The sequence below is a fragment of the Chaetura pelagica genome, unplaced genomic scaffold (genome assembly GCF_000747805.2).
Source record: "Chaetura pelagica isolate M959 unplaced genomic scaffold, ChaPel_1.0 scaffold365, whole genome shotgun sequence".
Classification (NCBI taxonomy): domain Eukaryota; kingdom Metazoa; phylum Chordata; class Aves; order Apodiformes; family Apodidae; genus Chaetura; species Chaetura pelagica.
In genome coordinates, this window is record NW_009953387.1 from 1035405 (window position 1) to 1085941 (window position 50537).

At 44.0% G+C, this 50537-nt stretch overlaps 1 protein-coding gene across 1 annotated transcript; it reads right to left on the minus strand.

Annotated features, from left to right (window-relative positions):
- Positions 1–9074: 9074 nt before the first annotated feature.
- On the minus strand, positions 9075–32734 carry PTPRE (protein tyrosine phosphatase, receptor type, E). The gene is made up of 18 exons (XM_009998277.1): positions 32703–32734; positions 32548–32621; positions 30344–30480; positions 25970–26060; positions 25385–25461; positions 25225–25261; positions 24518–24615; positions 23257–23376; positions 22582–22742; positions 19061–19196; positions 18488–18637; positions 16912–17005; positions 16131–16207; positions 15081–15215; positions 13925–14050; positions 13292–13452; positions 9953–10088; positions 9075–9287 (listed from the first exon to the last, which is right to left on the minus strand). The coding sequence occupies exons 1-18, from the start codon at positions 32732–32734 to the stop codon at positions 9213–9215; spliced, it is 1917 nt and encodes a 638-aa protein (XP_009996579.1). The 3' UTR covers positions 9075–9212.
- Positions 32735–50537: the final 17803 nt, after the last annotated feature.

A 50537-nucleotide genomic window follows, 5' to 3' on the forward strand; every position in this document is an offset into this window, starting at 1 on the left:
CAAAAAGGGGCCGTGGGGGGCTCGGCGGGGGCCGTAAATGTCGCCTCTGCCTCCTCAGCCTCCCCAGAACGCCTCAGACCGGCAAAAAAAGGGGTCAATCGCCTTCACGTCGCTCCAAGCTGCTGTTTCTGCACCGATTTAAACGTCCCTCGGCCATGAGGCTGAAAACACAAAATTATGGGGCTTTAAAGGAGGAGGGAAAGGAGAGGTGAGAGAAAGCAGCAGTAAAAAAATAAACTGGGGTTTAAAATCCATTTGAATCAGCCATTTAATTACCTTTTATCTCTAAAATTTGTCTCTAAAAACCCGATTCCCACCTCTGAGAGGAACCCATTGACCTGTAAGGGTCTGTGAGACAAAAAAATGGAGATAAAACACCGTGCTGCTTGGTGTTTGGAGGCGGAAATAAGCGAAATGCCGAAATAAATGAAAACCAACCCCCAAATAACTGGCGAGGAACCAGCGCTTGGCCCAGTCACGCGAAGGCGGGAAGAGCTGGTCCCAGACACCTCCAGCATCCTTCCCATCCTCATCGTTCCTGCTGCTCGTGGTTTCATCTCACTCTCCTGTGTCTGTAGGGATTTAAAAATGAGTCTCCGAACAACGAGATCGTCTAATGAGGAGCAGCCATAATTTGAAACCAGCCAAGGAGAGGAAAGTTCAACTAAAGAAACCCACATCTGATCGAACTGAGCTGGAGAGGAAGGAGCAGTTTTGTTGCTCCACTTACATGGGCACTGTGATGTTGACCAAGGCTTTGGTGGCTTAAAAAATAAACAAAACGCTGTGGTGTGGCAATAACTGTACGTTCTGCCACGGCACCCAGTGGCTCTTGGCACACTCACTGCACCCAGTCCTGTCACATCCCTCCTGACCGGTGTCTCTGCAAACACACAAATCCTTCCAGGAGAACACAACTTGGAATAAGGGCTCTAAGCACGCCTCGACATCTGCCTCCAGGAGCAGCAGTGCCCTCTTGAACACTAGATACACAAATATTTGAAAAAGTAGATCCATAGCAGAGAAAAAAATATTTTTTTTTTAAAAATGACATTTTCTTCAAGGCTTCAATTTGCTGTTGCATTAATTTGTATCTGTGAACATTTAATTTGCCAGGAGTACAAGCTGAGGGGCACATCAGCACGCCTGTCCAAGTAAACCTGCCAGATCTCAAAAATGTGCTGAAATGATTTTAAACCACTCCTTTTAGATTTGTCCTACAGATATATTTAACTTAGTCAACCAATCAACAGGTAATTAGGAAAAAAACTCCACTGAGATCCAGCAGCTGGATCCATGGGCCTTTTCAGGACTTAATTATAATAGACAAAGGCCCCTAATCACTAAAGAAAACTGGGGCTGAGGTCTTGAGCCAGGAGAAGAACAAGAGCAACACAATAAAGAGAATGAGAAAAATAAGCATCTTAATTCCTCACATGAAGATCCCCTCCCAGCAGCCCATTTGTTCCAGTTCCTGAGCAGGTGGTTTGGAAGCCCTGGAATGAAAGCAGCTCATTTCTCTCAGATTTGCACTACTGCTGTTTTTAAACAGAAAGCCTAAGAAAGCTCAAGTTCTAGCCAAAGCTGCTACTGCTGCTAGAACTGCCAACAGGGAAAGTTCAGGCAGAATTCCACCTGGTACGTGATGAGGGAACTGCCAACTTCTGACAAACCAGTGTTCACGTAGCTGGGATTAGCAGGAATTCTGTCATCACAGGTCAGTCCTCTGTGGGATTTAATTTATGATCTTTTCATTGGACACTGAAAAACAGAAACTTCAGGCTGCTTACAATGTGTAAAGCCAAGTGCAGAGGTCAGCAAGTTGTTGTTTGAGGAATCTCGGAACATTGGACTTTTTTTGCAGCAGACTTTCTTCAAATGATGGTCATTACACTGACATATTGCATCTGAGGCTCTGTGAATGCTCCTGTTTGGCCACAGAACCTAGTTTTGACAAATCATTTCATGTGTGAGGAATTATGAACAAATGGGGTATGTTTTCCAAAGTGCTTCCCATTCACATTTAATAAATACTTTGAAATAATGAGTTTCTTTTAAATGGGGAAAGAACACAGCACCACAAGCTACTAAGGGAAACGAATTGCAAGAGATCAAACTTCTGTGTGGGATGGGAAGCACTAGGATTTTTAAGCAAAACCTTCTGTATTTTGCAAACAAAACCAAAGCTGATCTCCAGGCCGAGCTTTCCAGCAGGCTGTTTTCACACCAAGCATTCCAAGCCATGGAAGAAGACTGGAAAGAAAACTACACAATGTCATGGTGAAATAGATAATCTTTAAAGTGAAAGTGAATACTCTGTACCTGGGACTGGGCATGTCCTGGTTCTGGGTCCATGTGACAGCCTCAGCAATTACAAAGCCCCAGGACTAGTCAGATAACACACCAGCATCAGTGTCACTGACATAAAACAATGAAAACCCCTTCACGTGGGAACAAAATTCCTACTCCTGGAAACTTTGCCATAGATCACCTGTCATCCTAAGGAGGGACTTTGCATTGCCCATTCAGCCCTTTTGCACATCTGCTGTTTGTGGAGGAGTGAGTGGTTTGTGAGGGGGACCAGATACCCCTGAATCCAGCAGGTTGCATCAAGCTCAGCTCAAGCAGGCTGCCCTCCTGCACGGGGGGAGAGCTATTCCATCTGCTGCTTCCTTGGAAAGGGCTTGTACTTGATCCACAGGCTACCACATGCTTAGCACACAGATCTCAACTAGAAAACGCTCCTGTAAAAATTTGAAGCAAAATAACATAAAAGCAAAAAAACACCCAATTATTTCTCTCCTTGTACTGGTGTCTCCAAGAGACAGGAACATAATCACTGGCAGACACCAGGTCACTGTCTGACCCTGCCACATCCCTGCTGCATAAATCCTCCTCGAGCTCTTCCAGGCTGGTGTGGTTTTGCTTCCTTTGCATCTCCCTGACTGGCATCAAGTCACAACTTAGATCTTTTGTTCAAATTTCTAGGTAGTTTGAGCGTGACGTTGATGGAATTGCTGGAACAACTCCTGGTACAATGGAAACAGGCAAAGGGAAAGAAGGATTATTTGTGGAAAGCACTTCCTTGGCAAAGTCTCAACCTGATTAATAATTTAGTAATTCTCCTACTCTGTGCAAAGTAGCACAGAAAATGTATAAAAGACAGTAAAAGAAAGCTCTAAATTACAACGTAATCCTTTAATACCTAAGATGAAGAACATTCACGGTGAAGTTAAATTGCTTGAAACATTCTCAGATGCACTGAGCAAAATCTCTGTGAAGGAAAGCACAGCCTGCACTTGACATACATGCCCTACACAGAAACACATCCTTGATCTTGCTTAGTTTACACTGTTAAAAGAGCCTATTAAAATAAATACATTTCAGGAACAGTTATTAACAATGCAAATGTGTTTTTTTTAAAAGCTGAGTTTCTAAAAACATACTCAGAGTCAGCATCTCAAGATGTAAAATGCAGAAACTCGATGGAGAAGTACAAGGTCTTTATAGTATTGCTTGGGCATGTTGAGAAGCATCCTAGTGCATGTTATCAGATGAGCCAAGAAAAAATAATCACTGGAGAAATGCAGAAGGCTAAAATGTACCTGTAATTAACCAGAAGCTGTATATATAGACCTGACTGCAAAAGGTTTCATACCTTCTGTAGGGTTGAATTGTTTCTGTTTCCTAGTGAAGTCTGAGGATTCTTCTGTTTTGTTACAGAATTGTAACAAATCTATTTGTTACAGACTCTTCCTGGGCCAGCAGAGAGCAGAGGGCGTCTGTGAGAAGAGCCCTTTCACCCACTGGACCTGCATTTTACTGTCACCTTCTCACCAAAATCTCTTCACAGGTTGTTAGAGACAAATACAAAAACTTTACCACTGATACAGTACCTAACCAGCCCTGGCAGCTGCTTCAAGGAGCTGAGGATAACCTGGTCCAAGCCTTCAGTCTCAGCTTTGTTGTTACTAGCAACACTATTATTTGTTGCATGTTAACAAAGAGGCTTTTTATTGTTGATCCTGAGACCAGAACAGAAGCGCCCTAAGAGGAACACAAGAAGAAAGTCATTCTTCACCTCATAGTTTGTAACCCCTGTTACTTAGCTTGAACAATCTGAAAATGGTGATTCTACTACACTGCTGGACAGAACCTTGTTGTACTAGAAATGGTGCAGTTCTCTAGTATTCAATAATTCTATAAATTAACCAATGATTAATTAATAACTGATTAATACTTTAGATTCCTCCATTCTCTGAAACCACACAAAGGCTCTGTCTGTCTCACACACGGTTAATCTTCAGTGGGCTCACAAGCTGTGCTGCTTGAGATCTGCTAAAAATATATGACCCAACCACACAAAATATTGTACCAGCTCATTTGGAATTATTTAAAAAAATAAAATAAAATAAAAAAATATATATAACAGCTTTTATAAGTAAATTTAAAAAAAAAATACTTTAAACTTAGTCCTATTTAGTGTCACAGCAAGAAGCAGCAATATTTTCCTGAACACCAATTTCTTCAAGGCTCTTGTATGTCAGGGTGGTGCATCCCTGTATTTAAAACTCCACAGGCAAATTCCTAGTTAGCAGATCTACCTTGGTGAAGCAAAGACATCTGTCTCTTCAGCATGCTCATGCCTGCTACCTTTAGCAACTTACAAGTGAAGTTACTCCTGGCAAACACGTTGCTACACTTACTCCCAGATGGTTCCATTCAATATTAGAATCAGGCACTTGATAAACATCCCCAAGCACCCAGTTCTGTAGCAGGTGACCACGCAGTGCACAAGGACATGCAAACTGAAAGCTCTTCCAAACACATGGGGGAAAAACCAATCAGAAAATTATCCACATGGAAAAGGTACTTCCCAAATGTCAGGTGTTCCAGATGGAAAGGGGCTCAAGAGGTCAAACAGAAATACTGCTTCATGAAGTCACACATGACAAGGAACATTCAGGCTTTTCAAATCTTGGTGACAGCAGCTTGACACTAGGATGGTGACCTTTCTGCATGGTTACTCCAGGTGTCCACCAGCCTCCCCTGCCCCTTGTTCCCACAGAGACCCTTCTTGATTATTTTTGGCACATGAGGCCCCATGTAAAGCCCACTGAGATCAATGAAGAAATTGCTGTTAACTGGAGAGGGCTTTCAATTCATAATGGCTGACACAGTTGAAGGGGAAGATGTATTGTTTGGTGTGACACCAAAGTGTACCATGGCATTCTTAAAGCTTACAGAGGAAAGCACAGAAAGGCTTGTTGTGCACTGAGCTCTCTCCTCTAACCTTCCATACCACACTTCCACTCAGCAGGGACAGCTGCAACCAGCCCAGTCACATCAAAGCTCTGCACTGCCAAGTCACAGAATCATGGATGATGCCGAGTTGGAAGGGAGCCATCAGATCACAGAATCACAGAATTGCTGGAGTTGGAAGGGACCTCTAGAGATCATCTAGTCCAACTCTCCCGCTGAAGTAGGATAACCTGGAACATTTTACAAAGGACTGTATCCAGGGGTGTCTTGAATATCTCCAGAGATGGAGACTCCACAGACTGGGCAGCCTGTCACCCTCACCATAAAGAAGTTTCTCCTCATATTCCAATGGCACTTCCCATGTTCCAGCTTGTGCCCGTTGCTCCTTGTCCTGTCCCTGGGCACTGCTGAGCAGAGTCTGGCTCCATCCTCCCTGCACCCACCCTGAGATACTTGTAGGCATTGATAAGGTCTCCTCTCAGCCTTCTCTTCTCCAGGCTGAACAGTCCCAGCTTCTTCAGCCTTCCCTCATAAGAGAGATGCTCCAAACCCCCCATCAACTTCATCACCCTCCTCTGGACTCTCTAGTCATCAATCATCAAGTCCATCTCCTGTCTCTGTGCAGGGCACCCCAAGAATCACACCATGTGCCCGAGAGCATCATCCAAACACTTCTTAAAGTCTTACTTCTCACCAGAGCCCAGGCAGATCCAGCCCTGCCAGTGTCTGTCACGACTTGATGTGCACTTCACAGGCACCACTTCAGGTGCACCACCAACCTGAACATGGCTCCCAAGGGGCTGCAGATGAGCACTGAACAATTACTTATCTTGACAATGGATTCCAACTCCTCCAGAATGCTTAATTTAAATGAAGGCAGAGTACAGGAATGAAATTAAAAGATTTAAAGAAAGCAATACAGTTTGAGAATAAAAACGCAGCTTTGTTCTTGCATCAGGATGTATTAGATCTTGCAATTTGCATATACAAATAATTCAGCAACATTCACCGGCATTAAAAACACAGCAAGATCAAATTATAAATGTAATAAAAGAAAATAATAATAGCTGGAACTGTATAATACATACATATATTATAAAGATTTGACAAATTAAATACAATTTGGTTATTCAGAAAAATTTCAACAGCTTTACATTAAAAAAAATGGTACGAGGGAAATGAAAACATTTCAAAACACTGAACACAGGTGGTCAGGCTCATTTTAAAAGTTTAAAAAACTGATACGTAAAAAGACCCTAAAAAACACTGCTAATTACAGGAGGCATTCTTCATTAAGGCCCAATTCAGCAAAGCACTTAAGGGATTGCTTCAGGAAGAGAGAACCCGAGGAATCGCAACGTTTTGTGGAACAGATGCCGTGAAGCCAAAGCTTAAATGCTGAGGTGAACTGGAACCTGCCCTAACACATGAAAACAGTCAAGTCACACAGTGACCAAAGCCACACACAGATCAGAACGTACCACTTCCAATCAGCTATTTGGCATTTTGAAGTTAACTCCATGCAACGCAGGAAAATCTAAGAGAAAATCCACCTCTCTCAGGGCACAGCTGCCCCGTCACCAGGTGCTGCCGTGACCAAACACACGGGCTGGAAAGGCAGCTTCTCCAATGAGGAAAAAAGTCATTATGCAGCTATACTTGTGACTTCTGGAATACATTATTTCTGTTTGCTCCTGGAGATCTCCATATAGTTAGGCACTAAAACCTGAGTGCCCCCTTGGTACCTGACATTTCCCCTGACTCCACTTCTTCCACTTGCTGTAACCAGGACACGCTGCAGACGGATCCCTTGGAGCAAACCCCCTGGGGCAGGTGCAGCCCTGCTAACATCACACCCCATTGCCACTTGCTTCATGAGGCCACTCCTAATCCAAGCTTTCATTTAAGGGACCCAGCAGGCTGTCCAACAGACAGATTATTTTTCCAATGTAAGCTAAATATTTGGAAAGATCCCACCATTAGGATCTAAGGGGACCATGAAACTATGGGAACTTCTTTGCATTATTTGCTGTCATCATTTAACCTCTGAGTCTCCCTGTGCTACAAATGAGCATACTGAAAACCCCACTGTGTTGGTTTCCATACTGAATTTGTTTGATGGCTTTTTCAAATCAGATAAAGTTTTAGCATGCAGTAGTGATGTAAACTTACTCAGCACTCGTTTCCGTTACTCAGCCCTTTTCTGTGGCTCGAGTGTATCTCCTCACAGCAAAGCTTTAGTCTTTAAACAATCTTTTTTAAGTGCATAATTTACTGTACAAATAAATAGAGAAGTGCATCGAGGGGAAGGCAAGAAGCAGCACAGGGCAGTGTTCAGAGCACTATGCTTAAACATGTCCAAGCTGCACCCTTTCAATCCATATGGAATGGATGGAGAGGTGGGAAGACCTTCCCCTTTTCCTTGCATTGTCACCAAGTAGAGTGCTATTTGTTACCAGAAATGAAAAATGGTGATGGGATAAAATAGTGCAAGAACAGTGAAATGATCAGTGTAAGTTGCTTATTTTAAATAAGGCTTTTATGTTTGCATTGGAAAAACCCAACCAAGTGGACAAGCCAGACTATTGCATATGAGTTAAGTCATAAAAAGTACATGTTCACATACTTTGTGCTCATTAATTCATATATGCATTTTAAAGAGTGGAAAAGATATACTTTAAATTATTCAACATTCTGATGCCCTGGGATTTTTGGAATTTCTGACCCCCAAGTGTATCCCCTTCAGGGCTACAATAAAGACTTTAAAACTTGATTTCACCAATTATATTATCAGTAGTACTTTCATTAAAAATATAGCTATATACAGTCATATACCCCTTTGAGATAAAGGAATTGTCCCTTTTTTGATAATATATATATGGGAGGGTAAGAACACTGAGGAGCTTTTTGCTACAATGCTGGCATTACACTGTTAGTAAAATGGTTTTGTCAAAATTTTAGCAAATACTGTTAATTATTCTGTTGAGCAGAATCTAAGCCTAAGACTTCATCTCTTTCACCTTTTCTCAGACACATGGGAAACGATGCACGTGCATCTAGAGAGGCTTTAAATCCATTTCTGACAATGACTGTAAAGCCTCTTCAAGTAGCCAAGTTCAGATGCTGCAAAATATACTCTTCTGATATGCAAAATATCCTCAAAATAGTGGTAAACTCTCGATATTGTCTTTCTAAATTGATTTAAGCTGGTGTAGTATTCAGGAAAGAACAAAATAAATGGACTTTGAAAGCTATATTAAATCAAACATTCACAGCTGTGTTTATACTGACCGGACCTCATTGACAGTGAGACTCAAAGTAGAGCTGCCACCAACCTGCAGGTCCTCAAGACCCAACTTTAAAAGCAGTTCCACTTTTCAGCTGGACTGTACATTATTACAGCTGAAGGGCCACATTCTGACACCTTTACCATTAACAGCACTTCACTCCAACAGCCTCTTGACCTTCAGTGAGACTATCTGTGAAATAAACTCCAGAGAAGTGAGCAGGTTATCAGAATTTGTCCCCAAAACCACTTCCATAGTGAAGAAAGGTTTATGGCCAAAACACGTTTCAACATAAGTACCACAATTCACTTCTCTTTTTGGTATGAAATGTAAATAAGAGCTGGAAGATAGCATTATTGATCAACATTTATAAGTGGGGGAAAAAAAAAAATAAATCAAAGAAATAGACCCTCAATAGTTAATTTACTGTTATTTAGAATAAACATTTCTATACCATCTTAGAGTGATAAACTGTATAGGAACATTATACTTCGCTTTAGAAGGTATTTATATTTAAGAAATAACTTTATACAGCAAATGCAACTTTTTAGAGCAAACACCAGGTCATATTTACAGTAAAGTCAACCATCAAAGTGACATGGAATAAATTAACAGAATGTACAACTATTTATACAGACAAATTAAAAAATAAGGCAGGAGTTTTCATTTGAAGTTAGCATAATCCGAAAATATGTCGATGAAATCTTGTACCACTCTGTAGCAGAACTCATATTGTTCCTGAAAAGCAACAAAAAGGCATCAGTCAACCTGTGCTGTGGTGCCAGGGCACAATTCCTACACCTCTAGCCTATGGAGAAAAATATCTGCCTGAAAAAAAGGGGTTTGAGGTAAATTGTTTCTAAAGACGTTCCAAATGACTGAATGGAAGCTGCTCTCAAAATACAAAATATCTGCATGTTCATGTAATTTGCAAAAAAGGCAAGTCTCAGAAGACCTGTTAAATGTGAATTCAATAGGGGGAAAGTGCCTGGACCAAGCTTCACCTGCAGATTGCAGGTAACTTTAAACAAGTCAAAAGCCATTTCTCCCTTTCAGTGGCCACCTGCAAGCTTCTGTAAGCCCAGGCATTTTAAGGTAGGAAAGAACAGCTGCTGATAGCTTAAAAGGCATTTACTTCTATGTTTTGTCACCTGCAACACTCAAAACCCTTGGTTTATCTGCCTCCAGTTCTTACCAGACACAGCACATTTGGCCAAGTTGTATTTTTAGAAGTGATATTAAAAAATTAAAAGAAGAGACTTCTGCTAATTCCTTGTACACACACACACAGCCACCACGCATCATTCACTGCAACCTGCAAAGAAAGTCCTTTGATCTCCTCCCACAAGAATATTTACAAACACACATCCTCTGGCAACCACCCGGGTTGGTAAATATCATACCAGGGTTTGCACCATGTGTGGCCTTTGCAGTCGTAAGCTCTTCACAGCTTGAAAAACATCTAAGAGCCCTTCAGCCTTCACCCGCTCCAGGATGTTGCTGAGTGCTATGAAGGTTCCTGTTCTCCCAGCACCAGCGCTGCAAGGAAAACACATCTGCTTGAGGATAACAATGTTTGAAAGAATAGTGATGGAGAACACCCGGACACCACCATAATTAGCCCATTTCTGTGTTGTGCTTAGTTTGTCACCTCAGAAGGCAGCCAGAGTGAATGGAAATTAACTCAGAGCCAGGCTGGGACCAACGAAGGCTGCATCCTGACAGCTTCTGGACCTGGGGAGATCCTGAGCTGCCTGCAGCACCCCATGGACCTTCAGCTTCAGGAGTGAAGTAGCAGGATCAGCACCAGCTGCAGCCAGGACAGCCCTCAGTGCTCCCACACTGCCTGCCCTTGTGCTCTGGATGGACCAGAGCTCCACCTCTAGGCTTCACAGAAATGCTGTGTGACCAAACCCACGTTTTCCTGTCAGGCTACGATTCATACTTTTCATGTTTTTATCCTATTCGTGGTGCAGTTGTGAAAGTTTTCTTCTTCTTCCAAAGCAATTTGATAGAAAACGTAATTATTTCAATGGCTCTTAAAATTTCAGCTGTTTCTTAAACAGATATATTAATAGAAGGACAAACTAAAGCAGGACCACATGAGGCTACAGAACATCAAGAAACTAAAATCAACTGCTCTGCCTCTGTCTTGACTGCAATAAGTGACCTGATGCACTCCAAAGGAACTGCAGTTTCACTGCACTATGTCTGACTCAGTATCTTTCATCCTTACATCTGTTTCAGATCACAACTCTATGGAAACAAAATATATTTCAGTAACTATTATCTGATTTATTATGACTAACTCTAGAACAAAACAAAACAAAAACAAAAAACTAAAACAACCCCAAACCCAGTTTTCTTTATCCTAATTACACTAATTAGGGACTATTTGACACCAACAAAATCAGCTGTGCACTGGAAGGACAACAGCTTTGCCAGGGAATAGTTACTAAAAACAGGACAGGACTAGGAAGGTGGCAGTGAGTGGTAAGAGTGGAGGGTTTTTCACTGGATTGCTGAGTAAGAATAAACACAGAATTTATTACATTTACAATTTGCAGGTGTTTTAACCATAAATAGGTGAATCGTAATCACATCATTGCTGCTACCTTCTTTCTGTCAAATACAAAAAAAACCTGATCAGCACCAGCCTTAGGAAGAGATGAAGTGCAAACGTGTGTATCCTCAGGTGGATACATGGAGTCTCAGGTGGGAAAATGAAGAGATAGAAGGTATTAGCTGTGCTATTCCCTTCAGACAATTCCTGTTATCAGATTAAAGACAAACACAAAATCTAACAGGGCTCAGATTTATCTGTAATTAGCTAATCTCCAGCAGCCATCTGTGCTTTCTAGAGTAACCCACGAGTGATGCACTTCCAAACAGCTCTGCAACTGTCAGAAGATGAGGACAGAAGCACACGTGTGCCCACACCATCACACATGTGGTTTATTCATTTATGCCCAAAGAGGTAGGTAGGCAGAGCTTCCTAAACCATTTTTAATGCTCCTTCCTGCCAGGCTCACTCTCCTTTCTCCCAAAAACTTTGCTTTTAGCAAATCCATAAAGTTGGGCTCTTAAAAACTAAGAATTTTTAGTATGGATGCATGGAAAATTAAACTGCACAGATAACTTTTAAATTTGACTCAAACTTTTGTTTCTTACCACAGAAAGTTAAAAGCCAAAGAACAGGCAGAATTGGGAAAAAAAAAACAACCAGATGTAAGGATCTCTAAATAACACAGCACAGTCTGTTAGAGTTCAGAAAGAAGGGGACTGTGAAGAGAGATGAGCTCCAGAGGAGGCAGCTGCAGACACACAGATTTAGGACAGATGGGCCCTGAATTTTGCTGGCAACTCAGCCAGCAAAACACCAGCCAGAGTTACATCTTGAGTCTACTTATATATCACCTTTTCTTTAGCAGCTCCTTAAACTGTTTGTAAATAGTTGGAAAAAAAAAATAATGAATGGAAGTTCTCACAAGTTTGTGTGAACATTCAGAAAACTCAGTCTCAGAATTGAAATGTGTTTACTTATTCATAGTGTTACATTAATTCATATTTGAAGACTCAAGCATGACTCCATGAAGAAGTTCAAGTAACTCCAAAGTTGTCCTGTACAGGCTGACCAAGGAGGGACAGGAGAGAGTTCTTAATGCTAAAAATCCTAGAATTCATTTGGGTTTATTTTCTTGTTTAAATCCATTTTCTAGTGATTGCAGGAGGTTATAAAAAATCAGGAACAAATGCATGCCAAATGGTTAAGCTGAGGCCTCAGAAGGCTCAGAAAAGTAGGAGCAATTTACACCTCAGATACTTTTGTGTGTATCAGAGACATTAGTTACTTTTGCCTCTTTTACTGGCTAGAACTCCTGGATATTTTACCTGCTTGAATTATAAATCAGACCTGTAACTCCCCAGCAATTAAAAAAAAAAAAGGGGGGGGGGGCAGTTCAAATGTGTTCAAATGCAGAATCAAACAAAATGCCCTCAAGTGCACCCACCCCTGGGTGAGGGAACACACAGTCCTCTCCAGAATACGTATGAAAAGAGCAACAAGCAGAACACTTCTAAAGCACAGAGGGGGAAACTCCAGCCATCAATGAGAACAGGTACAAGATCACATCCCAGATCACCCACAAATCTGAGTCCTGGCTCGAGCTCCCAGGCTGAATTTGCAAGGACCTTAGAAACCCAGAGGAAAGCAGAGATCAGCTGCAACTTGCCCGTCCTTAGCATTAATGCAGACATTTCCTCTCTCCTCCCAGCTCTCCTACCTGCCTTCCAGGACAGGAGGACCTGCTGCCTTCAGCTTAGATTAGGGATTGCTACTATTCTCCTGATAGTTTGTAAAAACCAACAGTTTTGAGCTGGATAAAACATCTGGGCACTGTTTTGGTGGGTGTATCACACAGCACTGCAGGAAACCTACAGCTTCCCTTTCCCAACCCCAGAACTCAGCAAATCTCACCTACAAAAACATGACACCCCGAGTTACTAACACATTTGTGTTCTCCCAGGTATTCAGTGTTTGCTAACTTAGCAAAGACAAGTCACAAATCTTTCATGCAGCCCTACTTTTTATTATTTTTCCTATCTTTTTATCGTCTTTCTGTATTTTTTATTTCTTGTTTTTTTGTGCTCCTCACAAAGAAAAGCTGCTGCAAAAGCAACCGGACTGGAGGAAAGGGAAGCTGGTTCCTTGGCTGATGGTGGGAAGGAGAGATGGGTCTTACCTGCAGTGCACTGTGATGGGGTGGTTGCCTGTTTGCTGCTGCTGCTTTTGAACAGCTGCAATCAGGTCGATCATCCCTTTTCCTTCGGCAGGAATCCCGATTTCTGGCCACCCGTGGAAGTGGAACTGCCGAACGAGCCTGCTCTGCTTCTCCTGGTTACCCTGTGCAGGAACACACCACGTGCAGCCAGCTGTTCATTCAGAACAGAAACACACTTCTCCCCTTCAACAGTGGGAGCAGGAATTTTGCACCACTAGGGCAGAGGGGCTGTTTGCAGCCCGGCCAGTCAGACACTGGTCCCACACACCTGAGAGATGTCTTTCTAAATCCCCCTCCCATTATGCTGACACAGTTCTCCTTTTGAACAGCAACAACAAAACACTAAAAAGCCCTGTGGGAAACTCCACTGGCTGCTTTGACCAAGACCTGCTTTACCTCCCACAATTTTCACGGGGCTTTAAGCAAATACGTTTCATACGTTTCCTCCTGACTGAAACAACATTGCACGTGGATTAACCACATTTATCTGTGGGAAGAATTTCCAGCACTTAACAAGGTACAGAGTCATCTTGGTAAACGCCTTCAAAAGCAAAAGAAACCAACCCAAACCCTCCTGTTATTTGAAAACCTCACCTGGTTGTACGTAACGAGGAAGTCCCTGACACTGATGGCATCTAACAGGCTGTCACTCTTTATTTCCACGGTGATCTCTCCGTGAGTTACAGAGCCCTCTGATGGCCAGTACTGGCAGCATTTTTCCTGCAAAATGGAGAGAGAATTGTGAACATTCCTTGGAAGTTTTTCCAGTTATCTGCATTGTCCTGCATCTCTGACAGAGGATGTGACAGCATCACACCCACGTTCAACACGCCTGGTAATGAGAAGGTTAATGACAGGAACCCAGCAATACAATATTCCTATAATAGAAACCATCACATTGAAAATGGCTTAGGAGTCAGAGATGGCAAATGCTGCTTCAAAACTGAGTAGAATAAAATAAAACTCTCCTCACTAATTCATGATGTATTAGGAGAGGTTCAGATTAAGCCACTGGGGCTTCCACTGACAGGACAGGGAAGGAAGGAAGTTTTCACAGCAGCTCTGTCCAGCTGTTCCCAACCCCCAAGCCACTGAGCCATGTCAGGTATCCCTATGGATTTTGTGTTTTTAATGTGAACTGGGGCCTTTTACAAACCACCATTTTCATTAGTTTTGCAATTCAACCAAAGCAGCATCATTGGCCCACACCAAAGAGCGAAGCAAGAGTTCATCTCCAGGAAAGGCAAAAAAAAATCTTCTATTGCTAGATAAGGAGCAACAAATAGTTGATAGAACTGTGGAATCATTTGGGTTGGAAAAGACCTTTAAGATCATCAAGTCCAACCATTACCCCAGCCCTGCCAAGGCCACCACTGACCCATGTCCCTCAGCACCACATCTACCAGGCTTTTAAACTCCTCCAGGGATGGGGACTCCACCACTGCCCTGAGCAGCCTGTGCCAGGGCCTGGCAACCCTTTCCAGGAAGAAACTGGATTTTGGGAAGAAACTAAACCTCCCCGGGCACAACTTGAGCCCATTTCTTCTTGTTCTATCAGTTGTAACTCGGGAGAAGGGACCGAGCTCCCTGGCTCCAACATCCTCTCAGGCAGTTGCAGAGGGTGAGAAGGTCTCCCCTCAGCTGTTCTCCAGGCTGAACAGCCCCAGCTCCCTTGTCCAACATCCCTGCCCATTTTACAGGTGTTGACAGCACCAGCTTTGCTCTGGAGCTGCAGCTGCAGGACACGTACCTGCTCCCTCTCCTGAACCTCCGTGAGCATGACGATGGTGTGGCACTTCCACTCCCACACCATCCTCCAGAAATCCTCCACCGTGTGTGGGAGTGGGCCCTGGGTGGCAATGAAGTAATCCTTCTGGCGATAGCCCTGCCGAGAAAGAGGGGGGAGGTGTTCATGTCGTGACATGGCCAGGCCAGGGAGGAGGGGCTGCAGAGATCCGGGCTCAGCCGGCGCTTCCCGCTGGGCGACAAACCTGCAAACCTGGCACCGAGCCCACCCTGCTCCTCCTCGTTGCCAGGGACCAAGGAAAAAAAATCCAACACAACAACCCAAAAGCCCAATCCTGAATGATGCTTTGTGGCTTGTGACAGTCTGGGCTGAAGGGATGGAGTTGGTACTCAGGTACCTGCGGGGATGTCACACCGAGATGACCTGCAGGCTGCAGGGAAGCCGGGAGCTGCAGCTGGTAACACCCAGCTCAGGCTGTGACCTACACCTCTGCCATCACACCATGCATGATCCTCACAGCTGTGGCATCCACAATCCTCACTCCCACAAACGGGATTGTACTGCTTCAGGAGAGAATTAATTCTCCTATTTAAATGAGTCCTGGGGGAAGGTGTTGCCCAGGTGCCAAAAGGAAGCTGGGAACAAAGCTAGGAACCCACACAGGTCTGCCCAGTCAAACCCTGGCTCCCAAACACAATGACAGCTTTTCCCCATCCTAAATATGGACTTTTTCCCCCCTTTTCACTCCTTTTATCACCCTGAACACAAACAGTGGAGCTGTTGGATGTCAGAACTAGGGCTAATTGGTTTCACTGCTTGTTCAAATGCAATAAAAACTTTATACACCTAAAGATTGTTTTAACTACACGACCATTTAAAAGGAAATTGAAAACACCAGATTGAAAAATTTATTTGGAATACATAAGGCAATCCCAAACAAATCAGCTGAGTTCTTCATAAACCAATCTGATTGTGTCTCTTTCAAAAGACCTACCCAGAAAAAGTAAAATATTTCACTTCTCATTTAAATACACAAACATTTGTTGCACTTACATCTATGAAGGAGGCATTGATGTAGTCTGTGTACTCCTGCCCTCTTTTCATTGACAGAATCACCCTGTTAAAATCATCTGGAAAGAGGAAAATAAAGTCTAGTCTTACTTTTGCCAACTGTACATTGAGAGAACAAAACCAACCAAACCTTTTATCTGAAAGCCAAAGGGTCTCACATCTTATCCAGGATTTCTAAGAGTGTGGAAAAGGGCTCTGGTTTTGTTGCTCTTGTTCCATTCCCATGGGATATGGTCAGCAAGGTCTGAAACTTTCCTTTTTGGGTGCAGACCTTACAGTGCTGCTGCAGACTGAGCAAGGAATCACACAGGAAATACACTGGCTTAAAGGGTGCAACTGCTGGATTAGCAGTTCTGAAAAATATCTGATCATAATTCATTTGACATGGATAAAGTAAAAACCAAGTCATTAAATTGTTTGCAGGCCCTTTATAAGGACATTTGATTTTATAAGGAGAGGACACTGCTCTTTGTGTCGGTCGGTTCTCAAGAAACTTCAGAGCAGAGATGCCTGCACAAAGGATGACAAAACCAGAGGGATGGCTAATGGAAACACCCCAAAAAACATGCTCCAGCTTAAAATGAAGCAAACCCCAAAAATTACCACCTTGGACAGTACAACAGTTTTGAAAGCATTTGAATTTTACAGAGAAGGAGGTAATTTTTTTTTTTTCCCTTAAAGGGAAACTTGCAGGAACTATTTGGAAAATTCCAGTAACTTTTGGGAGACTGTATTTATCCACAAGAAAAAGTGGATCTCTTACATGGGATAATCTGGATGACTCTGGCTTTCTTCATGTTTGCTGGAAGATTGCCAGTTCTCATGTTTTCTTTCATTATTCGAACATTTGTCAACTTCTGCAAGAAAACAGACAAGAGGGTGAGGACTCCCTGGAACAGGAGCCATCCCCCCTCACCAGGTCCTGCACTCTGAGGGTGCCCAAGTGTCTTTCCCCAGGTACAAAACTTGGCCAAAGCAAGGCTGACTTGTCACAAAAGCCACTTCTTTGTCCTGGCTATGAAAATTAAAATAATTATTAATAAGAGTCATGTAATGTTTTCACTGATAAATAGTTACAAATGTACACATACCCCAAGGCCCAAAAATAAAGTTTAAGGGATGTAAAATGAAAGTGGAATTTAACATTTCATGTCCTTTTTTTTTTTTTTTTAAGACACTTTTGGACAGTCTGACTGTGACTTTCAGGAGCACGCCAGGATCCATTCCCTTTGGGAAGGTCTAAGTTTCTGTCCTGGCAGCATGTCACCCTGTTTCTGGCATAATGAGGTTATGGATTGCTGTGCAGCTCTTCATAGAACCATAGAAAGGTTTGGGTTGGAAGGGACCTTAAAGATCACCCAGATCCAACCCCCCTGCATGGGCAGGGACACCTCCCACCAGCCCAGGCTGCTCCAAGCCCCATCCAACCTGCCCTTCAACACTGCCAGGGATGGAGCAGCCACAGCTTCCCTGGGCAACCTGGGCCAGGGTCTTGTCTCACATCCCTGGATGTGTTTAGAGATTGCACAGATGTGGTGCGTGGGGACATGGTTTAGAGGTGAACATGCTACAGCAGGGTTAAAGGTCCAGCTTGATGGTCTTAAAGGTCTTTTCCAACCTAAATTATTCTATGATTTTATGATTTTCTTTTCCCAATTTCTGATTAAATTAACCCTTTTGCAGGAAGAGAGAATTGCAGTTAACACCTATATGTCACTCAACGCTTTAGACCCATATATAAGAGTAAGTATTTTAGCACAGCAAAAGTCCTAGAAAAGTTCTCCCTATTTCCCCAGGACAATAAAGTCTGTTTCAAACTGATCACAAACCACCAGCCTGGCTGCTTTCTGCATGGGGGGTGGGTTTCTCCACTAAACAGAAATGCTTTCTTGCCTTTTTTTGCTTTCCCTGACAGGTCTGGGTACTCAGCTCAAGGTGTGGAAACCCCACAATTCTCTCTGCAGTCACTCCTGACTGAGTTAATGATCCCACTGGGATGCAGATCAGGGGCGTGTCACCCAGTACCCTGTCCCAGCAGGATCTGATCTGGCATCTAGAAAGAATAATTCCATTTCTCTTTGATAAACAAAGATACTGCATCTAGGAACAGGTCCATAAGACAATGTAACTTTAAATGAGCATTTGGAGACCAGGATGTTCAGCAAGGCCCCTTCACCTGCTCCTCAGGACCCACTTCCAGCAAGCACAAAACAAAACAAGTTGCTCCGTTCGGATGGATCTTTCCTTTGAAGGTAACACTCTTCCTGCTTTGGAAGTATCTTTTTGGCTCAAATGTTTCCACACTTAGAAACCCTATGGCAAAGGACTTTCATACTTACTTTAAACTCTTCCTCTAGCCCTATCTTGACCAGGTTTGGTGCTGCAGTGTGTGATGTTTGTAGATGTTTTTCTAAGGATGACACATCCAGCTCCGTGTCCCCGTAGAGGTAGTATTCAAGTAAGGCTTGATAAATGAAGGAGTATTGCATCTGGAACCAAAAAAACAGCCACATAAACACACTGCAAAGCAAGGTAGTGGAACTATCAAATTAGTCATTCCATTTGGTCCACCATCCACTAATCAGCAAAATATACCTTAAGCTACAACAGCTTTCCTGTTACATCCTGTTTGAGTGTCACCTCACTTATCCTCCCAAAAATTCCACTCTCTTCTGCATGGGGAAACGTGGGCATGACACCTAAAGACAAGGTGCCTTATGGTGGTTTTCACAGCCCAAATGTGCTTCTATCTCCTTCCCCAACCTCATTCTTACAGGCTTTGTCCATTTCCCAACTACCCAGGTGTGCAACGGAATGGGACATACCAGGATGCACGTCAGAAGGGAAATACAGAAGCATATTTGAATTTCACCACAAAAAATTGTCATTTCAACCCATACAAGTCCACTTACGTCAGTCTGAACCATCTGTGGACGCTGGTTACGGATCCTGGAAACAAACTCAAAGACATCAACCTTCTGCTCAGAGTGCATCATGTCCATGATGGCATCGATGACGATGAAGGTGCCGGTGCGTCCCACGCCGGCGCTGCCCGGGGACACCAACAACAAACAGCTCAGCTGGGTTCCAGGAATTGCTCCAGCAGTGACACAGGCAGAACTGGGGCTTTTACACTGGTTTATACCGGACTGAAATACTCTCTGATCAATGGAATTTCAGGTTTTATTTTAGCAGTGAGAGCAACAAAAAGGGGCCTAAGTTTTTAACATGAAAAGTCTTAGCAGGGCAGAAATGAGTTATGAATGACATTACAAAAAGCCTTTGGAGGAAACTTGTTCTAGCCCGGCTATAATAATTCAGTCTAAGATGAAGTTTTAGATCTTTTTCTCTCAATTTTTATCTCGTTTGAATGCTCGCTGCCACATGCTACTTAGATCACAGCTACTTGTTACAAGTTCTACACTTCCTAACTCTGCCATCCCAAAAGAGATTATTTTTTAAATAAATATCCCTCAGCAGCCAGGAGAGGGAGCACGATCATTATAAATGACACCAAGCCAGCGACTTCAGCTCTTCCTTTCAGAGGAAAAGGGCATGGCATCCTGTGCTAGGCACTAGCAGCTCTCCTTTAGCCTCCTGTTAGCTTAACTTTGTCCAGCAACTGCTGTAGCCTCCACCAACACCTTCTGAAACACGACAAAAACCTCTACCCCCATCCTGGGGTGCCTAAAGATGCACATCAACTTTTGGCCTGGAAACATCAGGCTTTAAATAACACGAGAAAATAAAAATAAAAATACTGCATGCATAACAGGACTTGGCTCATGTTACTTTGTCCACACACTCTTAACATCAAATGCCCCATGAAACCAAAGCTCCTGAGTCCTCCTACTCCCGAGTTCTGGAGAAACAATGGAGGTGAGCAGACCCATGGAGCACCACAGCCCTACACCAAAACTTCATGCAAGCTCTTCACAGTGAACAAGCCCACTACAACCTTCTGTCTCCAGGTCCCTTTGTGTTTCACCATGGCTTGGCAGGCTCCCCCTTCTCTTTGCCCAGCCCTGGCCCAGCGCTCCCACCCACCGATCCCCTTGGCTCCTCTGCAGCCATTGACCACCACAGCTTCCACCCCTGGGTGGCCAAGGCTCCCTGCCCTCTCCTTTCATTCATGTTTGGTCTGTGCCACTGTGGACGAGTCCACCTTGAGTCCTACTGTCTTGACTCCCAGTTTGCAGAGATTTTCTCTTTTCCTGGCCTGTCCTGGAAGCCAACTCTGAGCGTGGGCTGCTCATACCCCCTTCACACTTGTCCTTCAGTGCTCAGGTCTGTGAGCTTTCACCCACCAGGCCCCAGGCTCAGCCTGCCCCTCACTTCCTCACTTCTCTTCCCTGTGCAGATACAATTCCTTTTGCACATCCCTGTTCCCTCCCTCTGCCTCTGCCCCAAGGTTACATCACTTCATTCAATCCTTGCATGTTCACGCTAGAGCTGGTAACGTCACCAACCTGGACATTTGCTTTGCAAGTTCCCTGATCTTATCCATCCTTCACCTCCTGCAGGGTGTCCCTTACTCAGCTGTTCCTCAATTTACCTTTCTGCTCACCACATAAACATAGTTCTGAAAACTTCTGGCAAAATAAATATATTCTGTCAGAGGTTCTCCCCCCTCCGTTCCACCCGCAGTTCTTCACTTCCTGAAGTTTACTCATTTCCAAAAGATTCCAGTTGAGCAGGTTTTGCTCAGAATGAATTAGGAAAGCCCACTAGAAGTGGAAGGTTACTCACTATCGATGAGCTTCCCTTTCCTTTCTGCAACAATTCAGCAGGGTCATTTCCTGAAGCGTCACGGAAATGAAGTGTCACCTCTCTCGTTCGTGACTTCTAGGGCAGGCTGGGGCACTGCTCTGGCCCCAGCACTGACACACAGCAGAGGCACTGCCTTCCCTTGGGCCGTTGTGCTTAAACCTCTGCTGATTTTTATGAAGATATTTTATCTTTTCCTTTCTTCTGCCTCTGTTTGTGCTGATCAAACTAGCCAGAGAACGCGGGTGCAAAATAATGCTCAAGTACAAGTCTCCACAGACCATCGTTACAATAGGCTACAAAAATCTCATGGGTGTCTCACAGGAAAGACTAAGTGAGGCTACTAACAATCTTTTTCTGTTCATTGCTTTTTTTTTAAGCCTCTTATGTGTGACACCTGGGAGAGAGGATGAATCCTGGCAAGGTCTGGATGGAAATGAAAAGGAAAGGCTGGCTTGGTGGGGACAAACAGGCTCTTTGGAATAGTGCATTTGAAGGACTCCTGGGGAGTAGTTCTAGATGTCTGACACAAGCAAGAGAAAAGGAAACAAATACATGAATCTACAACCATTTCCTTAAAAACAAACCCCAGAAAGACAAAGCTGCCATTCATTGTATTCCAGCCTTGCTCTGATGACTGCTCCTGAAAAGACACTTCTTGCTCACTCGTGAGCTTCGAGTTGCTAGAGAGGTGGCAGTTCTTCTTTTAAAACTGATTTGGAAGTTTGTCTGTGCTTCCATTAACATAAGAACTTCAAACAGTTCAGCAGAAGCCTTTAACAGCAGGAAGTTCACGTGTTTGTGACCAAATGAGTGGGATAATGTTCTGTATTGGCGTGCAGCACATTTTTAAAATTGCAGCATTTCAGTCTCCTCAATGCAAGTCTTTACTAAAAACTTCCTTGGCATTTAAAGGATAATTTACAGAGCAAATTGCAACTTGATTGTGGGAGAAGTGGGGGATGAATTCTCAGAGGAGCATTTAATGGCAAAGGTCATAACTTTGTATTAGAAGTCTGTTTTTTTTTTTCTGACAAAGACATATTTATACTACTGGATATTGTTTATGATAAAAAAACCCTAACAAAACAAGAACTTCTGTTTGAGCATTAAAGTGACAGTAAAGATAGACCTTTTCATAGAGTCATCACAGAATCCCAGACTGGTTTGAGTTGGAAGGGACCTTAAAGATCACCCAGTTCCAACCCCCCTGCATGGGCAGGGACACCTCCCACAAGACCACAGCCCATCCAACCTGCCCTTCAACACTTCCAGGGATGGGGCAGCCACAGCTTCTCTGGGCAATCTGGGCCAGGGTCTCACCACCCTCATAGGAAGGAATTTCTTCGTCATGTCCAACCCAAATCTTCCCTCTTCCAGTTTTAATGCATTCCCCCTCATCCTTTCATTACAAGCCCTTGTCCAAAGTCCCTCACCAGCTTTCCTGCAGGCCCTCCAGATACTTTGGAAATTGTTTACCCTGGGATCTGAAAACCGTTAACATATTATAGCCCAGTATATAAATAAGCACGTGTTTGTATAAATATATATATACACACACACAAATATACACAGCAACTTCGTTGCAAAATTAACACTTAGCCTTGATATTACACACCTAACTGCAGACCAAGCTAAGAGAACGACTGGAGGAACACATACTTACCTACAGTGAACCACAATTGGTCCAGCATGGGCAGGATTCAGTGCTTTGACTTTTTTCAGGAACTTCAGCATCCCAATGGGTGTGAAGGGCACCCCAAAGTCAGGCCAGCTGGTGAAGTGAAGCTGCGTAACGAGCCTGGGGGCTTTACAGCCATCCTGGAGCTGCAGGGAACAGACAGACTCAGGGCTGGACATTGCATGTTTCTTGCAAAGGTTTATAAACAAACTGATCCAGTACTTCATGACTTTAATCCCTGCAACACTTAGAGCCTGATTCAAGGATTGGAAGTTTACAGTGTACGTAAAACACAAGCACAGAGTAAAATGACCAGATATTCTTGAAGCACAGCTTTGCAGTGAAAACTGGAATAATCCCAGGATGGGACTGCAAAGAGTGAGACTCACAATTAATGTTAACAACAGGTCAAATCTTATGTCCTTTTCCACTTATGAAATCCCCACGACACTTATTTTATCAGCCTCAGATGAAAGCCACACAATTCAGCCCAAACATTCAGGATCTGCATCACTACAAGATGCCACACAGGAGCTTCTGACACAGAACTTGCTGGCCCGCCCAGGACTCCTACCACACCTTTCTCCACTTGCAAGTACGTTTCCTTAACTCCCTGGGTTACTTTCAGGGAAACACTTGACACTGGAACTGGCTCCTCACCGACTGGACGCAGAACTTGCGGATGGTGTAGTCCACCAGGACGATGCAATCTTCCACGGACACCCGGATATTCCCATAAGTCCAGCACCCTTGGTCAGGCCAGTACTGGTGACATTTTTCCTGTACAAACATGCAGTGGGTTGTATCAAGTTTTCCAGTAACTTGAAGTCATTAGCAAGCAGCGTGTGGACACACGCACACGGATGTGGAGTTTCTCATCTGGCACAACACAACTTTAACACTTTTCTACAGCTACTCACACTTAGAGGTAGGCAGAGAAGGTGAGAATAGCTTTGAAGTTGTTTTTCAACCTATCCAGACCTCATCAGCTTCTATTAGTTCATTGTTGTTTTTTTTTTTTGTTATGGGGGGCCTAACTGTAGGCACTGTGATGATGTGACTTTGTTTTGAACCTTTAGGTGCAATCAGTGGGAAATGAGAGGCAATCCTTGTCTGGAGTTGCCAGGAGCAGCCAAATTTAACAGAAGCAGCAAAGCCTGGCTCTCAGGGTAGAGCGTGGCTTCTGCCTCCTCCCTCTCCTCACTTCTATAACCTCCAGGGAACCAGGTTTTTTCCTCAGGTATAAGTTTTTGAGGCATTTTTATTTATATATATATATACATATATATTTATATATATATATAGAGAGAGAGAGAGTTCCAGTTATTTTTGTTTGTAATCTTCTAAAAACTAAAATTTAATGCAGATCAGTTTATGGTGAGAAATAAAAGGTAACACAGACTTGAATAAAAAAAAACAAAAGGAATGAAGTTAAATGTTTCACACTTGTTGGGTGCATCCCAGCATTCCACCATTATGCACAGAAAGTCTCACACAAGGAGAGGAACCAGACTCGTCTGAGGTGCAATGGGGGGGAGGAGGGAAGAGCATCACTCTCACAAGAGTGTTGGGTTTTTAATTGTTATGCACATGGGAACTTTGAAATCTAGCTCTCAGAAAAAAGTTTTAAACCTCATTTCTAACACTTCCCACCCACAAGCAGGGCCTCACACTGCAAGGAGAGCACAGGCACAAGGCTTGGGCTGGGGGCACGACAGAAAGGGCTACCAGAATGTTCTCCTTGAGCTCCACACATGTACATTTGCATCCTGGAAATTAAATTAGCAGAAATGCAGCTGTGCTAAGAGGGGCTGGAGAAGGAAGTGGTCAGCAAGGTGATTGGCCAGGTGCTGAGCAGCCAGGGCTGCTTTTGGAGAGCACTCCTGTAGAGACACCCCAGAGCACATGGAAAGCTCCTCACCTCCTTCCTCTCCTTCAGGTTGGTTAACATGACGATCACCGCCGACTTCTGCTCCCAGATCATCCTCCAGAAATCATTAACTGTTTCTTGCTTGGGTCCTGCAGGCAGAACACAGCTTTGCTCAGGAGGGGGTAGTGAGAACCAGCACCAACACCCCTGCCCTCACCCCTGAGTGCTCTCTCAGGGAGCCCCACTAACTCCTGGTCAAGAATCCTTTTCCCCCTTGTTGACAGTTCTGTGTCATTGTCTGCCCGCAGACCTAGTGACCTGTAAACATCTCCATGATCAAATAACCCAAAGTTCATCCAACAGCACCAACCTCTAAGCCATACATTAACCAGTTGTGTTTTCCTAGTCCTTTCAGCTTTTCCTGCCACTGAAGGAACAGAGGAAAAGGCCACCTGTGCTCCTGATCCTGCAGCCTAGTTCTCTGAAATGCCTTTTCATCATCCTGGGACTTGACTTGGCAACCTCATCAGTGCCCACCTGCATGACCACTAGTGGGTAGTAATCAGAGGGCTGCACCAGGCCTGGGAGTTTCTCAGTAACACCTCACACTCATTTTAACTTCATTTAAACTGTAACCTCTAAATCCCACCTTGCATTTTGCCACCACCTGCAGCTGAATGTCACCTTTAAAACACTTCTAAAATTAAATACACGTTGAGCCATAAGATGTACAGAATAGAGAAATGAGAATAAATTACCTTGTGCTGCTATAAATTTGTTCTTTTCATTGTAACCCTAAGGAAATAAATATCATAGTGGTTAAAAGATGAAAGGCCAACATGTGCTAGCAGAAAAACACTTCTTTAATTCACAGTCAAATGTAGCAGCTTGGCCAACAGTGGAAAACTGTCAACTTACATCTATATACGATGCATTAATGTAGTCTGAGGGTGGGACTCCATCGAGCTGGGTCAAAATCACTCTGGAATGATCATCTGGAAGAAAACACATTTCAAGCACATTTGCATGTTACTCAGGCTGGAATATGTGACTTCCATGCCAGCAGGAGGCCAGGCTAAGCACTCTCTTCCCCAACCAACCATCTCCCATATCGCTCCTGGTTCTCATCACAAAACTTCCTCCACAAGCATCTTGCTTTGCTCCCACACCTGCAGGTCACCAGGACTGCAGCTCTACAATACTGGAAGCCCAAACTCCACCGTATTTGATTGCCCAACACTAACCTGAGACAGCACAACACCCATTTGATGTGGTGTAGTTTGGCAGAACCCCACCAGAGCTCAGGATTCATAGCGACAGAAAAACCTACTGGGCGTTAGGGACACGCCACAAGCAAAACTGGTTTTGCATGAACAGTTTATGAAGAACATTTGTTACCAGTGAAATTACATTACATGCCTATTTTCAGCAAATTAACACTACTACCAGCACGCTCAGTGCCACAGCTAATTGTCTGATTTAAAAGAAAAGGCAATGCCTTACATGGCAGGATGTTTGGGTATCTGTTCTTCTCCCTGTTTTCCTCCTTATTTGCAATTTCAAATGTTCCCTGCACATATCCAGGTGTTAAGGACTGAAAAAAAGAAGAAAAACCCCAATGTGTTAGAAATCAGCAACCTGTGCATGGTTCAGGGACTATTTAGGGACTATCATGCACACACACTGCCTTGCATCCAACAAAATGAAACATCCTTTTATATATATATATATATGTATATATATAATTTTTTTTTTCCTGGCAATAAATTTCATTACTCTAAAACAGGAAACCACGTCCTGGCAGGTTTCACCAGAGAAAACAGAGTTCAGCAGCTTTGCTGGAGAAATCAGTGATTTCCCCCCCCGAGATGGCAGCTCTTCAGCAAGCTGTGAAGCTCGGAGGGGCCGCGCGGAGCTGCCACCTGCGACCCCGCCGCGCCGCTCCCGCAGCTACTTTTAGCAGGAACAGTTGGTTCAAGAGCAGAAATCCAGGTGGATTGTTAACAGCTCACTGCTAAGGACGTGAAACAACCAAACACCACGCCGGGACCTGCAGGTGAGGGCCCAGAAAAAAGAGGAATTCAAAAAATAAAGCCTGAATTCTTTTACGCGGGAAGTCGCTGTACGAGCACGAGTCAGACTCTGCTGGTCAGCAGCAAGATCTCAGACTGCAGGTAAAATTAGTCAGGCTTAAAAAAAAAACAACAGTCTTGCAGAGCAATTAAATGAAGAAACAGAGAAAGAGGGTGAGGATGAAAACAAGGAGGTGCCTGAGGTGGAGCTGCACTTCCGAACAGAAGCTGCTGAGATGCTACCACCGTGGCCAAATGGTCAATAGCCCAGGCTATAGGGGAGAGCAGAGGAAAAGGTATCATCCATCAAGAGATGTGGCACAAGGATCCTGCCAGGTTCTTTGAGCTGCCCCTTCTCTGTGAATGCCATAAAAGAGAACCAAGGTTCATCAGATTTCTTGTACTGAGCTTCTAAAACCCAGGGTTAGTGTCTCGGACCCCACAAAGGCAAAATCCCCGTGGTTTGGGAATTCACAGCCACCTTCTTCCACCCTTCTTCTGCCTCCCACTTCCCCATCTGAATCATGTTAGGGAAGGGGAAAAAAATGGTAAATGACTGTAGAGCTCCAAGCAACTATCCCCGCTTGCCCAGTAGAGCAGGGCTTGGAATTTCCCCTCAAAACCAGCACTCTGTGTTGTCAGGGTGACATCTGATAAAAGGGGGGTGTGTGAAGAGGACTTCACCACCACAGAGGAAACTGCAACATGCAGTTGCAGGTTTGGTTGTTGGGCTGTCTTTATATCACTTGTGCATATAAGTAAAAGATACAGAGAAGGCTAAAAAAAAAAAAAAAAAAGAGTTGAAAAAGAAAGTTGCATTTAGCAAACTGCTCAATTCTTTGTTTGAGTGAAGCCCATGGTTTTGCTAATTAAAATATATTAGAAAATCCAGAAACTGAATTTATGTTTTGCACAGAAATAAAAAAATTAGCCCTTCAAATATTATTTCTTTAAACTGCAAAAGTCAGACAAAAAAATCCCAATAAATAGACATGTAAGTCCTGCATTGTCATGTGAAAAATGCATGAAAAGTATTTATCTCTGCAAAATAATCTCTCCATCCCCTGCTCCTCACTCCTCCAAGCTCCCTAGAAACCCCCTCAGGTCACACTGCCCAGCTTGGAGTGGGTGTGGAACCCTGGTGCCAGGACATGACTTGTTCCACTGCTCCCACTCATCTCCAGAGGGCAGGATGTGATTCATGGGGGATGCACTTCACCACGTCCCCTCCATCACCCCGTGTGTGTCCCAAGGGGCTGACAAGTCTTGGTGGCACTGGGTCATCTGCTGCCACCACAGCCTTATCTGCTGCCACCACTGCAGGAAGCCTGAAATCTCTCTGAAGGTTCCAAGGGCCTTCAGATCATTTCCCTTTTTTTTTTTTTTCCCTCCCCCTGAATGAACCTCAGGGTCATCTTACTCAAGTCAAAATTAAAATTTCAAAAGCAAATTCTTACTGGAAGGTATTCAGACATTAATCTGAAAAATCAAGGCAATAAAATAACCATTAGAAACCTCAAACATCCACCATGAACTTCAAACAACCATTATGACCTTCAAACATCCAGCTCATCTGGTTTAGAGATGATGAACAGAGGTAAGACTTGTTTGAAGGGACCAGAGAGAAATAGGTTTGGTTTTCAAATTTTTCTTTTGCCTGTGAAGAAAGAACACCTTCTTCCTGGTGCTCTGTGCCACACAAAGAAATCAAAGAACTGAAAAAATGAAGCAACTGAGGGTAAAAGGAGCCTCTGCTCCTCTGGTTAGTGTACAAGTGCAAGGTACTTCTTCAGGGTGATTTAGGCTTTAAGGATAAAATCAAAAGTATTGAAGAATACTGTCAGGCACATAAATAAAAAAGCTTTTTCTATCTGCTGTGTTTCTTTGCCTACCAACACTTGTTTTGTTTCTCTTTTCAACAGAAAAATCACTTGGGACTGAACTTTGTTGGCTGGTGCAGGTGCCTGGCCAGCACTGGCTCTTGGGACTCACCATTTTTGGTCCAAATCTGTTTCAAATTGACAACAGAGCCCCTGGATTTGTGTTCCCAGAGATGCCTGAGCCCTGTCATGTTAGACCAGGCAGAGAGAAGCAGATCCCACCATAGCCAGAGATCCCCAGCATCTCCTGGTCTTTTCTTTAGAGCACTGGGCTGTGCTCAGGACCCACCCAGGCACAGCCTCTCCCACCCAATGAACTGGACAAAGGGGACAGCTTTGGACCCAGCCAAAAGCCTCTGGATTTGGTACCTGTGGCTTTGAGGGGCAGGGAGAGGTGAAGCTCAGCTGCTGGGGGGATGGAGCTGAGTTCAGGGCTTCCACATGCTGGGGGATGCTCTGAGGAAGAGACCACCACACAGATGTCTGTGCTGAAGGGCTGATTTCCCAGCCCTTTTCTTTCCAGTGCTGCATTACCAGACTTCTGTTTGTCAGCCTTCCTGGTCTATGCTGCATCAATCACTCCACTCCTCAGCTGCCTCCCACCCTTTCCTCCTCTCTCAGGCTTGAGCAAACAACTCATATATCCACACAAGCAGCCACAGGAGATACAGCAGGGGAAAAAAAACAACCCACTACACAAAGCATGGAGCAGACTTCATGGACCATCACCCCCATAACAGCTCTGATGGCCCATTTGTGGGGACTGGACCCCAGTTTTCCAGCTCAGCAGTTGTGTGCAGACAAACTCACACGTTCACAGCATGAGGCAGAAGATGATCCAAGCAAAGCAGGTTTTAAAAATAAAAATAGATGGTTTGTTTCTCTCCTAACAGTGGAACAAATTAGTCAGGGGAGTCAAAATTCACAAGCACACGTCTTGTCAAATGAGTTTTCACACTCATATTGTCGACTGTGATAAATATCTCCACGATGCTCCCTCTCTGATAAGGCAAAGAAGTTGTGTGTTTTAAATATATCATCCAACAAATTGCAGCTATAAATACACTACCAATTAAGAAGGTAACTCAACAGACTGACTAATCACTGCCTGCGCCACCTTTGACAACTCTGGATTTGACATTTAAGCTGCTGCTCTGTGCAACTTGCTCCTGCTGGGTAAAGAAATAATAAAAAGTATGGAAAAGGCCCCCAAATGCAGGCGTGTGAGAGCAGCCTCAGTGGGCAGGGTTTCTCCATAGAAACCAGCTCTGCTGCAGCTCACCAGAGTCTGGGTAAGACCACAGGTGACTGAAGCTTGGTTTATAGGCAGAAAATAAGGTCTCCTTTCTGGTCAAGGCAATGCTCTAAAGAAAAACTCCTCACAGTCAAGATACTTCATAGAAATGTAGGTGCCAGGGCAGAGGGTGCTGCAAACAGGGAAGTGATGGGATTGTAACAGAGAGCAAAAGGTCAAATCACAAAAAAAGAAAGCCAAACTTCCCTGAGGCTGTAGTACAAGCCACAGTGTTTTTTCCTCTTAAGTACTTCCCATGGAGGTCACACACTCAGGCTCCTCCAAAAACCCTCCATCACCACCAAGGAAGTCAATGCTAACCAGATCCATATTCCTCTCCCCCAGCTTTCAGGCTGACAGCAAAGAGCTTCTTCAAACGTTAGCAAGTGTCCAACAGTCCATACATTCCACACTTGGCACCACCACATCAATTTTGTTCCCAGTGCTGTCCAGATCAAGGGTGACCACACGTGACAAGAGCACATCCGAGCAGCACCAGCACCCTGACACCACAAGTGCTGAGGCTCCCAGACATCAGCCTCAGGCACCCAACATTTTCAAGAGACCTGTTAATATCTGGAGATGCTCTGATTTCCCCCAGCAGCCACGCACTCCAGGTGTGAGGACTTACATTAAACTCCTCCCGGAAGAGTTTCCCTTCGTCTGCTGATCGCATCCGGATTTCTTCTTCCAGGTTTTCTACTGGAATAGGGAAATACTTCTTTGGGCCCGAGGGAGACCTGCTGAGCAGCATCACCCGTTGCTGTTCTGTCAGTACAAGGAGAGAAGGTGTTCAAGGCATGTCCAGAGCAACAGATAACAAGCTACTTCCAAATACAAATTAATTTTTATGCAGGAAGCTGCCAAAACGTACTCCTCACATGAGACTTCAATTGGTGATAAAGCTGATCTAAATGAAATAAAATCAGCAAAACCACAGGCCAAGCAGCTTCTCTGAGAAGATAATAAGTTAAGCAGAACCACTACTGAGTAAAACCACTGGTTTCTGTATTTACACTGGAATAAGATGTGACCAATTTTTATTTAGAAAAGGAGAAGGTTCTTTTTGCTGTTAAAGAGCTGCTCTACCCCAAGGCAGGGACAGCTTTGCCACCTATCACCAGGGATGCTGCTAGATTAATTCAGTTGTGGAAGGGAAATAATTGTAATAAACATATCTTTAACTTGGCAGAAAACAGGAACTCTGCACCAAGAGGAGCTGCTGTTCCCAGTTGTCCCAGCTCACTGTGCACCAGCCCAGCCCCATCCCACAGCGCCTCTGCAGCAGCACAGTTCACTACCAGGATTGCTGCAGGAGCTTCCTGCCACCTAGACCTTGGTTCACATCAAGAAATAAAGCCCCAGGACACCTTTATTCACTGCCCCCATGGCTCTTCAGGAGGCCAACTGACCACCTGGCATATAAGTGAGCATCTCCACAGGCTGCCTGGCAGGAGAGCTGGAAGAAGTGGAGGGATCAGTTGGAGCAAGTCCAGAGGAGGCCGTGGAGATGATGGGAGGGCTGGAGCAGCTCTGCTCTGGAGCCAGGCTGGGAGGGTTGGGGTGTTCAGCCTGGAGAAGAGAAGGCTCCAGGGAGACCTTAGAGCACCAGTGCCTGAAGGGGCTCCAGGAAAGCTGGGGAGGAGCTTTGGACAAGGGGAAGGGGACACAATTTCAAGTTAAAAGAGAGGAGATTTAGATGAATTACTTGCTCTGAGGGTGGCAAGACTGGCCCAGGTTGCCCAGAGAAGCAATGGCTGCCCCATCCCTGGAAGTGTTCCAGACCAGGTTGGATGGGGCTTGAAGCAACCTGGTCTAGTGGGAGGTGTCCTTGCCCATGAAGGGGGATTGGAACTGAGTGATCTTTGAGGTCCCTTCCAACCCAAACCATCCTGTGGTTCAGCGATTCCATGATTAAGCCCACTGCCGAGTGAAGACAAGTTTTCTTTACAACCAAAGGCAAAGAGAGGCAGACCACTTCCCCACTTGCCAGTTATGATGAGGTGGTTTCCAGCTGCAAACTAAAGCTCTGGTGGTGGCACAAGCCACTGATGGCCCAAGGACATCACCCGGCGTGGGGCCACCGCGGGGATCTCCCCACCGCGCCGGCCGGGGTTCCCGCACGCAGGCACCCACCCAAGAGGAAGCCAACGGGAGTATTTAGAGGTTTGACTTTCCCTCTGCCACCACATTTGCTAACCCACTCTTTGGTTCACAAACAACCATGTGAAACCAGCACAAAGATGCAAAGACCATTTTTGATCATTTACTCTCCCTCTTCATTACGGCCAAATAATTGCTGAGCACGGCACGGGCTCCTCCACGTTGGCTGGGTTTGGATTGAGCCCCAGAGACCAACCCACCCCTTGGGCTCCCTGCTAACAGAAACAAACCCAGCACATAGAAAAAGCCAGTGGAAAACATTTTCAGCTCCTGAGAGTGTTTTATTTTAGTGCCTCTGGCTTACAGGACTGCCCTAGCTCATCCCCTTGATGTTTCTCTCCACATTCAGGGACACAGCAATTTCACAAAGAGTTAAGGACCCTTTTCACCCCCCTTTAAAAAGAAATCCTGCAACTCTTTCTGTGGATACAAAGCTCACAGTGCTAGAAACCTGGATCTCAGCTGGCACCTCAATGAAACATAGATAAAGAGCAGGAGGAACATGCACAAAGAAACATTTGCTGTACCACAACTGAAAGTGAAAATTATATAAAACCAACAACTGAAAGTTAAGACTATATATACACAACATATGAAGCTCCACTTTTCTTAACTATCTTCTCTTTCATAACAGTCAGAAGAAAGTCAGAAGGAAAGCAAATCTCCCCATACCTTGTTCTTCCAAGATCCCATTTGGCATCTTTTTGTCCCCGGAGTTCACAACAGCTTTCCTGTGTCTTCTGAACCTGAAATAAACACACCACATTGCTCTGGGTAACTACATCAAAAGGCAAGAAGCTTTTTCCCAAGCCAATCTTTACACCAACCATGTAATCCTGGAGAAACTCTTTCTGTTCATCTTCACAGCAGCAACCTCCTCTGTGCTGTGATGGAGGCTCCTGCCTCATCACCACGTTTCATTTCCTCGTTAGGTCATACCGGAACAAGCCCGAGCTAGTTCTGCCCACAGAGCCCCACATGGACCTACCTGAAAAAATAGCCAGCCAACAGGATGAAGATGATGAAGACCAGGAGCAGAATCAGCACAGAAGTCAGTAGGTCCTTGTGTAAATTGTTCTCCTCGGTAGAGTCTGTGGATTGAACACTGCAAATGTGAAACCTTATGGACAGATTGCCTCATCTGGTACAGGAACTGTGCTTGGGGCACCAAAAATCTGTGCCTCTCTGCAATCATCTGCTTGTACTTGCTGGAAGCATCACAAATTACTTAATATCTACAAGGCTGAAATGGAAAGTTCCATTTCTTGCTTTTTTGGCTAATTTTTTTGGGGGGGTTGTTTGTTTGTTTTGTTTTTTCCTCCTTTTTTTACCCACTGTAAAAACCCAACCAAGCTGCCTGCTCCAGGGAACATCAAGGATCTGTTTTAGAATGACTGGTTAAGCAAAGAATTTACACATAGTAAATTTAATGGGTACAAGGTACTAAGATAGGCTGAGACAGGCTGGGAGAGTTGGGGTGTTCAGCCTAGAGAGGAGAAGGCTCCAGGGAGACCTTAGAGCACCTTCCAGTGCCTGAAGGGGCTCCAGGAAAGCTGGGGAGGGGCTTTTCACCAGAGAGGGCAGTGACAGGACAATGGGTAATGGTTTTAAACTAAAAGAGGGGAGATTTAGGTTGGACATCAGGAAGAAAATCTTCACTGTGAGGGATTGAAGGCACTGGAACAGGTTGCCCAGGGAGGTTGTAGAAGCTCCTTCCCTGGAGGTGTTCAAGGGCAGGTTGGATGAGGCTTGTGCAGCCTGGTCTGGTGGGAGGTGTCCCTGCTCATAGCAGAGGGGTTGGAACCTGATGAGCTTTAAGGTCCCTTTCAACCCAAATCATTCCATGATTCTCTAAGATAAATGTGAAACCCACTCCAAAGGTTTGCTGCAGCACCCTCATGCACATTAGCTGGTCCTCAGCAGGACAGAAATCACCCAGGAATGGGAATGCCCTTAGTATAGATTTCATTTGTTGATACACTATATATGGATATTTGCTGATATACTATATAGCACATTTTATGTATGAATATTTTATACCTATAACATTATATATAAATATAGGAGTAGCTAGGACTGATGAGACTTTCAATAAATACTCCTATTGGAGATTCCCTACCATTTTGTTTTACCTAGAATAAATTGCATCTCATCCTTATATTAATCATGCTTTTATGTACATGACACTTTACATTTCAGTTTCATTATGCTCCTCTAACCTTTTCATTCTACTGAACAATTCAATATATAACACCTTAAAAGAATGCTAAAAACACGTACAAATCATCTTCTGAGCATTCACTCTTCTAAAACTATGGCAACTTTTGTTGCTCCTGGTGTGATTTTTTTCTTTTTAAACTATATTTACACACTTGAATGAATTCTTCACCATTCCTGCAGCAGCCTGAGAACTGCAGCAGTCATTCTCCTAACACCCCCTAAACTCTTCCCTAAACTCTTTCTTTTCCCTTGCTTTTGGCCAAGGCTTTTTGAAGAGATTTTAACCAGGAGACTTGATATAAAATACCATGAAAGCACAAGATTACACAGTGAATGCTCAGGAGCAGATGACACCTGCAATAGTTTAGAAAAGAGCTCATTTGGATAAACCAGCTGGCCAGAATGGAGCTCTGTAAACCATTTGAGTATTGGTTTGTATCCTGTGAGCAGCTGGAAACTCTCTGGATGCTCAGACAGGGTCCTTAGCCATGGTAAAAACTCCTTCAGAGACAAAGGTGGACTAGAGGCACACCAGGAGAGAAGGTGTCTCCAGTCAACATAATAGTGCAAAGCAAGGGAAGGCAATAAAATGCATGAAACTTGACATTTAAGTGGCATATAAAGATCAAAGTAATAGGCAGGACAAAATAGCAATGAGAAACCATCAGCTGACAGAAAATCCCTGTTGGAAAGAACATCAGGATAAAGATGCATCACCAGGTTTAAAATGCTGGCGTGGTTCAGCTGTCCCACACTCTGCATGGAAAACAAGGCCTGACAAAGGAAATAAAAAACCCAACACAACCAACAAAAACCCCCTATTTTAATATCTATTTTATATCTATTTTTGCCCCTCCTGGGCAAAAAGAAGCCACTTTAGCCCACTTTGAAGTTTAGAATTTTCAGTCTGAATATCTTGGAATCCTCCAGGATTTGGGGGTTTTGTTTTAGTTCTCATCATTGGCTCAGTGTCAACATGACAAAAGGGGGGAAAAGTAACTTCCCTCAGTTCATTACACCACCCAAAACCCACCCATCTCTTCTGTTCAGAACTGATGTACCCACACCAGTGGTTCTGGGGTGTCTTTGGAAAACTCATTCCTAGACAAACATGGAAAGCCTCAATCCAACCTCCCACTGGTCTCCATTTCCTTAGTTAATCATAGAAGAACAACAGAACAATTTGGGTTGGAAAGGACCTTAAAGATCATCTAGTTCCAACTCCCTGCATGGGCAGGGACACCTCCCACCAGCCCAGGTTGCTCCAAGCCCCATCCAACCTGCCCTTCAACACTGCCAGGGATGGGGCAGCCACAACCTCCCTTGGCAGCCCGTCCCAGCACCTCACCACCCTCACAGGGAAAAACTTTTCCCTAATGTCTGATATGAATCTTCCCTTTTTAAGCTTTAGACCATTGCCCCATGTCCTCTCACTACATCCCTGTGTAAAAAGACCTACCCCAGCTCTCTTGTAGGCTCCCTTCAGATACTGGAAAGTTGCTGTAAAGTCACCATGGAGCCTCCTCTTCTCTAGGCTGAACAACCCCAACTTCCTCAGCCTGTCTTCTAAAGGGAGGTGCTCCAGCCCTCTGATCATTTTCATGGCCCTCCTCTGGACATGCTCAAGGAGCCCTATGTCCTTCTTATGTTGGGGACTCCAGAATTGGACACAGCCAGAACTGGACACAGAATAAGGACCAAGCACTCCTGCAGTGACCGATGCAGTTCTCTGCATCAGGATCTCTCCTCTCCTCCTTATTTCACGAGGAAATTAGGTCAAAAAACCACAAACGGTGCCACCTTCCTTGCTGAGGAGTACATCTGGTTTTGAGGCCTGCAGTGGCACACCAAGGGCTTCCCCATGGGTAAGGCTCCCTGTGGTTTTAAACAGTTGCATTTATTACCTGTATTTTTTTCCTCAATATCTGTACTGGCCATTTTCTAAGTGTAGCTCAAAAATCGTAAGAGAAAGTTACAACCAGACTTGGGTCATTGTAGACTGAAAAGATCTTGTGGCCAACACAACTGCCTGCATATTCAGTGGGATTTTAAGGGGAGACAGAAAGACCTGAAATATTTTGTTCATCATTGTCTCAAAAATTGAAACATAGAATCCTAGAACAGTTTGGGTTAGAAGGGACCTTCAAGATCATTGTGTGTGAGTAAATGCAGGCAGAAGATCACAGAATGACAGAATCTTCATGCTTGGAAAAGACCTCTGAGATCACAGAGTCCAACCCTCAACACAAAAAAACCCAGACAAATACAACCAACCACACACACTCCATCAAAAAGCACCCACAAAAACCCCCACAATCTCAAGCACTGGAGCATGTCCTCACGTGCCACATCTACACGTTTCTTGAACACCTCCAAGGAGGGTGATTCCACCACCTCCCTGGGGAGCTGTTCCAGTGCCTGACCACTCTTTCAGTAGAGAAATTCTTCTTCATATCCAATCTGAACTTTCTCTGCTGCAATTTCAGGCCATTTCCCCTGGTCTTGTCATTATTTACACCCAGGAGAAGAGGCCAACACTCACCTCCCCACAGCCTCCTTTCAGGTAGTTGTACAGGGCAATGAGCTCTCCCCTATATCACCTCTTCTGCAAACCAAACATCCCCAGTTCCCTCAGCTGCTCCTCATACAACTTGTGCTCCAGACCCTTCCCCAGCTTGGTGTCTCTCCTTTGGACATGCTTGAGCCCCTCAAAGTCCTTCCTGTACTGAGGGACCCAGAACTGCACCCAGTGCTCGAGGTGCAGCCTCACCAGTGCCCAGTACAGGGGCATGATCACCTCCCTGGTCCTGCTGGCCACATCCTTCCTGATACAGGTCAGGATGCTGTTGGCCTTCTTGGCCACCTGGGCACACTGCTGGCTCATGTTCATCCAGCTGTCAACCAGCACCCCTAGGTCCTTTTCTGCTGAGCAGCTTTCCAGCCACTCCTCACCAAGCCTGTAGTGTTGCCTGGGGTTGTGGTGACCAAAATGCAGGACCTGACACTTGGCCTTATTGAACCTCATACAATTGGCCTCAGCCCATCGATCCAGCCTGTCCAGGTCCCTCTGCAGAACCTTCCCACCCTTAAGCAGATCAACACTCCCACCCAATTTGGTGTAGATGGCAGATGCAGATCTCTCCTGCAGCCACTGCCAGGGACAAGTTCCCACTGCTCCAACACAAAGAGAGCTGTGGGCCAAAACCACAGGGCTTTCTGTTTACAGCTCCATGAAGAACACCAACCCGAGGGGATTTTTTTTTAGAACTACAATGAAACAGTGGCTGTCAGCTTGAGAAGAGAGGAGGATTATGGCCAGAAGGCTGGTGGCAACCCCTCGTGCTTCCCTTGCCACCCACCAAGGCTGACTCATGGGTTCTTCCCAGCTTCATTCCCTGTGCCACAAGCCCTGCCACCCAAATGGCTCTTTCTGGAAATGTATCACCCTTTCCTTCAGGGTGATGATGTTCCCACTTTCCGTATGTGTCAAAACCAAAACCACCCACAAGAAATAAAGGGAACTAAGAGCAACATACACACACGTCAGTAACTGCCCCGTGATCCTCCTGCCACACTGTCTCCCAAACTGTGGTTTTCTTCACCCCTGGATCAGTTGCTCTGCAGGTGCAGGTAGGATCTGAACAGTAGAACAGCCCAGGAGCTTCCTACCTGAACTAAACCAAGTGTGAAACCCCCAGCTCTGGGTCCTGATCTGGCTATCACACAGCATTTGGCATTTATCTCATGCTCTCCACACATTGCTTCACTTATCTTCAAAGACACCCACTGATTTCTCAAAAGCAACAAATAGGGCATCAAAAGCTGCACCACTTGCTGCCTTCCACCTTCCCCCCTCTGATAAATTCATTACCTCACTTGTTAATAAATCAGTAGTGGAAAAAAACTGTAAAGATGAGTGTGAAACCCATGAAATATTCATGGAATAAACACTAAAGGAATTAAAACATTTGGGAAGGACTTAAAAGCTTTATTATTGCAACTCCCAGGCTGCTTTCATATTTAAACTCTATAACAAGTAAAAATGTAAGAGGAAATAAAAGAATCCCAACTACAATTAATACTGGATAACTAATTAATATTTGAGTAACCAGGAGTTACTTGAATGCTATGGACAGCATTGTGTATAAAAAGTCTGTCACACATACTTGATAGCATCAAGTTTTATCTACCTGAACTATACATTTATTTATGAAAAAAACCATAATAAAAAAATACTGGTTTATATTTATTTGATACAGTTGAATACTCCGAGTAAATGGGAGTGCAATTTCCCCAGTAAATGGGAGTGTAATAAACCCAAGTATACCCTGATTTCATGAAAGGGAAATATCAAGGTACCAATTTCATGGCACTCCTGTAGGAAGCAGAATGGCAGCACTGCTGGAAAACTGAGCCATTCAGACTTGGTATCCATGTGGAAAATATAAAAAAACCCAACATTTTAATTGAACAAATGTTTAAAAGTCAAGCCAGCTAAAATAATGACATGCAAGAAAATACAATGATTCCTTTCAGAATCAAAAGCATTTTATCTTTTTGGGTCATCCATCAAATTAGCAAGCAAAAGGAAAGCTGCTTTTTTTTTAGTACCCTCCAGTTCTTTCCATATTATTTTAAACTGAGTTTTCCTGATACTTCAAATCAAAAAATCTTTTTTATTTAAATATACTGTGTTAGTTCAATGGCCATCAAATGTACCAGATAACCCATTATCTTGAAACTTTCTATACAGCAACATTTTCAGTGTGCACGTACTTGCCTATCAGACAATCTCACTGCAAAGTACTGAAGACTTTGATATTTAGGAAAACCAGTCTAGTCGTACTAATAATTTCTAAGTTGTATCACTGAAATTAAGTTTTAATTAAAACACACACGATAAGATGTCTCTTATCCATATTATCACCCTTAAATTCCACACAGTTTGGAATTAAGCTTTGAAGACGAGCAGCATCTATGAAGAAACTCCCTTATTAGTCATTTAATTAAAATTCTGGGAAGTGACACATTGAATAAGTTACTTCCCTTTCCCAATTCCCTATTTTTTCATGTATTCAGACCAACAAGAGTAATTTGTTCTACAGCTCCAGGTGCCAGATAAACAGCAGGGACCTGACAACTAATGGTCAGTATTTCATCAGAACCATTTATTAGCCATTTTATACTCAGCTACCTTTTTTATTTATAGCAGCAATTAATTTTTTTTTGAAAGCCCTAGGGAGAACAGCACTAGGATTGTCAGCACGAATGGGAGAGCCCCTTGCTCCCCTGACCTTCCATGTGCAGCAGGGCTCAGCTGCACCTCCACACTTCTCCTGCCTCAGATTCTGGTGGAAGAAAGCACCTAAATTACTACAACTAAGGACTAGAACAATCAAAGCAGCCATCAGCCATGCCTGGCATTTGATTCTTGCTTGCTTCTCCTTCCATGTGGGCATAAAATTCACAGGCACATTAGAAACAAACCAAACAACCAGCCCACAAAAACCCCCTCCTATAGAGACTGGATGTCAACAACTGTCAGCTGAAAACACACCAACATCTCACCACACTGTTTCCATGGGCACATCAGCAGCTTTATTTCTCCTCCACAAAGCCCATGGAGCAGCTATCCCTATGGAATTCCCCTTCTGACATCAGCATGGCATCATCCCCTGCCACCCCCTGAAGAGCAAACCCCTGCCTGATCACACCACCCACCAGGACTGGGATTTGGAAGTCAGCTAGCTAGGATTGTGAGGGATAAGGACAATGTGCAAGTAAAACCATGGAATCATAGGATCACCCTGGTTGGAAGGGACCTTGAAGATCATCAAGTCCAACCATAACCTAAATCCTCTACCATAACCTTATTTACCCATTCAGTGCTTAAATCATGTCCCTAAGCACTGTATCTACATTTCTTTTAAACACTTCCAAGGATGGTGACTCCACCACCTTCTTGGGCCAGCCTAAACCTCGTTCAACAACTCTTTGGGTAAATAAATTCTTTCTAATATCCAGCCTAAACCTTGCCATCACAGAACATATTAGTAGAAACCAGTATCTTAAATGGAAAACCCCAACAAACCCTTAATGACTTGAGCCAGCCCCTCTCCAGGATGGAATGTGTTAGCATGTAGTTGAAAATACTCTGAAAACAGAAATCAGGATGAACAAAGGATGCTCTGGTGGATTGGTGAGCAGAGGATTGCTCTCAGGTCTTCAGAAAAGGCTTTGCTTTTCACCTGGCCTCATCTTATGCAGGACACCTGCACCATTACCCAGCTCCTCAACTCTTCCCTCAGACAACTTGTATCATTAGAAAGTACAGAACAGTGAGACTGTAGTTCCTCATCCTGTTTAAATATATTCATCCTGTTGCCTAATCAATAATGTATTTCATACTATCTGTGCCCAGGTCCCATCCTATTGGAGAGCTTGCACACCAGGCAGGAGGACACATCCTGAGCTTCTCCACCTCTTCCCAAGCTACCCTGTGCATTTCCCATCCATGGGAAAGAGAAGGAACACGTACAGCACCAGTCACGCAGAGATCAAACACAGAGGTCACCTGGCCAGATTAGAAGCACATCAGTTGGGTCAAAGTCCTGGAATAATATCCAGGACAATGTCACCAGGAAGACCTCACCAGAAGTCTCTCTCTACACCCACTCCCATCCCATAAACTAAGGGATGTCCTTACTTGTTGTTGCTGTTGGTTTGGGTAATTCAGTTCCATTGGGAGGTAAAGCTTGTGCCAACAGAAAACTAACACAAAACAGCAGGAGTGAGAAAAAAAGGACCTACAAGAAAACAAAAACAAAAGGCAAATTTCCAGGTCAAATTACTATTACATTTTTTTCCCCTCTCACATCAGAACAAAGCTAAAAGACAAGCAAGGTTTGCTTTAGATGAGGGAAGTTTTTAAACCTCTTTTATACTCTCCCGTTGCTTTACCACTTCCAGTTTTGCTGAAGGAAAACACCAGTTGTATGCACTAAGAATTCATCAAGAATGTTTTAAACCCAAGAACAGGAAGATAAGGCTCAGCCATTGTTCAAAGACAAGGACAGAAATCAGGCCATAAAAGTCATTCTCAGTAACACACAGCACTGAGGACACTGAGGCAAGGAGCCTGGAAGTCATTTCCATGGATAGGAAGAAAATTCCTGAGTACCAGCCACTGGAATCTTGAGAATAAATGCAAGTCCTGAGAATAAATGCAAAAATAATGTAATTTTGGTGGTTCCTGCATGTATTAGAGGTTCTGCAAAGAGAATGAGTAGGAGCATGATGGGCTGTAGGGAGAGAAGAGCAGCTCAAAATCCCAGAGTAACCAGACTCTGCCTTCAGGGTCCAAGAGTCCTTCCTTCACAAGACCAACACTTCTACACGGTGAAACTTCAACACACAATTTTGGCATCAAAGATGCCTGGTGACCAAAACAAAGAGGAAAAGTTGTCACCACCAAGTAGACCAGTAACAACCAGGAAGTTCAAAGCCCCTGTAAACAAGAGAGTTTCCTTATCCCACCTCGATCTCCTAAAGACATACATATGGTGCTTCAGAGACCTGTTCCTTTGGAGAACTCGTGTGCCACAGCCATGGGTCTGCGAGCCTTTCAGAAAGCCTTCCAAACATGTAGAATTTCAGGGTTTCTGAGACCAGAAAATAATTTCCAGTGCCAAGAAGGCTAGAGAAAAGGTGGGATGAGAACGTGCTGCTGCTTTGAAGACTTGCAATACGCCAGGAAACTGATAGTTGGGAAAAAATAAATGCTGTTATTAATTTGCTGTACATTTACGCAGTCCCTAATGAACGTAATGATTACAAGAGGCTGCCATCTCAGCCATTAGCCAGTCTTGCTTGATTTAAAAATATTGTCTTTGGCATAAGACACAAACATTACTGTCTGTGTTTCTCAAATGGCAGAACACCTCCAGATGGTGGCTCTACACCCATTGCTAAAAATACAACCATCACCATACTGCACAACCAAGCTCTCCCATGTGGCAGTGTACTTAATATTACAATTTCCACAATATATTACAAAGTACTGCCTAACAACAGAAAAAAAAAAAATCCAGGAAGCTGACAGTCATTAGAATAACCATTAGAAAATCCTGCCTTTCTATGTAAAATGGGATAATCCACCAGGAATAACCTCTGAATAAGCTCGACTGTGTAAAAAAATTCTACAACAACAACTTTCGCACCTCCTTTTCACCACTCCCACACTTGTTACTCAGAAGTGAACCTTATTCCCAGCCTCTCTGCTATACCTAGGACTAAATTAAAACTCAGCACATACCTGCTATTCTTTAAAAAAAACCAAACAAAAAAAGAAACAGACTTAAAAATTGATTTTCTTGTGCTTTGAAGGGATGGAGCTGGGGTGGGAGCTGCCAGCACGGGCCCTGCTCAGCACCAGGATCCCCAGCTGCCTTCAGGAGCACACAGACCCTAAAGGAAGGTCATCAAATCACCTGATATTACAGTTCATGATTTCTTTTCCTTTTCTTTCTTTGTTAGATGCAGAGAAGCCCTTCTGCCTGCTGAAAGCTCCCAAAGCACCCTCAGTTCACCAAGGGAAGCAGGATGCTTTCTATCCACTGCCCCTGGGATGCCATTTTAAATTCTTCCAAGTGTTACAAGAACACAGGAATAAGAAAAAAAGGAACACTAAAGTAAAAAGAGAAAATACATTTTTTTCAGGGAAAGAAAAATGTATACAACTTCTTTTACATGGGAGCATACATTTGATAGCATTTTTTTTATTCTTGCTCACCCCTTCTTGCAGTTTGGAAGCTCAATGGATCTAGCTGAATATTTTCTTTAACATATTGAGTACAGAAAGAACAAGAGAAAGTATTAATAGAATAAAACTTTATTTTCTTAAATGTCTTTTTTTTTTTTTTTCCCTCAAGTCCAGCTTCCTACTGACAGATTTACTCAATTTCTTCTACTATGGTTTGTAATTTAAGCAGACAAGACATCTTACACCAACAAGCTCAGTCAACAGCCAGGTTAACCCTGAACTAGCCATTCTTGGGATTAGGTAATTAATTGTGTGTAATAGCTTAGTGTAAAATATATCAATGTTATGTGTGCAGATCTGGTCTGACAACCTGGCTTTGTTGGCAGGAGACCCATCCTCTCACTCTGAAACACTCCAGCTTTGAGAAATCACTTGAGCCAGGTCTAACCAGACAGGATGAAGTTTATCATTTTGTATGGAGGTCACCACAGAATGGGGCCATAGTGCTGTCATCTACATGAAGTTTTATAAACTTGGGCTGAGTCAAATGTATCTTCTCAGTCTTGTTCGTCCATTGTAAGAGTTGAGTAAGAAGTGAATATTTAGATGTTGTAGGGGGAAAAAAACAACACAACCACACACACAACCACACACACAACCACACACACAACCACACACACAACCACACACAGGATGTATAAAACAAACAAACCAACCAACCCCTAAACAACCAAATTTAAGACAATCACCTGCCCTAAAAACCTGCAAGTCACGGTGACTTTTTCTGTTCAGCAAAACAAACATCCCCAGTGGAGTCTGGTGTAATTTTGGAAGCAAACCATATTAGAAAGTCCCAGTAGGGCCACACTGCATTTAACATGATAAATAAGCCTCCAACATTTCACAAGTTAGAATTCTAAACAGTAGGATGCTGGAAGCTCAACGCACGCAGCAGCAGCTCATGAAAACTGAAGGGAGGGGAAAGGAAGGCAGAGGATCTGGAAATCTGGAACGAAGCCAGAACAAAAAGGGAAAGGGCTGGTGTTGCCAGAACTGAGGTGCTGAACACTGCACTTGCCTCCACAATGCTCCATCCCCTTGGCAAAGGCTGTGGAGATCCACTGGACTGTGGGGCCACCAGCACTGGCAGCTGCTGCTGAACTTCATGGAGCGGGGTTGAGCTCCCTGGCTCACGGCTAAACACACCCAGCTCTTAGAAAAATATAAATAATACCATAATTGAGGTTGCTGGCAGGTTTCCAAAAGACTAGGTAGTGTCAAGAACTCTCACAAAATCACTGTTCTGGGGGATTCAGTGATACAAACCCTGCATTTTGTAGGTGTCCTCTCAGATGGGATGAAGCGCAACTCGAGCACGCAGGCGATGCTGCAGTGCTTATGTCCTGGTTTGAGCCAGGATGAAGCCAAACCAGGACAGCTTATCAGAAATAAACACTTCTAAACATCTAAATCAACACATCCGAAATACAAAGATCATGTAAACTCTGGGACCTCATTTTTTGCCCAAAGCACTTTGCCTTTCTGCTTGCTAAAGAAAGATGGGTTAAAACTTACAGCAAGCAGAGAGGCAAGAAAGAGCCTTAGCTTTGCATGACTGAGCATGACACAGGACCTCAACTGGGTAATTCTGTGAGCCTAAAAACAGAAACAGCAACATTTTCCATCTTCAAGAGTGGAAATGGTCTGTTAAAAAAACAAAACAAACAACAAAACCACCACACGCACACAAAAGTCCCTCCAAAACCCCAACAACAACTCTCCAGAGAGAACAGGCAAGTAGAAAAGCATTGCTGAGCAAGAAAGGACAACATGCTACAAAAGAAGCCTCACGTTGATAACACCAGAAAGGAAAAGCTCCAGGTGAAAACATCCACTGTCATTATGACCCAGCTTTGCTGTCAAGCAGCTGCTGCCCTGCCTGGAAAAAGAAAGAGGAACTGCTTTAAAAGCTGCATGGGAATACAGAGCATTTTTATCTACTTAGATCCTACCACCTCCAGCCTTTATTTCAAGGGTGTGCACGGGTAAAAGGCTCAGACACTTAAACTTCAACTCCATGGAATAACATCTTTTGTAATGAAGGATTCTTGGGGATTTCTGATTCTCTGAAGCCTTAAAAAGGTGCCAGAGGTTCCTGCTACAACCAGTTTTAAAAGTCTGCCTTGTCATAAATGTTTCCACATCCAACAGAGGCTGTAAAATTGCTCTGCTGATTCAAATCCTGGCAGGGAGGCAGAGGACTCGAAATCCAAATGCAATCCAACAAGGATCAGCTCAGAAGTCCAGGGAGAGAGAGTGAAGCCTGTGCACAGCTCATCCCAGCACTGGGATCACTGCCACCGCTCCCGCGTGGCACAAGGAGATGTGCCCCAAAACATGAGGAAACAGCATTATTTTCAGGGATTATCAGATTAGTACACATGCTTAATTCCTATTTTTGCTGCAGAACTGAATCCTCATCTGACCTGACAGCTTCAGAATAAAGCCTGGGTTGTAGGAAAACATTCTAATGAAACCTTTGTCACTGCTAGAGCTGCGTGACTTCTCGCAAGAAGCCAGATGCACAAGCTGCTTTAGAAGAGTTGATCAGACACCCATTCCCTGCATCTTCCTAATGCCCCAGGAGAACAGCAAAACATCCCATCCAACACACAGGATGGTGGAGAGACTGTTTGGTTTGGATTCCTTCACACTTTAGTGTCACACACCTCAGGTTATACCCCAGATTTTTCAGTGCTCAAAAAGTAGTATCAAAGGATAAACACTATCAACTCACACAATGTCATTCAAATGTCCCTATTGGTTGACAAAGGTGTTGCCACCAGGACATTGGCCATGCCAAGAGCAAGTGCCTGCCCTGACTGATAAGGCTGATAAGCATCTCAACCTAAAATACTGATGATTTATAAAAAAGAGAAAAACTCCAGAAAGGGAAGGGGGAAAGCCATCCTCTCTCTCCTTCCTCTACCTTTTCCGCATTTCACCAGTAAACCCCCAAACTCAGCTGGTCCCACCTCTGCTCATGCTGATCACAGCAATTTTCTCTTTCCTGAAACTCTGGGATTCCCCCTGTGTCTCCACTGACCCACCCTCAGCACACCCGGTAGTGCCGAGTTACAGTTTAACTGGAACAGCTCTGGTGTGACTTCATTTTTGGTTCGGGCTTTATTGCCCCTTGTCATAAGGAAGGTAAGAAAGCCTTACAGCAGCATTCCTGAGGAAACCAGTTATTTGAATGATGGGTTTTTTTACAAAATAGCTAGAAAAAGAAGTGCTCCTTTCCATTCCAAAGCAACAGGTGGGAAGTGGGAGCTCACATGAAGATGAATTCAAGACAGGTGGCTTCAAGATCACTCAATAAAGAGCAGAGAGTAGCATGGAGTCTTGAATCCCTGTCATCCTGGCTCAGAGACTGAGGATGTCCTGAAACCCAGAGGAAAAGAAATAAAAAATAAAAGGACTTGAGATATTTGCTGAGATGTTTGCAAGTGAGTTCAGTGCAGCCCAGCTTGAAACTTGAGCAGGGACGTCTCTGCTTGGGAATCATTGCTGAAGTTCAGTGGCACACCCTGCTGCATGGTTGCTCCTGAGGCAAGTTAGAAAATACCCCATGATGAAAAGCTAAACTTCATCATTAAATTGTATTGTTTATGGGACCATCTACAGCATTCTCACCCTTGAGCTTCTGTTTCTGACCTCTTCAGGAACAGCAAAAGAATTTAAGGGATAAATATCCAATAATTAAAATCATGTATCATTTCATATAACGGTTCACAAAATTATAACTGACAATAACAACTTCTCATCTATTCCATATAAAAATCTGCAATGAAGATCACTTAAAGGAGAGGAAAAGAACTAGATTGAAAGAATACAAATTAGAATAATCACTTACACATAAGAAATTGAGTGAGGCAAAGTACCAATTAACCAAAGAAAATGAACTCCCATTTAGAATTACCAAACTTCACAGACTGTCTCACTTGCTTAGTCACTTGGTGCCTAACTCAGGTGGACAAATGATTACATTTGCTTTCATTTTCATGGAGGAGGAGGTCAGCACAGAGCATGTGTGTGACAAGAAGTGAGAGCAGTGTTGAGAAATGACACCTCGTGACGTGCCAGGGCCAGCACAGCAGTCACTGCACGGCACAGGCACCCGTGGGCTGGACACGGCCTCACAGGGATTTAGGAAGAAAACATGTTATCTGCTCAAAACAGTTCTGTTTGAAGACACAAACCTTAATAGGACAAAAATTGCCACCGTGGCAACCGTCTTTAAATTCTCCTGCCCCAACAGAGCTGGTCCTATCTGTCTTTCTCAGGAGCACGAGCCAGTCTCCCAGCCCAGCCCACCACGGCTCCAATCCCTCTCAATTAGCAACGCTGGGACCTCCAGTGACTATAAATCATGGGTTGTCATCAGCAGATTAAGCACTGCATTAGCAGCTCTGCTCTGAAAAGGATGAAATGACAGTGTGACAGCGGGGCTGTCACGCCACTGTGACAAAGGGACATTTGCCACATTCAAAATGGTGAGGGATTTTCCAGTCAATGGGATTCCACAGATGCAGCCAGGAGCTGGGGATGGCAGGGTTAGATGATGATCTGGTTTCTTCTGGTTTCTTGGAACTATTGCTCACCAGGATTAGATTCAAAGCAGTTACAAAGAGATGCCAAGTGCTCAATTGTATTACATAGAGGATTGGTTTAGATGTCTTTAAGACTAAAGACATAATGAACTTTGCAGCCTTCATTTTGAAAAACTGTGTGTGTCCTGCTCATGCATTATGTATAGATGGCTTATCTACAGCCCCATAGCTCTGGAATGAAGCATCTGGCTGTGAAGATTTTGGGACATCTTATATAAAACTAGAGAGGTCAGACTTGGAATAGTCAGCTTCCATATTGCAGAAATTAAAAATTAGGAAAAGAGAACATAAAAAAGAGAAAGATCTAAAACTTCAGAGAGAGATGAAAATTGTCTTTAAATCCAAAACTCTTATTTCCATGCTGCATTAAAAAAGGTTAGGAGGATTAAAACATTCTCTCACAGATGTTAATGTACTCACAAATGATTCTTAAAGGACCCTTTTGCCAGTTTTTGTAGCTCTCTGACCAGCTTTTGCAGGAAACAAGGATCCCAGCAGGTGCTTTTCTAAACTAGTCATACTCCATCTCCACCAGCTAGCACTGAGACCAGGGTGGATTGAAACTGAGCCAGGAACAGCCAATTCACACTAACCCAAATAAATTAAGTATAATTACTCAGATGAAGCCAGCAAGCATGTTATAATGTATAAAATACCTCCACACACACCTGATGATGCAGCAACCAGCACTAACTGTGGATACAGCATCACTTTTAGATGTGATGAGTACCATTATGGATGTCTGTCTTTCAAGCTCAGACCACTATAACCAGGAGCTAGAGCTCCACAGTCAATGCATCAAGGACACTATCCCACAATGCTCTTACCCAATGTACAGAAAAGTGTTTAAATGTTCCTGAAAATGTAAACAAAATTCCTCTAGTTCCTTCCATTATAAAAAAGCAACAAAAAACCAAACAAAAAACCCCCACAAATACCTATGTTAATTTAATAAAACCCAGATAATACTTTTGTTAAGATTCATACCTGTTCTGTCATGAACTGAGGTCTTTAATCATTAAAAAGGGTGTTAAAATAACTCCTACCTAAAGCCAAGTGTAAAGCCCCATGGTTTCAGTGTAATTCATTACATGAGTCATTTTTTATTTCAGTGTTTACACAACTGCAAGAGGATTAATTCTAAATATAATCAATACAGCTGTAAAGTGCTTAATAATACAGCTGAGCAAAAAGGGCCTTCTTTGCAAAAGGTCCTTGACAGGTCACCAAGGCCATTCCCTCCCCATCAGCTGCACAGAATATAGCTACTTTGGTTTTGACATGCTGCTGTGAAGTGTCTATCCAAACCTCCAGTTCTTCAGCATCCCTCAGCTCTGTTTTCCAGTCCTTCTCTTTATTTAGATTTATTTTCCCCATGTAGTCAGCCCACTGCTCCTTTGCCACTCACCCAGGAAGATGGATTACCAGCTACTCCCATTTGAGCTTCCTGTGCTGGCAGACAGGCAGCTCCTTTTCATCATCTCTTCTAGCAGCAGCAGTTCTTTCAGCCTCTCCAAACAGATCCCTTCCAAACCCCAGTAATTCACAACTGTCTTCTGGATCCTCTCAGTCCAAGGGCCTTCCCAAAGCCCTGATACTCTGGGTAAAGCCTCATTAGCCCAAAATGCAAGGCTAGGATCAGCTCACTAACTCACTATCAAGTCTTCATCTTTTACACCTCACGGCATGGGAAGGCTCAGACAGGTCCTCTCCTGAGCTCTCCCATGGAGGGAAAGCACTTCAGCAACTTGCACAGTGCAGCTGATGGCTCCTGCTTCAGCCTCAGCATCTGCTCTGCACCTGCCTGCTGTCCTCTCCACAACATTTCCCTAATTAGTACAGATTGCTCTGCCTGCCATTAGTGCACCACAGCCCAGCCACTAAAAGACACAATACATGGCACCTGCTGTGAAGACCACACACCTGCACTCTTCAAGGTAGAGTTTTTCCAATCAATAGCTGCTCTGAAAGCATCTGCTCCACCCCATCCATCTCTTGATGGGGCAAAACCCCACTTCAACACCTACAGGTTCTGCTGAATTCCCTAAGACAAGTTACACTGCCATGGGAAAAAGCCTGATACACCAGGACACGTCACTCCCTGCACATATTTCCACCAGTTTCCAAGGGGTTACTGATATTAATGATTTCAGTATTGTTTCCTGGAAATGGAGACAAGCTGACCAGCCTGTGAGACCTCCAGCTCCTCATCTGCTTCCCGACGCAGATTCATGCAATGCCCTCTGCCCACTCACACATCATCTCCTGGCCCCTGCAAGCTCCCCAACCACCCAGAGATCACTCCAGCCTGTTCTCAGATAAAGATTTCACACAGGCCACCTTATTTCAAAATACTTAACTTCATCTAAGCACGAATTTGCCCTTCCCTCGTTGCAGCCTGAGTTCCCACCCCTGTGCCCTGTTACCATCCAGCAGTGGTGGGTTTGGTTGCCTGACATGCTGAGCACTTTCTGCCAGGGAGGAGAGCTAAAAGCCACTGCTCTTCAATACGTTCTTCCACCTACCTTTGGCATTGCCTGAAGGACCACTTCAATAGTGACACTTAAGCCCAACTTGATGCAGCCATCTCGTGACAGTACAGCTGTAACGGAGCAGAACAATGTCAACTCTGCAAAACCACAAGTCTCTTTAGAAAGCAGCAAATTCACAAGAAGTTGATTCTTCTCCTTTTGGTCCCTGGGAGAGACGTTCTCCCTCGTGTCTTAGCTGCAATGCACGGTCCTGTCCTCACACAGCAAACTGCAGCTCTGGGGACAGAGCTCCTCAACAACAAACTTGAACTGAAACCCCAGGTCTGAGCCAAAGCCCTGCTGCGTGACAGCTTCAGCAGAAACTGGAAACCAGAACAGCAAATCCTAGAGCTTGATGCCACCATCGCTCCACCTGTACACGTCCTGTTGTCACCACCTTATAATGTCACCTTATCCACTCTCTGTCCCCCGTGCTACACGCCAGCCTTGGCAGGTGACTCCACATGCAGGCACAGT

What these genes read in the sequence shown, in the direction of transcription:
- PTPRE (XM_009998277.1), bottom strand. Translation starts at nt 32,734, where the DNA reads ATGAACAGAAAGAGTTTCTCCAGGATTACATG. An exon ending in AGTTTCTCCAGGATTACATG is followed by an intron (nt 32,622 to 32,702) that starts GTTGGTGTAAAG and finishes TGTTTATTTCAG; the next exon opens with GTTCAGAAGACACAGGAAAG. An exon ending in TCAATGCCTCCTTCATAGAT is followed by an intron (nt 15,216 to 16,130) that starts GTAAGTGCAACA and finishes CTTTCTCGGCAG; the next exon opens with GGCTATCGCCAGAAGGATTA.